Source organism: Humulus lupulus, chromosome 4 (assembly GCF_963169125.1).
Source record: "Humulus lupulus chromosome 4, drHumLupu1.1, whole genome shotgun sequence".
Classification (NCBI taxonomy): Eukaryota; Viridiplantae; Streptophyta; class Magnoliopsida; order Rosales; family Cannabaceae; genus Humulus; species Humulus lupulus.
This window is the reverse complement of record NC_084796.1, coordinates 2076882-2147653: the sequence shown is the minus strand read 5'-3', so window position 1 is coordinate 2147653 and position 70772 is coordinate 2076882. Positions and strand designations below refer to the sequence as shown.

General features: G+C 30.1%; 9 protein-coding genes and 1 non-coding gene across 13 annotated transcripts; 2 read left to right on the top strand and 8 right to left on the bottom strand.

The window, feature by feature from the left end:
- Window positions 1-985: 985 nt before the first annotated feature.
- LOC133828769 (protein DETOXIFICATION 43) lies at window positions 986-8630 on the bottom strand. Its single transcript, XM_062258872.1, has 14 exons — window positions 8399-8630; window positions 4733-4862; window positions 4483-4604; window positions 4036-4377; window positions 3785-3939; window positions 3568-3703; window positions 3378-3474; window positions 3183-3283; window positions 2931-3094; window positions 2041-2112; window positions 1836-1952; window positions 1642-1737; window positions 1425-1546; window positions 986-1291 (listed from the first exon to the last, which is right to left on the bottom strand). The coding sequence occupies exons 2-14, from the start codon at window positions 4831-4833 to the stop codon at window positions 1231-1233; spliced, it is 1686 nt and encodes a 561-aa protein (XP_062114856.1). The 5' UTR covers window positions 4834-4862; window positions 8399-8630; the 3' UTR covers window positions 986-1230.
- Window positions 8631-9911: 1281 nt separating this feature from the next.
- On the bottom strand, window positions 9912-10664 carry LOC133830322 (uncharacterized). The gene is made up of 2 exons (XM_062260288.1): window positions 10164-10664; window positions 9912-9932 (listed from the first exon to the last, which is right to left on the bottom strand). Exons 1-2 carry the CDS (start codon window positions 10662-10664, stop codon window positions 9912-9914), a joined length of 522 nt encoding a protein of 173 aa, XP_062116272.1.
- A 17512-nt stretch (window positions 10665-28176) lies between these two features.
- On the bottom strand, window positions 28177-29545 carry LOC133828768 (uncharacterized). Its single transcript, XM_062258871.1, has 5 exons — window positions 29367-29545; window positions 29072-29287; window positions 28914-29006; window positions 28727-28831; window positions 28177-28648 (listed from the first exon to the last, which is right to left on the bottom strand). The coding sequence occupies exons 2-5, from the start codon at window positions 29240-29242 to the stop codon at window positions 28304-28306; spliced, it is 714 nt and encodes a 237-aa protein (XP_062114855.1). The 5' UTR covers window positions 29243-29287; window positions 29367-29545; the 3' UTR covers window positions 28177-28303.
- Window positions 29546-37327: 7782 nt separating this feature from the next.
- On the bottom strand, window positions 37328-40997 carry LOC133829628 (uncharacterized). The gene is made up of 3 exons (XM_062259359.1): window positions 40361-40997; window positions 39165-39350; window positions 37328-38496 (listed from the first exon to the last, which is right to left on the bottom strand). Exons 1-3 carry the CDS (start codon window positions 40934-40936, stop codon window positions 38197-38199), a joined length of 1062 nt encoding a protein of 353 aa, XP_062115343.1. The 5' UTR covers window positions 40937-40997; the 3' UTR covers window positions 37328-38196.
- Window positions 40998-45185: 4188 nt separating this feature from the next.
- Window positions 45186-45267, top strand: TRNAS-GCU (transfer RNA serine (anticodon GCU)). Its single transcript has one exon. It is a non-coding gene; the product is annotated as a tRNA-Ser (tRNA).
- Window positions 45268-45539: 272 nt separating this feature from the next.
- LOC133828767 (transcription factor MYB83-like) lies at window positions 45540-48264 on the bottom strand. Its single transcript, XM_062258870.1, has 2 exons — window positions 47744-48264; window positions 45540-46735 (listed from the first exon to the last, which is right to left on the bottom strand). Exons 1-2 carry the CDS (start codon window positions 48061-48063, stop codon window positions 45946-45948), a joined length of 1110 nt encoding a protein of 369 aa, XP_062114854.1. The 5' UTR covers window positions 48064-48264; the 3' UTR covers window positions 45540-45945.
- Window positions 48265-52083: 3819 nt separating this feature from the next.
- Window positions 52084-56091, bottom strand: LOC133829627 (ATP synthase subunit O, mitochondrial-like). The gene is made up of 6 exons (XM_062259358.1): window positions 55896-56091; window positions 54674-54724; window positions 54027-54270; window positions 53282-53394; window positions 52599-52685; window positions 52084-52500 (listed from the first exon to the last, which is right to left on the bottom strand). The coding sequence occupies exons 1-6, from the start codon at window positions 56025-56027 to the stop codon at window positions 52372-52374; spliced, it is 756 nt and encodes a 251-aa protein (XP_062115342.1). The 5' UTR covers window positions 56028-56091; the 3' UTR covers window positions 52084-52371.
- Window positions 56092-58920: 2829 nt separating this feature from the next.
- Window positions 58921-59801, top strand: LOC133829626 (uncharacterized). Its single transcript, XM_062259357.1, has 2 exons — window positions 58921-59333; window positions 59508-59801. The coding sequence occupies exons 1-2, from the start codon at window positions 59125-59127 to the stop codon at window positions 59509-59511; spliced, it is 213 nt and encodes a 70-aa protein (XP_062115341.1). The 5' UTR covers window positions 58921-59124; the 3' UTR covers window positions 59512-59801.
- A 750-nt stretch (window positions 59802-60551) lies between these two features.
- LOC133829624 (uncharacterized) lies at window positions 60552-63265 on the bottom strand. 2 transcript variants are annotated; one of them, XM_062259352.1, is made up of 6 exons: window positions 62962-63265; window positions 62807-62859; window positions 62412-62467; window positions 61751-62308; window positions 61038-61257; window positions 60552-60926 (listed from the first exon to the last, which is right to left on the bottom strand). In XM_062259352.1, exons 1-6 carry the CDS (start codon window positions 63107-63109, stop codon window positions 60759-60761), a joined length of 1203 nt encoding a protein of 400 aa, XP_062115336.1. In that variant the 5' UTR covers window positions 63110-63265; the 3' UTR covers window positions 60552-60758. The 2 variants fall into 2 exon arrangements, with proteins under 2 accessions (XP_062115336.1, XP_062115335.1); XM_062259351.1 differs by having other exon boundaries at window positions 61038-61260; window positions 62962-63264.
- A 740-nt stretch (window positions 63266-64005) lies between these two features.
- Window positions 64006-67886, bottom strand: LOC133829625 (E3 ubiquitin-protein ligase BIG BROTHER). 3 transcript variants are annotated; one of them, XM_062259355.1, is made up of 11 exons: window positions 67745-67886; window positions 67570-67639; window positions 67314-67422; window positions 67176-67228; window positions 66887-67089; window positions 65805-66066; window positions 65341-65381; window positions 65108-65152; window positions 64650-64777; window positions 64337-64445; window positions 64006-64250 (listed from the first exon to the last, which is right to left on the bottom strand). In XM_062259355.1, exons 5-11 carry the CDS (start codon window positions 67028-67030, stop codon window positions 64203-64205), a joined length of 777 nt encoding a protein of 258 aa, XP_062115339.1. In that variant the 5' UTR covers window positions 67031-67089; window positions 67176-67228; window positions 67314-67422; window positions 67570-67639; window positions 67745-67886; the 3' UTR covers window positions 64006-64202. The 3 variants fall into 3 exon arrangements, with proteins under 3 accessions (XP_062115339.1, XP_062115337.1, XP_062115340.1); XM_062259353.1 differs by having other exon boundaries at window positions 66887-67086; XM_062259356.1 differs by having other exon boundaries at window positions 66887-67086; window positions 67314-67388.
- Window positions 67887-70772: the final 2886 nt, after the last annotated feature.

Here is a 70772-nt window from a genome sequence, read left to right as displayed (position 1 = left end):
TTGAAAGAAACCGAGACAAAAACATAGTTAAAAATGACCAAGCTTTTGGATATTTATGCGGAAATTTCCCCACTGCTACCTCCTGTAGGAGTTTGGGCCGTATCTCAGTCTCAGTTCCAGTGTGGCTGATTATTCTCCCGGACAAGCTACTGATCATCGCTTTGGTAAGCTATTGTCTCACCAATTAGCTAATCAAATGCGAGTCCCTCCTCGGGTGGATTCTCTTTTTGCTCCTCAGCTTGCGGGATATTGGCAGTCGTTTCCAATTATTGTTCCCCTCCCACGGGCAGATTCTTACGCGTTGTCTCTTTTATTACGAAGACCACCGAGCCACGAAGCTTATCCCAGATATGTTTTTTATTTGCATTCATGGCTTTTGGAAAGAGCTGCTAAATAAATTTCTAGTTTAGACGAATAAAGTATGGCTGCTTTACCAATAGTTGAGACCCAAGAGATGTTTCAGCTTATATTCCTACTATATATGTATATATATATCATAGAATTTAACACAATGTGATTCCTCTAGGAGTCTAGGCCGTGTCTCAGTCCCAGTGTGGCTGATCATCCTCTTGGACTAGCTACTGATCATCGCCATGGAAAGCTATTGTCTCACCAATTAGCTAATCAGATGCGAGCCCCTCCTCGGGCAGATTTCTCCTTTTGCTCCTCAGCTTACGGGATATTTACAGTTGTTTCTAATTGTTGTTCCCCTCCCAAGGGTAGGTTCTTGCGCATTGTCTCTTTTATTACGAAGTCCACTAAGCCGCGAAGCTTAGCCCATATATATTTTTTATTTGCATTTATGCCTTTTGGAAAGAGAAAGTTCTAGTTTAGACGAATAAAGTATGACTGCTTTACTAATAGATGAGACCAATCGGGAGATGTTTAAGCTTATATTCCTACTATATATGTATATGTATCATAGAATTTAACACAATGTGATTACTTTCCTTTATAATGATTTTTATTGCCAAGAATTAAAGATACACAAAAACAAGGAAATATATAATATATATTTATAGTGTATATATATGGCAACTCTCAAAACATTTCCCTCCAAACGAAAGATATATGGAGGAAATTACAGTACAAACATATGAACTACTAAACAAAAATGATGTAAAAATAAACTACACAAAATACAGATAACAAAGTCTCCAACACTCAGGGTAACAGCAATGGATATATATATATATATATATATATATATATAAAGCTCTACATGTGGAGCTAGCTTGATGCTGCAAATGGAACCCTGAGAAAGCGCCATGGTCCAGTTCCAGTCCCCATCCTGTAAAAGTAACAAAACACCATAGTTTGAGTTGAAGAAAAATGTTAACATTCATTGGTTCCAACTCAAAATCGATCGACTATGAATTGAGTAACTCGTGCTCTCTATTCGATAAAAACATACACACTCGTACCTCCATATACCAGCAAACATGCGCAGCCCCATATAGATGGTTAGAGCAATCCAGATTCCAACAAAACCATTGCTTTTGGACAAAGTAATTAAGGCTGTTATGCTTGCTACCGCTACCAGAGCCTGATCAAACCAAGTAATGTTATATTTTAGTTTCTTTGATATGCTTCTCTATTATTATTATTATTATGTAGTATTATATAGTATTGTAAAGTTACCAAGGAGTATGCTGAGTATGCAAAGTCAGAGGCACCAAAGTTGACACCATCGAACACAAATGACAAGGAGTTGAGGGGCTGAGTTGCTGCAACAAACTGTATATTTGGCAGAGATTTCATTAAGAAAAGATTGAACAAAGCAGTACAAATATTTGTACTGGATCAAACATATATATATATGTATGTATATGTACCGGAAGGCCAATTCTTATGAGGTGCAAAACATGAACATCTCTAGAGAAGATTCCTGCTCCAAAGAACAGACCAAGTCCAACAACGAAGGTAAGCCCCACTCCTAGAACAAAACTCATCTGCAATAACAAACAAGTGTCTTAACAAGTGTCTGATATCATCATATGGTTCTGAGTGTCTTAACTCAGTTGGATACAAGTGCAGTACCTGTAGTACACGGTTAGCTGCAGCTGTGGCTTTCTTGTAGTCTTTCTCTGCGAATGCACAAGCTAGAATAGCCTAGAGAAAACAACAGTGCATAGAGGAGCATAGTGAGAAGATGTTGGTGCAAAAAGTAGATTGATTTAGAACTAAGAAAAAGTATATTCTCAATTAGCCTCCTATATCAATATTAATTGATTTTGAGATAGAACTCTTAACATAATATCAGTCTAACAACTCAAACAAGCATCGAATCCAAAACATAAGATTATGAGTTACTCCACTCAATATTAATCGATTTTGAAATAGAACTCTTAACATGATATCAGTCTAATAACTCAAACAAGCATTTAATCCAAAACATAAGATTATGAGTTACTCCACTCAATATTAATCGATTTTGAGATGGAACTCTTAACATAATATCAGTCTAACAACTCAAACAAGCATCTAATCCAAAACATAAGATTATGAGTTGCTCCACTCAATATTAGTCGATTTTGAGATAGAACTCTTAACATGATATCAGTCTAATAACTCAAACAAGCATCTAATCCAAAACATAAGATTATGAGTTACTCCACTCAATATTAATCGATTTTGAGATAAAACTCTTAACATGATATCAGTCTAATAACTCAAACAAGCATCTAATCCAAAACAAAAGTCACCTTCTTGAAGAAGCATATAAGAGAGTTTGTTTAATTAAGTAGTCAATGAAATGATGAGATACTCAAATAAGCCTCTTATATATATCTCAAACGAGCATTTGATCCAAAAGTAATAGTGCATCAAAAGAGTTATAAGACCCTTCATCAAATAGAAGTGGGAAAACTATTTACAAGACGATAAATTACTTTACTTATTTCCAATTGGTTTTGAGTTGAAACCGTTACCTGAATGGAGATGGCCAAACCATCGGCGAGCAGAGAAGATGTCAACCAGACCTGTAAGCAAGTTTGGAATGCAGCCATAGGTGTAGCACCAAGCCGCGCAGCCAAAGATGCTGCTAAGGTGACACAGAATGTCACAGCTATCACCCTTGCCAGCAAGAAACCACCTGTTTATTCCAACCGAAGTTGAGTTATCAAGAGGAATTGAAGGTGGTTGTTTATGAGAGATGGAAGGGGAAGGGTGTTTTCTGTTACCATTTTTAAGAAACCGACCGAACTGCAAATCCTTAAGACTTGGAGGTAAGAGGTTAACTTTTCTCATCAAAATCAAGAAGAGGGTGAAAGCCATCAAGTACCTGAAATATGATAATTATAACATCATGTCAGTTGAGATGAGATGATATGTTTAGGAATAAGTCAACACCATGTGATTGAATAGTTTTTACTTACTGAGAAAGAACATGTGCAATGGCTGCACCTCTGATTCCCAAGTGGCAGACAAAGATAAGGAGAGGGTCAAGGGCAACATTCAATGAATATCCCAACACTGCCATCATAATGAAAAGTCTTAGCTTTTTTGTAATCATAGTACTGCTGACTAAAACCAGAAGCAGAAGAGAGATTAAAGAGATGTTCATACTTATGACATATAAAGGTGTAGTTGTATCCTTAAACCCTCTGAAGATACCCTGCATAGCCAAGGTTAGAAGAACTGCTGGAGCACCAAATGCTCTTGTGACTAAGTACTTCTCTGCTGGGGCTAGCATAGGAGAGTCCTATTGAACAAGAAACACAGTTAAATTGTGTCCAAAGTTTGGTTCTTTACTGGTATGAATCATAAGGAAATCAACACTTACATGTTTCACTCCCATTACTCCCAAGAGAGTTCTGGCTCCAAACATAAGAAAAATTGCCTGAACAAGGCCTAGTATTATGCCAAAAATGAGAGCTGTTGATGCTGAAGCAATATGTCTTTTTCCCTTTTTTACTTTGGTTTTCTCCAACTTGCCCACTGCAGTTTCATTCGAAATTGATCAAGAAATCATCAACTAACTAAACTACCATATCAGTTACAAGAAGAAAAGGAAGAGAGCACTATATAACATACCATTATTCTCTGGTTCTGATAAACCTTTTGCATCACTGTCTTTGCAATCATATTTAGTCTCTTTAGAATTGGATTTTTCATTCTCAAGCTTGCCATCATCATCATCATCATCATCATCATCATCATCATCATCATCTCCTTTAGGTTCTAGCTTGGCTGCACCTTTCTCCATGTCATCAAGGGCACTACTCTCAACATGGGCAGCTTTCAATTTCATGTTTGCAACAGTATCTTCCTCAGCAACAAACGAGGTTGTAATGCTGACCAGTGGAAAAATGGTGATCCTCGAGGCTTGGTTGAACAAGGCAATGGACACACCAGCTGCAGCCAGCTCCACAGGCCCTGATAAACACAGAAAAAAAAAAAACTAAGTAAACAGATTCCTATCAACATATCAAATGATGAAGATAATCAAACACAAAAAAAGAAAAAAGAAAAAAACCATACCAATATGGCCAATGAAAGCTGTGTCAATTAGAGAAGCAATGGGATCAGCTGCTACAGCCAAGGCTGCAGGTAGAGCCATCCCTAGAATCTCTTTTCCAAGAGCATCCCACTTGAAAACATGCCTAATAATAATATATATATATAATCACAAATATGGTACTTGTATTAATTTTTTTTTGTATTTGGGCTAAAATATAAAGATTATAAAGATGAGAACTGGAAAGGGTTCAAAAAGTTGATTATTACGTACCTTGCATCTCTGAAGAAAACACCAACAGGCAAATTCCACTTACTACTGCTAATACTCTTCTTTGCTATGTTATGGGAATTATTATCTCCATTCTCAGCCATAATGTGAAGCTTAGTACGTACTTTTCAGACTGCAGAGAGATTAATAAGATTAATAACTAGCCCAGAAAACCAGAATAATCAAGGTTACAACAAAACTATAGTAATATATGTTCATGTTGAGATAATAATGAAGGTTTTTATGAACGTTTGTGAGAGTAAAACCTTCCTCAGTTATGTTGTTTAATTAGCTTTGAATATATAGTGGCTAGTTCGTAGCAGTAGTCTCTATACTAACGCTGTCTTACTCATCAAAATATGGCCTCGCCGACCCATTAGAGATGATGATGAAGTTACTTGGAAACTATTACCAATATCAAGCCTTGAAAATGCTGATACATACATTAATTATAGGGTATAATAAATAGGAAAATTTCCCCCCAACTATGAACTTTATAGAGTTTTGGCCCCTTAACTTTTTTTTGTGGCAAATGTGTACTAATGTGGCATGAATCGACAAATAAATACTGATATAATAATAAATTTTGAGAATATGTATACGAGCATTTTTAGAACTAATTTTTATATGTTTAGCGTCAATAAACTCGATTTCGATTAATTCCAGCTAGTTAAATGACCCATCGTACTATAACTATGCATGATAGTAAACTGCTTAAAAAAAATGACCGGAATGTAACAAAAATGACATGTTTGCAATGATTTACATAGTTCAGGGAGCATTTTCGATAAAAAAAAGTTTAGTTGGGCAAAACTCTATAATGGCTATAATTCAGCGGGAAAAATTGTTAATTATTCTACATTATATATTTATATATATATTGTTTCTTTGCCTAAGTTGGTCAAAGTAAGGAATGAAATTAATGTGTTTAATGTATATTTATATATATATAAATATATGTGTGTGTATGTGTGTGTGTGGTAGTCATCACAGGAGATTTGGCAACAAATGGCTAGTTATCTCGATTCAATACATGCATGGACAAAAACTTATTAGTCTGCTGGCATGGCCAAACACAAATATACAGATAAGTACTATATAATATAAATATATATATTTATGTATATATGTGTGGCAGTAGTCATAGAAGTTAGATATTACATAAACCTCCCTTGGTTCCTCAATCCCCTGATATAACTTCATAATCATATATATATTTATTATATGAGATATATAGGAATTTATCTCTTGTCCATGTCTATATGCAGCTTCCTCGGAAAGAAGATTCTTTTCTATGTGTCTTGATGAAGATTTGGTTGTTATAAACTAATTAATATATATATATATATAGTACACTTGTACTATACATATACATATATATGACCCTTTACGCAATAATTCCAAGGCTAGCTAATTAATTATTCTTAATTATAAAGCACATTATATATTAACTAATAATATCATCACTACAAAGTAATTATGGTAATGATTTTTCCATGTAAAAGTTCTTTTTATTCAATATATATATATATACACCAGATCGAGAGATTGTCTTCTCAGAAAAAGAAGAGACGTACAATAAACACAAAATAGTGGAAGTTTCATGAAAATGACAAAATAGGAGGCAATAATGTGTGGAGATCGATAATATTATTGAAACCAAACAAAATTTCATTATCCAAAGTTTCGAAATATTTTCTACTATACAAAAAGTTATATAACAGAATGATCGATCCAGCGAATACATATGAACGTTAAAAGATAATATTCTTCTTTGTCAAAATCACCTAATTTTTTGGAGTCATTTTGTATTTTGATTTATATTTTAATAATTTTTTGCAAAATGATATCCGACACTCGAGATAGATAATAAAAAAATTCAGACAGTTAGTCGAAATTTTTATATATTTCAGTCGAAATTTTAGACAGATGTCATTTTGAAAAAAACAAAAAATCAAAATTAAGAAATAATAAAAAATAACTCCAAAAACTTGGCAATTTTCACCAACTAGTCGTATTTAATTATAGTGATGTACTTGTACGTACGTGTAAGAAGAGAAGACTAATAACTGATATTAATTTATTAAGTATATGTAATACATGAAGATGTTATAATTACTGTACAATGTACATAATAGTATATATATATATACACATGCATATATACACATGAAGATGTTATATATACACATTTATATATATATAAATATATAATACATATATAAGTAGGTAGGGATATATGAAATAGTAGTCCTTGGAGAGATCCTTAATTTTTTTGAAATTATTCATATGTGGTCGGGAAGTAACGTTTCTCGAGATTGAATATATATATATATAATAATAAACTAATATATAATAGATTAACCTGTCCCAGGTACTTGTTACACCACCTGGCTCCCTAATTTTATATAAATAATTGTGAAGAAAATTTTATATTAATTACTTAAATATAATATATATAATTTGTTGATCGAAATTAAACTTTAGGTTAATTATTTTTTTAACATGCCATCTTCAAATTTGAATTTCAGGACCATTAATATTACGGAATAAAAAAAAAACGTTGTGTGGGATATAAATACAATTTGGTGGAATAAATTAGGTTAGTGAATGAAAGAATAATAAATAGATGAATTTTATTGAAAAAAATGAGATGGATTACACTAGATAGCACTGAAATGTAAATTAAAGTATATGTATATATATATATACACTAAAGTTAGTACTATAGACAAAAACTTGGAGCTATCATGCGTGGAATGGATTTATTGGATTAATTTGTTTACGTAGCTAAGTGATATATTATGGATTTATTGGATTAATTTGTTTACTTTGGTATATTGAAAAATTACTTTTGTATAATATATATATGTATATGCATGCGAAGGAGTGGTTGTACATCGATACGTACGGAGATAGAGAAAATTGATGTTTATTATTATTAATTATGTTTGTTAAGGTTGTAATAATATTATTATTAATTATAATGACCAATTAATTAAGACCGTACTCCATGCACTTATTTGGTTAGTGGAAATGCGTGTCAGCACTCACCCCACTAAAAAAAAAAAAAAAAAACATAATATAGTGTAACATAGTTAGACTTTCGACTAACAAAAAATTAAAGCTTATCTCAACCACATATATATATATATAATTCACGTTACGTAAGGAGATAAGAAGTGATGATCATTTCAATCACGACTGAAATATATTGATTTGTTTGGAATGGGAGGTATTTAATTATTACAACTTAATATGGAATATATGCCACACAAACACTGGTCATAATATTATTAGATATATATATATATATAATAGTTTCTCTATATTATATATGTATATTAATAATATTGCTATATACATGTTATTTTTACACGTTCATACACATATATTGCTATACGTATACATGTGCATGCATGCATTTGATCTTTTATACACGTATATTTCTACGTGTACGTGAAATCTAGGTGAGACTAGAGTAAGTAGTTTTCGATCATCTATATATATGTGCATAATATATAGTTACCTCATTATAAAACAATTCTGAGTAACTATATATATATACAATATATATATAGGAGGTTATGATGAGATGATCTTAAGTAAATAAGTAACGAAAGTTTATAATATATATGTGTATATATATATATATATATATAAACGTACCAGCTGCTTGTGGTTTTGTCCTCCGGGGAAAAGATATATATATATATATATGATATGATGATATGAGCTTCTGAGCTTCTCTTCTTTCTATTTCTACCAACTTATTACTCTGTTCAGAGAGTTTTAGAGATATCAATGAGAAGAAAAGAGAACGATATACTACACATGAAATCCTACCAACAAACACAAGCCTTTATATAATAATGTGCCTAGCTTTGCTTGCTCTCCCAATCACTTTTGAACCCTTATAATAATATTATTCATAATAATAATAATAATATATAGCTAGAGCACTATACAAAGTTTATAAAAAGAGAGCTATATATATATATTGGAGAAGGAAGGAATGTGATGAGCCAATGAGAGAGTGACACGTAGATGTACAAAATAGAAGTACATACGCATGGATTAAATAGGGTTTGAAAAATTGAGAGGTTTAACCATATATATATATGTAAATGATGATGATGATGATGATGGTATTATTTATTGGTTTGGGTGGATATTCCACAAACCCTAACAAATGTAATATCTTCAAATATTGTACTATATATATACTTTGTGTTGTGACACAATTAGACAAACAAACAAACACATGGTGTACTGTCTAAGTAGGTAGCTATCAAACTTTTCTCTTATATGGTTGCTTCGTAGGATTCCCAATTAATCATACCCTTCTTGACTACACTATACTAGCTATAGTACCACAAGTACCACAAGTGATGACCCAATGTAAATTAATAGTCTAACTATATATAAATATATATATGTATATATACACACTATATCATACTTCCCATCATCATCATCATCGACCTTTTATTAATTACCTAATTTTACCGGTTATTGATTGTTATTACACATTATTAATTATAATTTGTTTCTTTTTAATCATTGTATATTGTCTTCATGCTAGCTAGTCAGCCTATAAATTATATTAATAGTTATAATGAATATGAAATGATCTTCCATTTTTTTTTTATCTTAAGTAGAAGAGTTTTGCTATACATATATATATATATCAATTTTTATTAATTAGTTCTCTATATTAAAAATATCTATCATATATATATATATATAGTTAGATCAATTTTTTTCCCTTCTTTTTTGGTGATCCATTGTTGATCATGAAGGAAAGATAGAAAATAAAAGAGAGATGAGAGAAATATACAAATATATATATTTATATTTAGATATATATATGTATTTGTTTGTATATACACTACAAGAAATTGAGATTTTTGCGGCGATCAATTTTGCCGCAAATACTCCAAAAATTCGCCACAAAAAGGTCGTTGCACATACCATTATTAGTCGCGAATAAAATTCCCACTGCAAATAACCTCATTATTTGCGGCGAACATACCGCTGCAAATATTAGTAAATCTGCCGCAAATAATTATGGATTTGGTCGTAATTGACCTTTATTATTTGCGGCAAAATTTTAAAATAATTCCCCCCAATTAGTCATATTATTCGCCGCAAATAATGGATGCTTTGTCTTGTCTAACTCTTATTTGCGGCGAGCAACTCGCTGCAACACAATATATTTTCGTCGCAAATAGTGTAACAGAAATAAAAAAATCATATATATATTTTTTTGGTAAATCAGCTCAAAATTGTATTATGCGCAAAACCAAATACAAACACCAATCAATTAATTACAATGTAATTGCCCCACCCAATCTATATCCTCTTTGCTAAAGCCTTTTGTATCTATGAAAGTAAATCTATTACAGATTTCTCTTTTTATATTTCTAATTACATTTGTGACTATTGGAGATTTAGAGTTCCATAAAGCATCATTCCTAGAGCACCAAATATGATACACACTTGCAGTAATCGCACATAAGTACATCCGCCTTCGACAATTGGAATGACCACAATGCCTAACCCAATTCATTATTCCACGAAGCTGGCACAAATTAGTCCCAATACCCATCCAGTTCAACACCTCATGAATGCACCTAGTACTAAAGGCACAACCATAAAAAATGTGCTCATGAGTTTCATTAACCTGCCCACACAACACACAGCAAGTATCAATATTGAATCCAAAACGAAGCAATCTGTCTTTGGTTTGTAATCTCTTCTTGAGAGCAAGCCATGCTATGAACTTATGCTTGGGAATACTCATCCTATCCCATATAAGAGTGTAGTTCCATCTGGTCTCATTCAAGCTCTTCAAACGTCTATACAAGGCAGCTATACTAAAGGTATTCTTTCGGAACTCTGCTGCAACCAAACCTATTCGAAATTCCTCCATGATCTGAACTATTTTAGACCAATACTAGCTGCTTAGAGGGAGGCTTGTAGCTCCACCACTCCTTCTCTTTCAAATACACATTGTGAATCCATTTGACCCACAAATTATCTTCTTTTTTTTTTTCAATTGCCCAAACAAATTTACCAACTGCACATTTATTCCATAAACCAACATCTCTAAAGCCAATACCTCCATTCTTTTTAGTCTTACAAGTCTCCTCCCAAGCCACTTGACCAGGCCCATCATAATCAGCTCTTCCTTTCCAAAGGAAAGCTCGACAAAGCTGATTTATTCTTTTCACAACAGCCTTCAGAAGAATAACTATTTGAGACCAGTAGGTATTAATAGAAAATATGACTGAGTTAATTAAAACACACCTGCCAGCAAACGAAAGGTTTCGAGTGCTCCAAGTGCGAATTCTTATCATCATTTTGTCCACCAAGCATTCACAATCCGCCTTTGTGATACGCTTGTTGCTGATCTTCATCCCTAAATAATTGAAAGGTAAGAGACCTTTTTTGAACCCAGTCATTCCAGTCAATCTAACCCAAGTCTCATCTTGCATCAATGCTCCATATATAGCTGATTTACCTTTGTTTGCAATAAGACTAGAGTTATCTGAAAATAGTTGAAAACCTTTTAACAGTAAAAAAGCTGAATCAAAGTCTCCTTTGCTGAACAATAACAGATCGTCAGCAAAACAAAGGTGAGTAAGTCTCAACCCCTCACATCTTGGGTGGAACCTAAATCTCTGGTGCTCCGTCACTTTGACAAGGATTCTTGAAAGATACTCCATCCCAATAACAAAAAGCAGAGGAGACATTGGATCCCCTTGACGTAACCCCCTCTTGGAAGCCAGATATCCATTAATGGATCCATTTATCATGAAGGAAAACCGAGGAGTTGTCACACAAGCCATGATTAGCTCTATAAACTTGCTAGGAAATTTAAGCGCCACTAACATTTCTTGTAAGAAGTCCCAGTCAAGGGTATCATAAGCCTTTTGAAGATCAATTTTCATCAAACAAGCGCACTCTTCCTTCCATAATGTCTCACTAAATCTTGACAAATCATGATGTTGTGAGCTATAAACCTCCCTTTAACAAAGCCACTTTGATTTTTTGAGATGATGGAGGGCAGAACCTCTCTCAGCCTAGCACAAATCATCTTAGTGGCCACTTTATACACTACATTACAGCAGGCAATCGGCCTATAATCACTCACATTCTGAGGACATTTCGTCTTAGGGATGAGTGTGATAGTAGTAGTGTTGATTTCTTTTAAAATTTTCCCCGAGTGAAGAAATGAAAGAACTGCTTTAACCAAATCCACACCTGTAATATCCCATGTATGCTTGAAAAAAGCACTGCTATACCCATCAGGTCCTGGAGCCTTATCATTTGGAATCGAGTACACAGCTGCCTTGACCTCAGCTTCGGTAAATCTCTTTAACAAGAACTCAGCTTGGCTCTCCGAAATAACCTGCCCTTCTTGAACAATACTAGCAATCACTAATTTCCTTCTCGCCACTTTCATTCCCAACAAGTCCGAATAATACTCTCGAAAAGCATGGCTCACTCCATCTTGAGTATCATGTCGATTCCCTTGAAGATCCTAAGTAGAATAGATTGCATTTTGAATTCTTCTGCTTCTAATACTGTTATGAAACAATTTCGTGTTTTGATCCCCTTCTTTCAACCACTGAATTTTCACTTTCTATTTAAGAAATTGTAACATATCATCATGAGCCTCTACATACTTTTTCCTGGCTGTAATCTCTTAATGGAAAAAGGAAATGTCACCTGGGTGCTCTCTTATCTTCTCTTGAACTTTGATCAACTCAGAAAAGGTCTCTGTATCTTTAACAAACACATCACCTTTCCCTTCTTTATTAATCAATCTCAAAACAGCTCTTAACCTCTTAAATTTCGCAACCAGCCTATACATTGGGTTCCCATGAACCTCTTCCTCCCAACTTTGAGCTACTTTCTGATGGAAATCCGTATAAGTACTCCAGAAATTAAAGTACCTAAACGGTTTCCTAACTTCTTGCTGAGGGTAGACTGCTACCACAAGTGGCAGTGATCAAAATCCCCCTCTGGAAAGAAACTCACTTCAGCAGCCTCAAAAACTTCAAGCTAGTGATCATTAGCTAAAACCCGATCAATCTTTGTATAAACTCTAGCTTTTCCTTCTTGTTTATTGTTCCAAATATAAAAGGAACCAGAAAATTTAACATCTTCAAGGCCACAATACTGAACACAGTTCTGAAAAGGAAATAAATCCGAGCCATCTCCAGTGTAACGAAGTCTATCCTCAGTTGACAAGATAGCATTAAAGTCCCCCAACACAAGCCAAGGGAATTTAACTTCAAGCTTAATTTTTTCCAAATCGCTCCATAAGCTCTCTCTCCCTTTAACGTCATTGAATGCATACACTGAAGTGAGTTCAAACTTCTCACTAGATTTGGCTTCCACAATACAATGCATCCATTGACTTGAGCTTCCTTGAATACTCACATCAAAACTTCTAGGATTCTAAGCCACAATAATTCTGCCATTTGGATGATGCATCAAATTAGTAGAGAAACACCACCCTTGAAACATATGGAGGTATAAGGCTCCCATTTTGGCAGCCTTAACCCTTGTTTCTAGGAGACTAACAAAGCCCACATGATGATTAGAAATCATTTTCATAACTTCTCTTTGTTTATTGACTTTGTTAAGTCCCCTAACATTCCACCCCAACAACTTATCCATCTACTACTGGAGGAGCTCCCCCTCCAATAGTAGTGTCCCTTTCCTCCTGATCTTCACCTTGTCCCTGCCCCTGCCTACCAGCCTCATCATTCAAAAGATTGAAAGAATTACCAATGATCACTGGTGGTATGCTACCAATCTGAACTCTTTTACCTTTGGCTTTCTCAAAACCCTCTGCATCAATCACTTTATCCCCCCCCTTTGCGATCCTTCTTTCTTTGTAAACTGCAATGGAATTATACTAGCATCTTGTATGGATTTTGGCTTCCAGAATTTACCAGGAACATTCTGTTTCTTCTTCTTGCAGACCTCCTGTTTATGCCCAAATCCTTGGCAGCTAGCACAACGGTCTAGCTTCCATTCATAATAGAGGTCAACATACACTGCTTCTCCATTTTCATCTCTAAATTTAATCACATTCGGTAGCTCCTGAGAGATATTTACTTCAATCAACACCCGAGCATATTGTAATTTTTCTCTAGCCAAAGTTGCTCTATCTTGCCGAATATACTTACCCACAGAATTCACAATTTTTGTCATAGCCTTCTCTCCCCAAAACTTTAAGTCCGGATTACATAATTGAACTCAAATTGGCACATTCAGAACAACCTCTCTAGTAAATCGAGTATTCGGATCCCAGTTCTTCATTATAATTGGTTTTTTATCAAAAAAATGATAGCCTCCATTCATGATCTCATCTTTTTCCTCCAAAGTATTGAACCTCACCATGAACACACCTGGTGCTAATAAACCAACTTTCTCCACTCCTTTCCCCCTCCAACTTCTTCTAAAGAATCCCTCCATTACTGAAATAGGAGGATTAGATCCCAACACATAGCAAACTATTGCTGTACTCCAGTATATGATCTCATCCTCTATGTCCTCTGGCTCAATTTGCACACAATCAACATCTTCCCCTAATTTTCCAATCTTATCCTCTAATTCAAAATTCAGAATCGGGATTAGCTTAGGTTTACCTGAATCATTAGATGGAACAGGATCCCCTTTCAGAGCACTAACCCAATCCTTCAGCGTCGATTTCACCTCTGAATGCCGGTCCAGGATCTTCTCCGATTTAGATGTTTCTTTGCGGGCTGGAGCTTCAGATTCAGTGATATCGGCAACCTCATCTTCTGCCTCCTCTGCTGAGTCCAGGTTGAAATCTATGGCCTCCACTCCAAGAATTTCATTCATAGATTTCTTTTTCTTTACTGGATCTGAGGATGATGGACCTTTCTTCTTCTTCACTGTAACTTTCTTCTTCGAAACCCTCGGTCTCCCCGCCATGGCGCCAGCTCAAGCTGAGAGAAGAGCGAGTTCTTCTTCTTATATGTTTTTTTTTTAAAAAAACAAATCATATTTAATATATAATAAAATTTATAATCAGAATTGTAGTCTCCAATAATTCATAAGAAAATAAATCATACAATCTAACATTAATAATTGTCTTAATATTATTAAAACAAATAAACACTACTATTTATATAACTATATAATCTATCCTAAGTTGATCGCATTATCATCGTCTAAGTCATCTAGAAACTGAATGACTGGGGGCGGTAGAGATCGTGGCGGAGGTGTTGACGAAGACGCACCATTTCTAAATGTAGATTGAGGCGGGATTGGCGGGGGAACATGTGTAGGCGTGTCATCTCTGAACATATGTGGAGGAGGTGGTGGAGCTTGTGAAGGTGCAGCCGCATATATACATCTCCCATCATTAAGTTACTTCATTTGATCTCATTGTTTGAGGTGGTGGGCGGGATTCAGGAGGAAGGCACTGATATAGGAACTCAATGTCTGCTTTGTATTGTCTCAGAAAGTTAGCCATGGTCTGTCCTATAATGATATTATTATCATTGGATTGAGGAGGCTGGGTGTATGACAACAATTGTGCCCGAGCTTGAGAATGACTGTTGGAGGCCTTTTACCCCTTTAATGAGCGACCAACTCCTCGTTCATGCTTAGGACGTTCACCCAACACTTTTCTCATGATCATCCTTTCGTCAACCGAAGTTCCTTCATCAAAAATTGAAGACGGGACATGCTGGCTCTGCACTGCAAAAGCTTTGTACATCATTTCCTATTTTTACAGAAAAATATCAGTATTACATCCAAACCATAGTGATTTTAAGGTCAAACAATAAGATAAGTCTTACATAGTCCGTTTTCGCTTGCTCATTAACGAATTCTTCTTTATCCTTGCGGGGTGTGCAATTGCTTCCAGCTTTCAATGTAACCCGGTACGTTCCCAGATTCCGAGTTCGCCTGAACACAAAGAAATAACTTATTAGATAAATAATTTATTAATAAAGCATTTTTTTACTTACTTTATCACGATGGGTCGCCACGAACGACTTCGATCCTTGAGTAGAAGGATACTTCATCAGTCCCTATTGGCTTGATTCTTTTTTGCTCGTTTAATTGATTTCTCATCCAACCATAAGTCAATGCATTGTTTTCCATCTTCAGCATTAACACCACTGTGGGGGTTGTTGAGGGCCCGCTCTAAGTTCTCATCACACCATAATCGTCTATAACATAAGATGTTTTATCAATCACTCAGATGGACGAAGTATCTTCATTACATGTTGGAAAAGCTTTATATCCTTGCCCACTCCATCCAGACAAACTGCTGCGAGCAGAAAAATCATTAATCGTCCACAAAAGTGCTGCTTTCATCTAAAACAATTCATTGTTTTTGCCATCTCTTGTGTCAACTCCGTTAGTCCATAACTCATTCAACTTGTCCACCAACGGTCTTAGAAATACATTCATGTCCTCACTAGGTGATTTTGGCCCCAAAATTAGAAGAGTCAACATGAAATACTCCTCCTTCATGCACAACCATGGCTGTAGATTATAATTGGTGAAAACCACTGGCCACATACTGTACGATAGACTCATGTTGCTAAATGGATTAAACCCATCGACAGCCAAACCTAAACGAACATTTCTAGCATCTATTGCAAACTCTGGATGTCTGGCGTCAAAGTCATTCCAAGCAGCCCCATCAACAGGATGATGCATCACCCCGTCTTCTTTCGATCTCCCTGTATAATGCCATACCATCTCCTTTGCTGTATGCCTTGAGCTATACATTCGTTTTAATCTGGGGGTTAATGGAAAGTAACACATCACTTTATGCAGAACTTTTTTCCCTTCGACCTTTCATTTTTCCATCTACTATTCTCGCAGATCAGACATGAATCTTTAGTTGCATGCTCATTGTAAAATAAGCAGCAATCATATTTACACATATGAATTGATCAGTATCCCAACCCTAACTTACTTAGTTTCTTTTTGGCATCATAGAATGTTGGAGGAATTTTATTATCTTTTGGAAATGAAAACTTTAGTAACTTCAACAATTCATCAAAGGAATTGTTTGGCCACTTCCCCTTAACTTTCAAGTACATCAACTTTGCCAAAAAGTCAAGGGATGATATCCAATCACAACCCAGATACAGCTCAGCTTCAATCTCGTCGAACAACTCATCGTAATACTGACCCATTCGGCTGCCATTCGCCTCATCTGCTTCCTCTGTATTTGCTGGTAAGATGAAATAGTCAATGATGTCGATCATCTCATATGCATCTTCATTATCCTCGACAACCTCATCAACAACAACTTCGTCCAACTCTCCATGGAAAATCCACTGTTGATAACTTTCTTGAAAATCCCATCGAAAGATATGTCCGTCTACCGTATCCGGGCGATGGAACCTTGAGTTTAGGCATTTCAGACTTGGACATCAAATATTTCCGTCATAGTCTTTGTGTTGCTTCACCAAATTCATAAAGACTTGGAGACCGTTCCAATACTCATCACTATTACGATTTCTCAAAAACGTCCAATTCTTATCGATTGGCATCTACGATACACGAATAAATCATAATTAATATTGTTTCATATTAAGAGTAATTACCCAAACTATCCATGCAGACAATAAAGTAATGGATAAGTCGAAAATATATATTTAAGAGTCCTTACTGACTCAACCTCCCCGAACGAGTCAAAGGTATTTAGTGATTACAAATAATTAAAAAAATGATCACTATGTGATAATGGCCGTTCTATTCTATCTTTGGTAATAAAATCTTACTACCAAAGAAAAGCAAGGCAAATAAAAAATAGTTTTATGATGTCTTATGATTTATTAAGTTTTATGACATTTATGAATTAGTTATAACAAAAAAAAAAAAATCTTATCATCAAAGAAAAGCAAAACAAATATAAAAAATGTAGAATAAATTGCATTTTTACTCCCCGAACTATGACCACTATATGATTGTGCCGCCAAAATGATTCGCGATGTTAAAAATCCCCCCCGAACTATGCACGCTACTGAAATATGAGACTTCTGTTAGATTTCGTCCTAGGTGGCTAACAGATTGATGATGTGGCATTTTGTCTGTTGAAGTGGCACTACCATGTGTAGAATAATTAGCAATTTTGCCTACCGAACTTTGACCGCTACCAAATAATACCCATTTTAATAAAAAAAATTAATTTTTTTTTCTAAAAATAATAAATAAATCCTTAAAAAAATAAAAAATTTAATTAATAACAAATAACTCTTTTTTGGTTTTATTTTTCTTTTATTTTACAATATAAAATAAATCTATTTAGAATGAATTTAAAATAAATACTAAAACAAAGAAAAAATATGTAATTAAAGAGAAAGATGAATGATGAATGACTTAAGTAAAAAAAATATTTAATTTAAGAGGAGGAGGACGAAGGGAAACAAACTTTGTTTTAAGATTTATTTTTAATTTTTATTTTAAGATATATGTACTTTATATTGTTAAAGAAAAGAAAAAGTAAAAAAAAGATATTTGTTATTAATTAGATTTTTAATTTTTGAGTATTTAAAAAGTTATTTAATTAGTTTGAAACTTTTAGTATTGTTTATTTTCTTAATCTTTTAAAATGATTTTTTTTTTAATTTTGAAGGATATAATTATTATTTTTCTGAAAAAATGAGGTTTTCTTAAAAAAATTAATTTTAATAAAAATGGTACAATTTGGTAGTGTGCAAAGTTTGAGGGACAAAATTGCTAATTATTCTACACATGATAGTGCCACATCAATAGTCAAAATGTCACATCATCAATCTGTTAGCCACTAAGGACAAAATGTAACAAAAGTCTCATATCTTAGTAACGTGCATAGTTCGGAGGGAATTTTTAACATCGCGAATCATTCAGGGTGCATAATCATATAGTGGTCATAGTTTGGAGAGCAAAAATACTATTTATTCAAAAATGTATTATGATTTCGTTTAATTTTATGATATATAATTATTATTATATTGATAGTCCAAATTTACTACCTACCTATAGTTTAATTTTGTTACTTATATTCCTTGTTAAAGTTTAATTATATATTGATGATAAAATAAATTAGTTCTTTTATTAATTGATGTGACATTGTATTAATCTTTAATAATAGTTTTCTTAATAAAAATGTTTAGTGATAATTTTATTTGTTAATGTTAAATTTTATTAATTATGAATTAAAAAAATAATTATATTTTTCAATTTATAATTTAACTAATAATATAAATAAGATTTTTTTTTTTGTAGTCAAATTTTTATTACCTACAATTTAATTTTATTATTATTTTTTTGTTACAATTTTATTAATTATAAATTAAAGTAATTAATTTATATTTAATTTTTTTTTAAATCTACCAAAATTTCAGCAGCATAACGACAATATTATAACCTGTTCAAAAATTTAAAACTTGTTAATAACAGTCATAGAACAGTCCGAGGATATAATCACAATATACATTTATCAATAATATTACATACCATATATAAAAATAAAAAAATAATCTAACATACACTAAAAAAAATCTAATTAACATATAAAACATTCAAATTAACAATAAACAAATAAAACTTATACATGTGTTCTAATTATATTTATAATCTAATTCATTATTTTATTTTGCAACTCTAATTATATTTATTATATAACAACATTAAAATACTATTGCCACAAAAATTTCACACAACCTAATTATAATATTACTAATATTATTTATTTTAATTAAAATTAGCAATTAACAAAAAAAAATATAAGATTTTTTTTTTAAAATATACTTCTGTCCAATGCTACAGTGGACAACCAATGGTAGTGGTGGTCGTAGGCGGAGCCACTGGTGAAGGGGGGTGGTGCCGATTATGCCAATACAAAGAAAAAGAGAGGGAAACATACAAAAAAAATTTAAAAACTAAAAAACTAAAAAAATATACCTTCAGTCATTGGTGGTGGTTGTTGCTGTCCTCGTGGTCACCAGAATGGGGTCGGGGTGGAGAACCCAAATTTTTTACAGAGAGAGACGAGACAGAGTGTAGAGAGAGTGGGACTCCGGTGCCGGCGATGGTAAAGGGTTTGGGTGGGCACTCGGGGGTGGAGGAGGTGATGGGGGGGGGGGGGTGGTGGGGGCACTCGACAGGGAGAGAGAGAGAGAGAGCAGTTTCAAAAATGACGAAGAAGAAGGGGTGGGACTCTGTTTATGGGAGCCCATTATTTGCGGCGAATCAATTCGCCGCAAATAACCAAGGAAAAATGCTGCAAATAAGACACATGATGCCATTTCAATAACTCATTTAGAAACCCTAAACGTATTTGCAGTGAAATAATTCGCTGCAAGTAATAATAATACTGTCGCAAATAATTGCTGAAAAATGACCGTGAGATTTTCCCTCCAATATTATTTACCATTTTTTACATTATTTGCGGCGAAAATATTCGCCGCAAATAATGCCATATGCCCACAAATAATCCAAAGAAACCCCGCTTGTGAACAACAATTGAAAGTATATACGTGCCAATTTGTTATACTTATTTGCGGCGAAAATACCGCCGCAAATAACTACCCTTAACTCATATTTTTTTTATTTTCGGCAGAAAGCATTATTCGCCGCAAATAATTGGATTAATCTCGCCGCAAATAACAATATATTATTAATTATCATAACTTCACTTAATGACAAAACTAGTGGAAATAAAAAAGTGATGATAGCATATAGAAAATGGTTAGGGCCAAAAAGTCTCTAGTGTTTTTGCATGAAACAACAATTCAATAGGCCCTTATAATTGCGGTTTTGCTTTGCTCTCTAATCTAATATTTTACACTTATAAAGTCACTAAAAGCATATTTAACGTTGAGTAATTAATGCATATCATATTCTCATTAGTCTTTATTTATTTTTTATGACAAAATATTCTCATTATTCATTTAAGAATCTTCTTATTATATATATACCTAATTTTATTTTAATTTCGATTACCATTCATAGTCTATAGTGTACGTACATAACTTACCTTTCTCATATTCTCATATAATTACTTATATATTTATATATAGAATAAAATCCAATACCAATTAATTTTTCTAATCATTTTTTTAGGGTTCTTTGGCAGAATGACCTATTTTTTAAAATTATTTTGCACTCTAGCCTAGTTTTAATAATTCTTTACAAAATTGTCTCTCATAATTTAGATAGCTAATCGAAAATTTAGAGAGGTGGTCGAAAAATTCAAACAGTCAGTCGAAAATTTTAGATAGCTGGTCAAAAAATTTAGGTAATTGGTCGAATTTTAGACAGAAGCTATTTTGCAAAAAATTATCAAAATAGGTGAGAGTGCAAAGTCACTTAAAAAAATATGTCAATTTCATCAAATTTTTTTTATGATATATATATTCAAAAAGTTTGTAAAATAGCTAAATCTATATAATATTTTGTATCTATTATAAAATTCACTAAGAAAAATAACCCTTTAGTGATGTGAGTCCATTTATAAATTTTTTTGTGTCTAAAATATTCTTTTATATAGTCATAACAATAAATTATTTGTAGAGAAATTAGTGAAAATGACATTTTTTTTAAGTGATTTTGCACTCTAGTCTACTTTTGATAATTTTTTGCAAAATTGACTCTGTCTAAAATTCGACCAATTGTCTAAATTTTTTGATCAGCTGTCTAAAATTTTCGACTGACTGTTTGAATTTTTCAACCACTTGTCTAAATTTTCGACTAGCTGTCTAAATTATGAGATACCATTTTGCAAAGAATTATTAAAATTAGGCTAGAATGCGAAATGACTTTAAAAAAATGTCATTTTGCCAAGGGACTAAACTAAAAATTATTATATATAGAGAAATTGGTGAAAATGATCTTTTTTTTTTAAGTGATTTTGCACTCTGGCCTACTTTTGATAATTTTTTTACAAAATGACATCTGTCTAAAATTTGACAAATTGTCTAAATTTTTCGACCAACTGTCTAAAATTTTTCGACCACCTGTCTGAATTTTCAACTAGCTGTTTAAATTATGAGAGACAATTTTGCAAAAAATTATTAAAACTAAACTAGAGTACAAAATAACTTTAAAAAATAGGTCATTTTTCCAAGGAATCCATAATAATAAAATAAATTATAACTAAATTATAATTATAATTTTTGTGATTAGTACTTTTAGCCATATATTTTTTTGTGAAAACATAATTTGTGATTAGTACTTTTGTATTTATATTTCCGGAAAATATCCTTTATCGATCTTAATATGTATTATCGACATATTATTTTATCAAACTAATATTCTTGAAAATTTTATTTTTAACCCATTATGTATATTTATATATATATATATATATAAATATATACGCTTCTAGAAGTGGTTCATTATTTTTGGGACCGAAAAGAATGAGAAGACGTTGATGCATGATGAGAAAGATAGAGGACGAATGAAATGTGTAATAATGATATAATAAAAACATATAGGATATCTTTTCAAAATATATATTTACATATTTATAACCATGTGTAATAATGTATATTGTAGTTATTTAAAACATCTTGCAAATTTTTAGAAAATTTTGAATGGTTTACGGTGCCGAAAATAAGGTTCCAAATAAGTCATTACACTCGTGATTAATTTTTTTATACCCGTGGAAAACAACATATTTGAACCTAGTTTTCGGCACAGTAAATTTTCGAAATTTTCTGAAAAATTTGTAGGAAGATCTAAATAACTACAATATACACGTTCATAAAAAAAAATCGCACCGAAAATTATTCACGGTAGGAAAACACAAAGAGTGATGCACCGATACACCTCTATTTCTAGCTCCAACCATAGAAATACTCATATTTATATATATATATATATATAGCTAGATTATAATAAGAATTTCGTGTGGAAGCCACGATATAGTCACGCATGGGTGAATTAAACTAAGAAGATAAATTCCACTTTCGCGTGGAAACCACAAATGCTACATCTCTTCACTACAATCAAAACCCTAATTATTATCATTGTTAATCAACAACAACATTTCCACTCCCTCATATATACATATACATATCACTTTTCACACTTTTCCCACTTTTATTATATGTTTATATATATATATATATGTCTATATCTAATTCGTCGACTCATATTCTTGTACGGCCAAAAAGTCATCGACTTAAATAAGTTCACAAGAAAAGAGTTCCAATGATAAAGAAATATGTTGAATTATAATGGAGCTTTTTAGGTCATTAATTTTACTGTATATATATACATGTATATACACATGTCGTTGCTTTGTGACTTTGTACACTGTATATATATATATATATACAGTCTTCTTTAAAAAATGTGGTTATTATATTATATATATGCATATAATATATGATATGATAAGTGCATACTAGCTAGCTTGATTAGTAATCATATCATATGCAGTCTTTTTTTTTTTTTAATTAAATTAAAAATTATAATTGATCTCAATTGCCCTAACCACCATTGTTGTTGTGTGCTTAATCTTTCTATTACGATAATATATTTTTTTAATAGGATTTCTTCGATTGTAATATAATTAATTGTTCCACTATGACAAGTTGGCAAAATGCATATATATATGTAAATATTTATATATATCATGCATGCACTTAATCCTTTTGTTAATTCAGTGATCATATAATAATATGTAGTTATATATATAATATAATATATATGTATAACGTTATCACTTCCTAAATCTCACAATTTTTATTTATTAATTTAATGTTTTGCAAAAGTTGATCGCACTACTCTTGTCGTTTGAAAATCTTAGAATTGTAAGTTATTATTGGACATTTGAGATTAAAATAAACAACAAGATTTGCTTAGAAGAAAAGTATAGTCTATAAAATGATATATTTATATATATATATAGTGCGCCATCTTATACATCATATTAATCCCTACTAATTCTACTAATTAATTCTCGAGCTGCTAAACACCATTCAATCTGTGAGAACAACCTCGCGATTCTCAAAAGAGCAAGCTCGTATGCTACCTGCTTTCTGGGAGAGATGCAATCTGTTTAACTTAGCAAACATGTAGGCGCGTATGAAATTACTATCGGGCCATAAGAGCACTCTTCGGTTGCGGCCAACAACTCAATTAGACTTAATTAAGAATTTAATTAGACTTAATAACACAAATGTTACCATGTAACAATTCATTTATTGGTTGATTTAACATTTGCAACAACTATATCTTAATAATTAGAAGTCTTGTAACATTCACCTATTGATAAGAATCACGAGGCTCCATCTAAAAACTAATTGGTGATTAGTGGAGTTATTCATGTCCTTATTAATGGCTCAATATTCTATGTGAGACCATGACAAGAATAATGAGGCTCCATCTAAAAACCATGACAAGAATCGGTGTGGATCGAATGACTGCAAATGAAGTAGCTCATGATACCATGACAAGAATAATGAGGCTCCATCTAAAAACCAATTAATGATTAGTGGAGTTATCCATATTCTTATTAATGACTCAATATTCTTACACGTATTCTATGTTGGACACCACACTCCAATACCTACGAGTCTATAAATAAGTGAACATGCAATTTTCAGTGTTATTTATATTCTCTTGCAATTTAGATTGAGTCTTTGTTATTTCATTTGAGTGCTCAGAATCTTATACTCGAGTGCTCTGCTATTTAGTATTACCAAAATCCCCCAACAACCACTATTATTATTATTATTATTATTATTATTATAAATTATTATAATTTTATCACTTATTTTTATGTGCTCAAATATTTAATCAACAATTATATTATGAATCATTGACAAATTATAAGGCAAAGTAAGTGATCCAATTATAAATTATTAAGTTGTAGAAATAATAATATCTTAAGATTATATCATAATAGCAGTACTCTTCATAGTATAGCTATACTAAAATTGATGAGATATTAATTGAACACTATATAAGAAATTATATATATATATATATGGTAGAAAATTTGGATTTCTTCTTGCTCAAGAATAAATTCTGTCTATTTAATCAATGATTAGCTAGATTGTTCAAACAAATTTTAATCAATAAATCTATGTTAATTTTAAGTGCATAAAATTAGGTGAAAAATACACTAGTTTTAACTAAGACATGATTAGGAGATTTGTTTCAGAATTGTCAAAATAAAAAATCTGTAATTTATTACCAACCTAATTAAATATGTATGCATGGCATTATAAATATATAGAGATTGTGTGTGTATATATATATAAATAACTATCATACATATAAATTAATTTCTAACATGAATGTATAATTTAATGTATATATAAATTAAATAAGAAATCCAAACAAAACCAAAGAAGAGAAGATTAGATTAGGCAGATAGAACATATATATATACATAATTAATCAACACCATAACCATTAAAGACACTAAACAACAAGAGTGGCACACATAATCATTATAATTAAATCTATCTCAAATTCCTCCCAATTATATATTTTGTCAATAAAATAAATAATTTTTTTTTAAATTAACTTAATTTGGGGGTGCTGATGGAGATGTTAGTGAAAATGACCACACTACATGTAGATTAAAATGCCATTATTGATCATCAAGAAAAACTGTCCACTACTATAAATTAACACACTCATAATCAAAGGACAACCGCACAATTCAAATAATATATATAAATACAATATTATGCATATATATATATATATGTATATAAATATGTTGCAATTAAAATAGAAGGAATAATGCCTTTCCAAAAAAGAAAGAACCGCACGTAGTATTTATTGTTGTTTACCAATGCATATATATATATATATATGAGCTTCACTTTAAACTCTATCAGTGGGGCTCTCAGTATTCTAAACTCGTGAATAGTTTTCGACACGATTTTTTTTATGACCGTGTATATTGTAATTGTTTAGAGCATTTTGCAAATTTTTAGAAAATTCATATATAGTTTACAGTATCTATATATATATTAGGTAAAAACAAAATTCAATACACGTTTGTTTAATTTTAAAGTTGTAAATATTGTCTATAATTTTAATAAAAACCGGTTCACTGTTATTTTTTTTAAATATATATATACAATAGAATGAATTATAGTTCTATAGTATATATAAATATTTATATCAATAATCTCTACATATATGATATTTAAACACAATGTTGACATAAATATATATTTACATGACTACATGACATATATGTAAAATGCAATAATATATTTAAAAAAATTAATAATAGAAATAAAATAGGAATAGAAAAAGTCATAGTATAGACAATAGTATTTATGCATCAACTATTTTTAGTTTCTAATATATCTCGCAATGTCCTTTGGTGAATTTGATGAAAAAAAGCTACAATCACTTAATAAAAAACAAACTATCACACAAATTTATAATATAAAAAAAATGATATGCATGCATTTATTATTTTAAATAAATATGATTTAATTATTTAAATTATCATAAAATATCTTTAAAATATCATATTTTAATTAATTTATTTATTTATTGTTGTTTAAGTTCATGTTTGTTCTAGTTTTTGAATTTGACAGTGACAAAAAAAGATTATATATTATATATTTAATAGAATATTAAGTTTAATTAAATTTTATTTAAGTTATAAAGTGTATGATTTTATTATTTTTAAATAATTATCATGGTAAAATATCTAAGAAATATCCTATTTTAATTTGTTTGTTTATTTAATTTTATTTAAGTATAAGTAATGTTTACAATCTACTGTTAAATATAAGAATATTCTGTTTAAGTTAACTGAAAAAAATAAAATAAAAAACCGTTAAAATCAAGAATTTTCGTTATCTATACACTTTTTATATAGAAGATATATATATATTTATAGAGGTATTGGATTTTGTCATTGTTTTTGTAAAAATGAAATGCATTTGTTGCATACTTATATTATGTAGTGTTTACATTAATTAAAGCTTTTGAGCTTGGTTTGAAGTATTTAGAGTTTTTATAATTAATAATTATCCAATCAATCTAACCATTAATTCGATGGTTGTGATGTGAACAAAATACATTTTCTAATAGAGCAAAATCGATAGTGACGGAGCTAGAACTAAAACATAGATGGACCAATTTTTTTTTAAATAAAGATTATATTAATATACATACAAAATATATAAATGTATAATTTTTTTCATGAATTTTATTGTGGACCCCAGTTCCCCTAGCTCCGTCATTGAATATATATGTGCATGCATAAGTATATTTATTATGCTAATATTAATGTAAAGAAACAATAATGAATTATGGAAGAAAATGCATGTATTTGGTCATTTTTGTGTTATTTTGCTAAAATATGGAGTTTCATTTGAATTTAATGTATGTCCTTTGTTAAATATAAAGTTTCTTAATTATTTATATATAAGATGAAATATTGTATGGAATCTAGAGTTAATTATTCAAGAAAATCTTAATTAGAAGAAGTTCTCCATCAAAATATATTGTTATAGGCTTCATTTGATCAATGTTTTTCCTTTGTTTTTTTCTTTCAATAATTGAATAAAAATGATTTGTCTCCAACATGTTAATTTTACAAATACCTACATTAATATTATACTTTTAACTTTTATTAATTAATTATTAAATAATTTGTTAATTAATACCATAAAACTAATTAAAAGTAGCCATGTATATATATTGACATATAAATTCCCTTTTGAAAAATGGTTTTTGAGAGCTTATTATACTATATATTATGTTGATTCAATCACTCATGATCATATATAATGTTAATTAATTAAATAATTTGTTTTCCCCCTTAATTAAATTCTCTATTTATATATATATATATATAGATCTGTTGGCACCGCTATTTATATAATTAATAAGCTTCACACACAATCAAATTAAAAAGAGTATAGATTAATAAAAGCAGAATCGCCTTTCAAAATTATTGTGTGCCATACATATATATATAAATTATAGTGTAACAAATTATAGTATATATATACTATAAATATATGTATATATATGGGTAGTGTCATAGGGTGGTTCAATCAAAGCTACTGTCACTACAAAAATCAGGGCCTATACCGAGAACAAATGTCCTCGGTATAAGCCGAAATGTCCTCGGTATATCTTATACCGAGACAATGTCGTCGGTATAAAATTGTCGGTACAGCCGCGTCGGTAAAACAAAACGTCTACCGACGACATTCAAAATGTTCTCGGTATACGTTTTACCGAGGATAATGTCCTCGGTAGAAAGTGACAAATGTCCTCGGTACAACAAACCTCAATTTCTCATCGTACTGGTATATACCGACATCTTGGTGGTATATACCGAGGACAATGTCCTCGGTATAGACTTGTCCCCAATTTTTTTTTTATATTTGTTATTCCCTTATTTATTTATTTATTTATTTTGAATTAAATATAAGAAAATAGAATAAAATTAAAACACTTATATTAAAGATATAAATAAAAACATAAGAGTGTATTCGTTGAATTAAAATAAAGACTTGTCTTAAACATGATAATGTAATAGTCAATTGTAATAAAATTCATACATAAGTCCTACTGAGTCGGTGCTCCAACATCAGGATCATCGGGTGGTGGTGGTGGGGCAGATTGAGATCCCGGGGTGATACAATGAGTCCGGACATGCTCCTCTAACTGTCGAAGACGCTCTCTCATCTCAGACAACTCTTCATCTCTAGTTTGTGAAGGACGAAAATCAAATGGAGTTCGGTCCCTTATGTTAAGGATACGTCCATATCCTTTCTGGTGGCCCCGTCGTTTTCCGAAGACATTTTGTACCAAAGATATGTCTTCATCTTCAGGCGCACTCGAAACTGGTGTGGAACTCTCAGTATCAGTTGCCTGTGTCTGCTGTGTGTCGCGGTATGCACGCAATTCCTCCTGTGATACAATGTATAATGTAATTAAAATTTTGAAACAATTAAAAATTTGAAAAATGTTTAAAAAAACTTAACGTACCCAAGTATTTTTTGCTGTCTCTGTCACCCACCCTGTGCCTGATTTATGGTGAGTATCCATCCAGCTATCCGGGATGGACTCAAGTTGCCCAGTCTCTAAATTGCGCTGTCACGTACATATATTTTTATAAAATTAATAATTAAACGTAAATAAGAAAAATAAACTAAAAAATAATTAATTAACTAACCTTTTTATAGCGTAAGGCTGGGATTGACTGAGAACCTCCATAGCTAAGCTCTTTCAATTTCTTTCTATTTTCCTTGTTGACCACAGAACGTTTCTGCAAAAAGTTATCGTTAGTAATATATTTAATTAAGATAGTTAAGTTTAGCAAGAAATTAATACCGTAATTTCTGGGCGACGGAAAAAATCAATTGCTTTTTGCCACTGCGTATCCGTGCAACCACCATAACGATTTTGTGGCCCATTAATCGTTAAGTGCTCTTTAATATCGTACTTCCAGTCAGAATACTTTTTAGCACACGAAGTATCAATGCCTCTCAAGATCCCAGGCATATGCCCTTCTCCATATCTAGTACGCCCAATATCAAACAAATCATCCTAATTTACAAACATTTATTAGTAAATATCATATATAACATAAAATGAGAATTAACATAAAAATACATAAACTACTTACTTCCAAATGTGCAAGTATTCTTTCTTTCGAGGCATTTGGTACTTTTGACCATTGAGGACAGTCCGGATCTGTGTACTGTCGAACAAGTAATCCGAGCTCTCTTGAGAAATTTGAGCTGTACTCTCCGATCTCTTTATATGTTCTCCCCCGCACATCCCACTCGAGAGGGAGAGGACGCCCCAACTGTTCCCTCTTTTCCCGCGTGTTCAATCCCGTAGAAAACCATTTACAAAAAGATGATTTTCTAATACATCAATCGTCTGAAATTCAACGTTGACACACTTCCTACACGGACATTTCACCAATCCCCTTGAGTCAACGCACTGCCGGGCTCTCTGGAGAAAATCCATCACACCAGCCTCATACTCATCGGATAATCGATCTGTCAAATTAATCCAACTCTTGTCGATCGACATTGTATGAATGTAGCACTGCACGGAACACTAATCATCAAACTTACAATCAATTTGTGTGTGTCCTAATTCAGAGAGAGGCAAATGTAAGAGTCTTCAATGACTCACCCTCTCTAAACGGGTCTAAGGCTTCTTGTGATGAACACTAAAAAAATATAATATTATCACTATGTGATAATAATACTATTATATCTTTGGTAATAATTTCTTATTACCAAAGAAAAAAGCAAATATAATTAAATATGTTTTTTTTAATGTCTTATGCTTTTTGAAGTTAATTATGTTGTTTTATGATATCTAACTATAATATATTTCAGTGTAAATATTATTAAACTTATTTAAATTTGACATATTAATTTAGTATTTATTAAATTACATATTTTACTTATGCTTTATTGAATAGTTTGATTAATTTAAACAAAATTTCTAAAATTTGTTTAAAATTTATTTAACTACTTTAGGATTAATTTTTATTTTTATTAAAATTTAGTTGCATAATGTTAATGTTAATTTTTTTTATTCTTAATTTTAAAATATATTATTTATATAAAAAACATAAATTATTCAAAAATTGAAAAAAAATATTAAAAAAAATACAGAAAAATTAAAAACAACTAACAAATAATATTAAAAACATATTTTTTTAATTTTAATTTTAATAATGATTAAAACTAACAAATATTAAATTTAATTTTTTTAATTTTAATTTTAATTTTAATTTTAATTTTAATTTTAATAATGGTTTTCTAATAATATATTTGTTAATTTTATTTAATCAGAACTAACACATATTATTTTTTTACATATTAATTTAGTATTTATTAAATTACATATTTTACTTATGCTTTATTGAATAGTTTGATTAATTTAAAAAAAAATTCTAAGATTTGTTTAAAATTTATTTAACTACTTTAGGATTTAATTATTACTTAAATTATTTAATTAATGTTTATTTTTATTAAAATTTAGTTGCATAATGTTAATGTTAATTTTTTTAATCTTAATTTTAAAATATATTATTTTACTTATCAATTCACTATTTATTAAATTAGAAATTTTATTGAGTACTTCTACTAATATTCACAATATCTCTAAATTTTACAATTCTAAAAAAATATTAAATATGTTTACTAATATGTTTAATACACATAAAATTCACCAAAACAACATAGAATTTAATTTAAAAAAAATACTAATCAATCATATAACAATTTTCCAATTCCTAATATCATTTTTACTAATACATATTTTGAAAAACCTAAAAATAAATACATTCTATCTAATATAATAATTTCATATTTTTATTAAAATTAATATTATATTATTTATATAAAAAAACATAAATTATTCAAAAATTGAAAAAAAAAATTAAAAAAATACAGAAAAATTAAAAAAAAACTTACCAATGCCTTCAATATCTTGCTAGCAATCTCTTTAGTCCAACAAAAACCGAATACCCAACCTTCAAACAAAAATTACAAAATATCATTATACAATTTCATAAATATATATATATAAAATGAATAAATCGTTAGAATTACTTTAAGATTTATTACTTATTTAAATAAAATTTCAGGATTAATGTTTATTTTTATTAAAATTTGGTTACATAATGTTATTGCTAATTTGATTTAATCATGATTAAAAATATATTATACAACTTATCAATTCACTATTTCTTAAATTATAAATTTTATTGAGTATTTTTAATTCTAAAAAAAATTGGGCAGCATAACGGCTGTATTTTCATATATCCCAAAATTTAAAAACCTGCAAATAATACATAAAAAAATATCCAGTCGCAGAACATACACAAAGTAATACAAATACATTGTAAATGACTATATAATTTATAATTATTACTCTAAATTTTATTAATTATTCAATTTTCTATTTAAAATATCATAATTCTACTAAAAATTAACAACAAAAACAAAGCATCAATATTCATCAACACTAAGAATAAAAAAATTAACAACAACAACAAAATTCAAATTAAATAAACAAAACTCACTCTAATAATCAAAATTTATTAACCAAATCTAATAATCTAAAACTAAAATTATTTAACTCAATCTTAAAAACAAACAATCAAATATTAAATTTTCATATAAACATATATTTATAACTAAAAGTCAAATTATATACCTAAAAAATAAATTATTAAATTAATAAATTTTCATACTAATAAATTAATTATTTATTATAGGATTAAACTAACTAAATCTTAAAACTATATATGTATTTTACAAAAATACTACACAATATATTATTTCCTCTAAATTTGATATCACTAAATTTTTAACTAATTTTCATCACAAATTATTATTTTTACCTATTTTAATTACATAATCAGAAATTATATATATAATATAACAAATAACAATATATTAACAATATTAAACAAATTATAAATAAAACCCTAAATATATTTATGCAAAAAATATAAATAAAACCAAAAAATTACAAAGAAAATGTGAAATACCTCTAAAACCGCTGGTATACAATGCAAAACCTGAAAAAATACCACGAAAAACTCATTATAAAAAATCAAAACTGAAAAAAAATTTAACAATTTATACAAAAAAAAAAAAACTGAAATATTTGTAAATCATTACCTCAATAAGCCTTATAGCCACATAAATCACCTTTGGAAGGGAAAATTTGACCAAAAACAAAGTTTGTGGGGGCCGAAATCCAGCAAAACAGAAATGGGGGGCGGAGAAAACGGGGTTTGAAGGTTTTCCGTTTCAGAGAAATGAGCTCTCTGTTTGGGGAAGATGAAGATTATAAAGACCCTATACCGAGAACATGTTCTCGGTATAGGGTCCTCGGTACACAAACTAAAATGAAATAACCGCGTAAAAAAGGCGGGAGTCTGAATTATCTATACCGAGTACACGTCCTCGGTAAAGACCTCGGTAAAGACCCTATACCGAGAATATGTTCTCGGTATAGGGTCATCGGTACACATACTAGAATGAAAAGAACCGCGTGAAGGAGGCAGGTGTGTAAAAGATCTATACCGAGAACTTGTACTCGGTACTATGTTCTCGGTATAGGACGTTTTTTTTGTAGTGTGTACATATTTTATATTAATGAAAACTTTAGTTATTAAGTGGAAATTAATTAGAAATCCAAATTAGGTAAGTTATTAGGTCAATTGATTGATTATGATTAGGAACTTGTACAAAGCTAATTATAATGCAAAGTGGGAACTCCACACGCCTATATTGTTTTTTTAATTAACTGTCTATATTAATATTGTTTTATAAAAGCACCCAACCTATTATTACAAATTGGGTTTTTAGCACTATTGCCCCCTAACTTATACATATTTTGTCAATTGAGTCCCTAAATTTTCTTTTTAGGCAATCAACCACTCGTGTTCATTAAATGGTGTCAGTTACATCCTTTTCTTTAACACCATCTATTTTTTAACAGAAAAGTTAATTAAGAAAAAAAATTATATTTGTATTTAATATTTAATTAGAATAAAATAATTAATTCAAAAATAAAAAACTAAATACAAATATTTTTAATAAAAAAAACAATGAATTGCAGTAGCAAGACAAGAGAAAATGATAAAAATCAACTTTCTGAAAACATCTCATAAATGGATGCTTTTAATCAATTATTTGCCAAACTATTTATTCCTCAGTCAAAAAAAACTTGGCCATATATTATTTGCAATTTAGTCCTTTTTATATATCTTGACATTTATATCCCTTAAATTTTGCAATTTAATCCTTTTTATATATATTTTTTACATTTATATTCTTCTAATTTTTGCAATAATTATTTTATGTATATTTTTATATTTATGTTCTTTCTATTTTTTTTTTTAAATTCTCGCCCTCGGAGAAGAAAATTTCTAGGTCCGCCATTGTCATATCATCTCAAATCTTATTTCAAAAAGTATATAGTTTCAAGCTTTCAGCTTGACACTAGCTTGATGATGAAACCTTGAATTTTAAACTACTTGTCTTTTCAAATGCAGCGGTAAATATATACATATTTCCTTGATCGAACCTTTAGTGTCATTCTCCATTCCCATTTCCCAAACAATCAAAAGCTAAACCCATATATTAATGCAGAGAAAGACAACCCCACAACATCGATCGTCATTCCCATATCAATGATATATGAACAATTAGTGGATTTGCCCCCGACTTTTGAAGTAGTATTATTTTGCCCCCTAAATGACAAAGTAAGTATTGTTTTGCCCCCTAAATTTAACATTGTTAAAATTAACCCAAAAATATTAGTTGTTAATGGATATAATAGTCTTTTTACCATAGTTATTTGCATACTATTATTAAACATAGTACCAAAATTGACAATCTCTCTCCAATCCTTTGCTAATACGAATTTTATTAAGTACAATACTGAGAATATTAGGATCACAATCACTTAATTTTCTTCAACTCACCCCCATGATGTATCTTCATTTTTATAAACTTCTTTTCTGTTTAAATAAAAACAATTTAGTCGATTCTAAATTAAATTAAATTTTATTAAATATAATTATTTCACAATCACATAAATACCATATCAATCAAATAATAAAATAATACATCAAAACTTGCTCATATGAATTCAAGGAAAAAAAATCATTCTAAATATCATAAATATTAACAATATTTAATACAACGTGAGTACTAATAATCTAAAACATAAGAACTAACTTTTGACTTTTTTGACCACTAACATATTTCTACTATTTGTATTCATTACTCACCATCTGGATTATTATAATTTTAATCGTACATACTATAATTTTATACAGTCACCGCCATAATCCTTTAGGAACACAAAGACAAAGTAATACAAGAGAGAGAAAAATATACAATCTTACCTCGAGATTTTTTCGTTGATGTATTCTCCCCAATTGCATCCATAGTCAAAGTTGCAAAAAATTTCCAAATTGCAAACTAAACATTAATCAATAATACATTCTTTTGATCACGAACACAATCTTGATAGACCTAATCACCTAAGTCTAATAATCTTAAATTCCTTTTATATTGTTATGAATTTAGAGCTTTAAAGAAAAAATATCAATAATAATGGATTGTTCATCTACTTGAGAAGAAAGTAAGAAAATAATTACGGTAAAAAGACTATTATATCCATCAACAATTAATATTTTAAGATTTAATTTTTACGGTGTTAAACTTAGGGGGTAAAATAATATTACGTCAAAAGTTAGGAGGCAAAATCGTACCAATATAACAAAAGTCAGGGGCAAATCCACTAATTGTTCATGATATATTGGAACTTGAATTCAAGTTTCAAATCAATAAAAAGGACAAGCATTTGAATTTAATTTTTTATTTTTTAAAATATTTTTCAATTAATTATTTTATTCTAATTAAATTTTAAATATAAGTATAATTTTTTTCTTTAACTTTTATGTTAAAAATTAGATGGTGTTAAAGAAAATGACGTAATTGACACCATTTAATGAACATAAGGGGTTGATTGCTTAAAAAAAACTCAGGGACTTAATCGATAATCCATGTATAATTCAGGGCCCAATAGTACTGAAAATCCATATAAATTTAAATGATTTTTCTATTTTCTAAAAAGAATTATGCACACTTTTCTTCCTGTCATTTATATTCTAAAAAAATAAATATAAATAATATAATTTATATATATATTTGGAATATACTATTACCATTTTATTATTCCCACTCTTAAAGAATATGCTTCATGTAGAAATTATTAAAGGACAAGTTCGAATTCTCCTCCCTAATATAAATATATCTATTCTATATAAAAAGTGTGTAGATAACGGAAATTTTTTGTTTTAACGGTTTTTTAATTTTTTCCAGTTAATTTTAACGGAATATTCTTATATTTAACAGAATATTTTTATATTTAACAGTAGATTGTAAACATGACTTAAACTTAAATAAATAAATAATTAAACAAATTAAAATAAGATATTTTTGAGATATTTTATAATGATAATTATTTAAAAATAATAAAACCATATATTTTATAACTTAAATAAAATTTAATCAAACTTAATATTATATTAAACATATAATATATAATCATTTGTTGTCACTGCTACATTCAAAAACTGGAACAAACATAAATTTAAACAATAATTAATTAAAATAAGATATTTTATGATAATTTAACTAATTATATCATATTTATTTAAAAATAATAAAGACATGCATATTATTTTTTTATCTTATAAATTTGTGTGATAGTTTGTTTTTATCAAGTGATTGAAGCTTTTTTTCTTCATCAAATTCATCAAAGTACATTGCGAGATATATTAGAATATAAAAATAGTTAATGCATATATACTACTGTCTACACTATGACTCTTTCTATTCTTATTTTATTTCTATTATCAATTTCTTTTTAAATATTATTCTATTTTATATATATGTCATGTAATCATGTAAATATATATCTATGTCAACGTTATATTTAGATGTCATATATGTAAAAATTATTGATATAAATATATATATAATATAGAATTATAATTCATTCGATTATAAAAATATATATATTTTTAAAAAGATAGTGAACCAGTTTTTATTAAAATTATATACAATGTTTACAACTTTAAAACTAAACAAACATGCATTGCATGTTGTTTTTACCAAGTATATATATATAAATATATATTAAGAATAGATCAAGGATAAGTTACAACCCCAAATTTATATAATTTATTAATTATATTTATTGAATTTGTATTATTGTCATATAAATATTTCAAATAAATAAACAATATTATATATAAAAAATATCATAAACATATTAAATGAAAAATTAAACCAAAACACTGTTTACGATTTTTAAAAAATATATATAATATATTAATTTTTTTAAACATAAATGATAATTTTTTTAAAAAAAATTAAGATTATGTATTATATATTATTATAATATTTTATAATGTTTAAATTTATATTAATATAAGTACTAAATATCTAATTTTATATTAAATATTATTATAATAATAATAATAATATTTTATAATATAACATAATATAATATTTGAATTCCTATTAATATAATTAGTAAAAAAATAGGATTATATATTATTATCATAATAATATTTATAAAATTTAAATTTATATTAATATATTATTAAATATTTTGTCTTGTATTATATATTATTATAATAATAATATTTTATAACATTTGAATTTGAATTTAAATTTATATTTATATTATCATAATTATTATATGTATAGTCTTATATTAAAAATTATTATAATAATAATATTTTATACTATTTAAATTTATATTAATATAATTGATAAATATGTTAGTTTTAAAGGTATATTCAGTTAAATATTTAAAATATTTTATTAAAGTTAAAAAATAAAATACTATTAAAACAAAATATTTACATTATCTATACTTTTTATATTGAAGATATATATAACGATATAATAGAAAAACGACAAACATATGAAAACAAAGTGTCGTTATGCACACAAACGACGTTTTGAGAAAAATAAATGAACAACTTTTACTTTTATTACTTTGAGAATAAACGACAATATATATATAGCACCAAATTATACATGTCGTTTACATATTCTATGACCAAGTTGTATTTGTACAGATAAAGAATTTGTAACAAAGATTAAGCTCATTATTTCACGTCCTTACACCTTAATTTCTTCTTATAATATAATTATCAAGACAAACACATACAATAAACATACATATATATATATATATAATATAAGTTTAAACACCACACACCTTTCCTTTGGCATGATTCTCTTGCTTTCATATACAGTGAATATATATAGGGTAATTTTTCTATAGGGGCTTTACTTTAAGCTCTACCGGTAGGGCTCTCAGTGTTTACAATCTGTGAACAGTTTTTGGCGTGATTTTTTTTATGACCGTGTATATTGTAGCTATTTAGAGCATCCTGTAAATTTTCAGAAAATTCCGAATAGTTTACAGTACCAAAAACTAGGTTCAAATATGTTGTTGCACGCGTGACTAATTTTTTTTATGTGCGTGGAAAACAACATGTTTGAACCTAGTTTTCGATACTGTAAACTATTCGAAATTTTCTAAAAATTCGCAGGATGCTCTAAATAGCTACAATATACACGGTCATAAAAAAAAGTTGCGCCGAAAACTATTCACGGGTCGAGAAACACTGAGAGCCCTATCGGTAGGGCTTAAAAACTCCTATAAAAAGTTGTCATATATATATATATATATATACACGAGTAATAATGGGTATAAAAATAGGCATTTTCCTAATGTCACTATTTTGTAAAATAGTCTTTTATTTTTATAATTCTTGGTAACGTAGCATTCAAGATTCAGTGTGTCATCATCAAGAGTGCTATTTATAAAGAATTATAAAAAAAATGTCATTTTACAAAACAATAATAGAAAAGTGTCTATTTGACCAAATGTTGTGTAACGGTGCAAGTAGCATTGTACAAGTGGGTTCGGTGGGTCTTATCATAGGGCCTTCGAAGGATCAGCAAACAATGGGCCTGGTGATGGTATTTGGGGTGGATAAGGCTTGGAATGACTATGAAGGAAGAACTGAGCTTCATTCGAATCAACAATGGCATCCCATGGCCTGACTCCAACAAGTCCTCCATGTCTCTTCCTGCTCCATACAATGGCTTGTTCTTTGTTCCTATGTACATCGGGAACCTTGTCCGCCCGCTCTCTGCATACATCTCTGGACCCTGCAGTTTAATTACGATACGTAGGGTTAGATTTCGTTGCCTGATCAATGACAGGGTCAGCGCTGAATGGTATTAGGTTCTAGGAAAGAAATAAATGTAAGGTATTCTAAAAACTTATAGTATTAACAAGGGTTTATACATTTTTAGACCTGTGTTTTGTCTCATTACTTGTTTGAACCCTGTATTTTGTCAAATTACTTTTTGGACCTTATGTTTTGTAAAATGGTTCAAATAGAACCTTAAACACGATTTTGGTTATAGTTTTCTCAACTGAAATCATAAATCATTCACTAAACTAATAATTCAGATCAAAAATAAAATCATTCTGCTTAAAAACTGTATTGTTATATTCAATTTTTTCTTCATAAAAATTGAGTTTATGGGCATATTTGAACTATTTTACAAAATATATGGTCTAAAAATGAATTTTTTAAAACACAGGGTCCAAACAGGTAATCAGAAAAAATACAGGGTCCAAAAAAATATAAACCCTATTAAAAATGGGCTCTCGGGCTAAGGAATCCTAGGTGTGGGCCTAGCCCGTCTTAGCCCAGAACCATCCCATATCAATGATTAAATTGGTCAGACAATTATCGAGCTCTTAAAATATGTATTGAAAAAGTAACTGGATCTGTTCTCAATCGAGAAACAAGATTTTAAATAATTACTCGGGCTAATGCGAAGGTGAGGCGCTCGAACGACATGTCGATGGTTGGAGGATGAATATGGAGGCCAAAGAGCTTAGATTTGTTGTCTATGATGAGATTTAGGGAACAGTTGCAAGTGAGGATTTTAGTTGTCACTCCTGAGCTATCCACTCCTTCTCCAAGCCCAAAAACTCCAACTCTTCCAATCTAAAAAAAAAAAAGAAAGAAAGAATATATAGTTGAAATAAATTTATATATATATACCACATAAATTTGTAGGAATTTAAAAAAAAAATAGCATGGTATAGAATAATTATTTGTGAAGTATAATTATTAGAACATATTACTAATAAAATTTACTACAAAACTTAACATTATAACAATTAAAAAAGAGTCATTTAGTTTTGTATAATGCTAGTCATTTTCAGCATATATGGCACATTATATAACTAATTTAAAATGATGTCAAAACTTTTTTAAATAGTTAAATCGGGATTAATTGGTAAAACTATATTAATTTATAGAAAGATATATAAATTAAACAAATATATTTCCGAATCAAGATTCCACTTTTTAAAAAAAGTGGATGCGATGAGTTAATTTATTTATTTTTTTCACTTTTTTTTTGTCTAAATACTATTTGATTAGACACAAAATAAAACATGATAATTGGATATCATCCTTCATAATTTCCTGTCTCAGCTTTTGATATATTTGGCCCCTCAATCCCCGGAAGCCTATACAAAATTTTATAGCTGAGCTATAATAATAATAATAATAATAATAATAATAATAATAATAATAATAATAATAATAATAATACTAGAAAACATCACAGCAAAATTTGTGACTAAAAAACATCATTATATACATATATAGTTACTAAAAAATTTGAAGTTAATAACTAAAAGTATTAGTAAAAAAATTATAGTTTGTCATGATTAAGTATAATTTTAGTCACAATAAATTTTATCACTGTTTATAATAAATTTGGACTAAAAATTATAATAATGATGATTAATGACCATGTTTGTGATTAATTAAACAATTTTTTGTTGTGATTACTTAATTTTTTTCTTAGTCTAAGATTATAATATGTGCATTTATAGCATGTGATCTTTTATAAATGAATGTAATTATTATTGATGTAACAATTTATAATCAAACACATATATATATATATATATAACCGTATAAATATTTATATATATATATACCTGAATGGAAAGCTTAGGCGGTGGTGGTCTTGAAGCAATATAGAAAACAAGCAAGGCAACACACAAACTCAACACAAATCTCCAACTTATCTGTATACAAATCCAACCACTCGGATCGGAGTTTCTATACGAACAATACCTCTTCCACCACCCTCTTTTCTCGCCATAATAATAAACATAATCATCGTCGTCGTCATCTTCACCACAATCGCGATCATCAGCAGTAGCAGTGATGATGAGACGACGCTTCTCACCAACACTGTTACTGTACTTCTGATGATCGGCGCTCGCAGCCGTCTCGTGGCTGCGAGCGTCGTAGGAGATCTTCTTGTGGTGGTGGTGGGAGTTGGAGGAGGAGAAGTAGTCTTGGTCGGCGGTGCTGCTGAGGGCGGTGTTGTTGCGGAGGAGGTCGGCCGCGCTGTTGGAGTGGGAGACGGTGGAGGGGCTTTGAACGTAGTATGCGCATGGATAGGATGTGGAGTGAAACCCTACTACTACTACTTCTTGTTCTTCATCATGATCATGGTGGTGATGATCATGATGATGGTGATGATCATGACCGTCCATTCTCTCCATGCACACACTCACTACTATAAGAGAGAGAGAGAGAATTTTCGATGTTATGAAGAGAAAGAGAAGGGTTTGGAGGGTTTATATATATATGAAGAATAAAGCTATATATATATATAAAGGGATTATGAGTAGTATTACTTGGGAATATATATTATATATATATATATATGAGCCATTATTAATTTAGTAAGTTATCATATGAGTAATATGTGAAAATGGATTTATTTTTTATTATTATTTTGAAAAATAATTTTCTCTTAATGATTTTTTGCAAAATTGTACTTCGAATTTTTTGATAGGGTTTGGAGAATTTTTTACAAGATTGTAGACAATTATCAAAATAAAGTTATTGTCCAAAATATTTATAAATTTGTTTTTTTTTCCTACTATTCCTAGCTATAATATATAGATATATACTACAACTTTATATAATAATATATAAATATATATTTTATATAAACTGCTTTGCTTTGTAGTAAAGATTGAAAGATATATAATCATTACTATTATATGCGTGTGTATTGGTACATATTCACGAAGTTTTTGTATATATATTTATGTGACCATATGATTTCACCATTAATGTATGGACGTACGTATATGCATGATCAATATAAATATGGATATATATACATATATATATATATGTATTCATTTGTGATCATCAATTTTTCACAAGGGTTCAATGTATAATAATAAGAATCTTTTTTATATTCTAAAGATTAAAATCATCAGTAAATATATTTTTAATGAAATTAATATGGGATTATATACGTATATATATACTTGTAATTAGTAGTACTCTACTCTTATGTATTGGAGGAGATGAGTAGAGCAATATAGTACAGTATAAATATATATATATATATATATATATGTAAAGCTAGTTCGAAATCTAATCCGAGAATTATGGGAAAAGCTTCCTTTTTGTTTAGTCTTTATATATATATATATATATATAGAGAGAGAGAGAGAGAGAGAGAGAGAGAGAGAGAGAGGATTTGCTTTACACCGAATGTCTCTTTGTTTAGCATGATGATGATATCAAAGTAAGCACGCTTTCACTAATAATAATTCCACACATTTTTACTATTTTATTTCTCTATCGATCATACCCCATAACATATAAGATCTCATCAATTATATTACACATATCAACATCCCAACATCACATGTACTACTCTCTCTCTCTCTCTCTCTTTACTATTTTTCTAATATTATAATATAATTAATTAACAAAACCAATTTGTAGAAGAAATTTGACTCATCCTAGATTGATATCTCTAATTGACACAATTAATATAAATCTTTTTTACTTGCATTAATCTAAGGTATATATATATATATAAAGAGGATCATTTTATCGTGCATACTTTTCGGGTCATGAACAGTTATTCAGTTCAATTTTTTTTATGACCGTGTGTATTGTAGTTATTTAGAGTATCTGTCAATTTTCAGGAAATTCTGAATAATTTACAGTGCCGAAAAATATGTTCAAACAAGTTGTTTTCTACGCGCATACAAAAAATTAGTCATGCGTACAACAACCTGTTTGAACCTAGTTTTCAGCACTGTAAATTATTCGGAATTTCCTGAAAATTTGCAGGATGCTCTAAATAACTATAATAATCACAGTCATGAAAAAAAAAATCGAACCGAATAACTGTTCATGAGCCGGAAACACATAAAGTATGCACCATAGAAGTATCATATATATATTATATACTAATTCAACGGTATAGATTGATTATCTCACTTAATAAGATTATTATGAAAGTAATAATATAAGCTTCTTGAAGTTGTGAGGTTCAAGGGTTTCTCTTGTTTTTTTTTTCTTTTTTTCTTTTCATCATATAGATATTTTCTAATTAAACTAATTAATCCATTAATCTAAGTCGACCCTAGCTTAAGGCTGGCCTTCACTAAATGATAAACAAAAATTGTTCAAAATTAAAGACATTTCAATTTGAAGGAGGAAAGACCACTAGGACTAGAATTGAAGTTTCATCGATCTTAAAACTAATTAGTATTAAGCGGAGTAACTCTTTCCTTTATAAATATATTGTTGTTCTTATATATTTTTCATGTGGAATTTTTTTCACATTTAATAAAAGATAAAATAATTAAAATTAGGCACTCGATAAATACAATTTCACTCGGACTCAAAGATATGATGACACATAATGGAATAATGTCTTTATACATTTAATACTTATAATGGGAGAAGAGAAGTGAGATAAAAGAAAGAGAAAAACTAATTACAAGTATAATTAGCATACACTTAGCACTAAATAGAATGAAATTATTATTAGTTATAATATTTTTGCTTTCTTTTGAAGGGAAACAATGGATTGAATTAGAAGGGTAGTGGGCAATATATCTTTATATATATATATATATACATAATTTCTATATGTATGGTACTCATGATGATGAATTGTAAAGGGTAACAGTAGTAATGAGAACATTGGTATATATATATATATATATATAAATAGAAGAGTGATATAGAGTTATAATAATGAGATGAATAGAGTATAATAATAATAATGACTTTTGCTTTTATACAAAGACATTATGAATTGCACTTATATATATATACCCCAACATATAATCATCACAAAAATATTCTCTTTGTTGTTCACTACTCATCTTGTGCTAGATCTCATCACTTCCATCCCAAATTAGACTTCTTTATTTATCCTATGATCTGAGTTTTTTTTTCACATTAATTTACTAGGTCATGTGATCATCTGAGATCAACTCTTACAAATAAGGCATTTTGCTAGAGATGGGAGATTAAAATACACTATGTATTTCATTGATATCTCCACTAATTAATTTATATTAACTCAAAACAGAACAAAGTTTCATATATAATATATAGGGTTTATATATTTTTTTGGATCATGTTTTTTGTCTCATTACCTGTTTGGACTCTATGTTTTGACAAATTACTTTTTAGACTCTATGTTTTGTAAAATAGTTCGAATAGAACCCTAAACCCGATTTTGGTCAAAGTTTTCTCAACTGAAATCACAAATGATTCACCAAATTAACAATTCAGAACAAAAATAAAATCATTTTGCTTAAAAACTGTGTTGTTATATTCAATATTTTTCTTCATCAAAATTGAGTTTATGGATCTATTTGAACCATTTTACAAAATATAGGGTCTAAAAATGAATTTTTTAAAATACAAGGTCAAAAAATATATAAACATAATATATATAAGTTAGTTTAATATATATACACCTATATTAATATTTACTTATAAATTGTTATGTAAGTTTTTAACCGTTATACAATGATGTTCAAGTTATCATGTTTATAAAAAATATTTAATAATTATAATTTTTTTTTCTAAATGTAATCATTTTAAGTAATTGATGAATATTCACTTTTTTTAATATTATTTTGCAAAATAATTTCTTATGATCATTTTTGTGAAATAACTTCCTCTAAGAATATAAGAATAAACATATCAAAATTCTTATTTATAAATAATCTTTTCTAAGTATAGAAGGAATTAATGAACTACTCTTTGGTAAGATTAGGCACACATGACTAATTTTTGGTGTGTTTAATGAAGCTCCCTTGAGTTCAGCAATGATCCAACACAAGAAATTCTGATTAGATATCCACAGATCATAACTGGGCTGGGCCTGAACTTGGGCTTGGGCCTGATCTTTAGCTTCCTCTTCAAACAAAAGAGATAAATACATAAAGATTTGAGTGTAGAACACCAATCTGACAGATCATAACTGGGCTGGGCCTGAACTTGGGCTTGGGCCTGATCTTGAGCTTCCTCTTTATACGAAAGAGGTAAGGAAAAATTACACCAAATTTTAAAATAAATAAAAAATAGGAAATTTTATAAAAATTACAAATATATGGATAACAGTTTGTTACAGTTCTCTAATCGTTTGTCATAATTTTCTATTTAGTCTGTAAATGTTGTTTACAAAATTATAACATATAGTTACAAACTTGTAATTTTTAATTATAAATTTATAAACTTTGTTTAAAAAAAAAACTATGATTATGTCACTCCGTATTTTTGTAATTTTTTTTACAGATTCTGTATTTGTAATATTTTTGTGAATTTCCCCCGAGGCAAATACATAAAGATTTGAGTATAGAACACCAATCAGACAGATCATAACTGGGCTGGGCCTGAAATTGGGCCTGCTTGAGCTTCCTCTTTATACAAAAGAAATAAATACTTAAAGGTTTGATTCCCTAACATCAAGTCGCTTTGGCCGAGTGGTTAAGGCGTGTGCCTGCTAAGTACATGGGGTTTCCCCGCGAGAGTTCGAATCTCTCAGGCGACGTTAATTTTTTTTTTTCTTCTTTTTTTTTCCTTGTCACTATTTTATTTACATGTAGTTTGAGTAGAGATATTGCTTGGAATGTACACAAGTTGTATAGCCAATCAAAACTACAATATATATATAGCTAGAGAGAGAAAGGGAGAGAGAATGAACTTATTTTTGCTTGTTATTTAAGCAATAATCTTTACAATATCATTAATTAATATATATGAGCTTCCTATAGTGATTATTATTATATTCTTTTTTTGTACATTAAACAATGATCATCGATCAGCACCAACAAATTATTAATAATATTTTATTCTCTCTCTATATATATTGAATATCTCTACGTACAAGTACAACTTCTATACTTGTATATATGTATATATATATATATATAGTACACTATAATCACATTTTCTCTCTTTCAGTATGGAACGATGATTATTGCACCAACCAATTCTGCCTGAAAACGTATAACAAAAGCTCTCTTTTCTCTGTGGTCGATCTAATAAGCTATGTATATGGACATCAAAAGAAGACAACAAATAAAGAAAAGAAAAAAGAAAAAAGGCTTTTTTGTTTGAAAAAGGAATATCAAAACTCAAAAGGGTATTGAAAAAATGGAATCTTTGACCAAAAAAAAAAAGAGGATTTTAAGAAGAGTTGAAATGGGGGTCCAATTGGGGTGTTATATTAGCCTTGGAAATCAAGGAAAGAGAAGGAAGATATATCTTGCATCATCAAACCCTCCAAATCCCATTCTCCAAATTTCAAGTTTTCTCCTTGTAGTTGGTGATGATCATGTCCAATACTAATACTACTATTATTATTAGTAGTAGTAGTACTTGCTCTGATATCAGTTAATGAGGCCATATTGTGATGATGATGATGATGATTCTCTTCAATTTTGGTTCTACAACTCTCCAGTTGAGGAAGACCAAATAAGCACTGATCATGATCATGATCACGAGCAGTCTCCAAAACCCCATAATCTCCAAGATTAATGATATGATTATGATGATCTGATGATGAATTATGATAGCCAAAGCTGTCTGCATTATGAGTAGTAGTAGTAGTAGTAGTAGTAGGAGTAGTGTAATCTGGAATAATGTGCGTGCAGAAAGGGTCAAACTGACCAGGAACTGTCGTGGTGGATGAAGAGCAGGATGAGTAGTCGTAGTAGTAGTAGTCCGAGTGCATGGGAACCTGTTGCGTGAGCATCGGTTGTTGTGCTTGATCTCCAACGTTGTTGTTGTTGTTGAGGACGGGGTGGTCTGCTGTGAATAATGGTGGTGGTGGTGGTTGATCTTGTTCTGATGAATTGCTGTCGTTTGGTGATGATGATGATGTTGTCGTAGTAGTAGTAGTAGTGGTGGATGTGTTGTTGTTGACTAATTTCAACCTTTTCTTTAGTGTTGAGTTCCAAAAATTCTTTATTTCGTTGTCCGTTCTTCCAGGTAGACGAGCTGCTATTTGTGACCACCTGAACCCAATATATTATTTTTAGCACATATTAAGTTAAGAAAATATATATCATGTGTATAATTAATATAAGTAACTTTTTTCTTTAACTTTGGCTTTGTTGTGTACGTACGTACTTGTGTAGCTAAGCTTAATTGAAAGTTGGTATGTATATATATATATGGTATTTTTAGTATTGTATATTGATAACTTATAACTCTTTTTAGCTGACGGTATATCCAGAGAGATCTTTCACAAATTTTTAAATTTTCAAAAAATATCAGATTAGTTAGGATGTCGAAATAAAAATTTAAATAATTTTTACACATGCGTATAGATATTAAAACAAATTATTCGAATCTTTATTTCAACTTTCTAAATTATTCGATATAAAAAATACTAAAAATAACTATAATCACTCCTCTATATATATACAACATTATTCAAGGATAAATTAGTAAATTATTTTATGCATAACGTGTGCCCATAATCAATAACTACAACGGTGACCATTAGTATGCATAAAAGATGGTATCAGAAGTCAAATATTACTGCAATGATCATAATGGTCATTATGTTTCATTAATTTGTGCTATGTATATATATTTATATATATATATATTCTCCATAAAGAACAAATTAAATATATGCGTTATTGGGTTTTGTTTAACCGAATATTGTATACACTAGCAAATCATACATACACTATATTTCATCTTATATCTACATACATATATATATAATCCAAATGTTATACATATCGGCAAGAAATTAATAAGACCTAAGTGATGTGATTCAAAGACAGTGATGCGATATATATGTATAGATACAAACGAAGCCTATATATATCAGTGTGTGTGAGAATGAGAAGTATTTTGCGTTATTGGATTTTGTTTAATCGAATTGTATACACTAGCAAATCATACATACACACTATATTTCATCTGATATCTACATACATACATACATAGATATATATAATCCAAATGTTATACATATATATATACATGTATAGATATATATATTGTACCTGTTGCCAAGAATGGAATGAAGATGAAGAATAAGATGTTCCTCTTGAGGAGAGAAAGCACCACGCTTAAGATCAGGCCTCAAGTAATTAATCCAACGCAAACGACAACTCTTCCCACACCTCTGAAGACCGGCATTCCTAGCAATGTCACTCCAACACCCTTGACCGTTGGTCAACATGTACCTCATCAGCCTCTCGTCTTCCTCCGGCGACCACAGCCCTTTTCTCATCGCCGCCACCACTTTCTTATTACTATTATTTTTACTGCTTGACCTTCCACTACCACTGTCATCGTCATAATCTGAATTACCCTTCCTCATAATAATAATAACAACAAGCGAGTAGCTAGTGTTTTGAATATATGGAGATCAAAATATATATGAATATGATCAAGAAAGAGAGAGAGAGAGAAAGAGAGAGAGAGAGCTAGAGATTGTGTTGTTGTTGGTTGATGATATATGGGGTGGAGTGGGAAACGGATTGGAGGGGGACCTCCATTGATCGATCCAAGAAAGACAGAGACAGATTATTATTATGTGCAGTGGAAGCAAAAGTGTGTGTATAATTACCTTGTGAGTGAAGAAAAATGCATATCGAAACAAAAAAAGACAAAGCGTTTTTCTAGGGAAAGAGTCAAACACAAGAAGAGAGAGAACTGCTTAACCATCACATTCCTTACATTCTTGCCATTCTTAATTTATTCATTTATTAATTCTTATATCTACTATTCAACGTACACGTGAATTGGAAGTATATATATATATATATATTTTTTTTTTGACAATAAGTATGCATACTTTTTCTATTTTCTCAACCTGCATAGATATAATTTTAATTTTTTTACATTATAATTATCCACGACAATGAGTAATGAATATGTGCACCAAAATATACAATCAAATATTACACATAGTGATGTGTCAGTTTGGTCTAGCGAATCACATTTATTAAAACTGGGACTCACTGTTTTAAAAGCAGTAACACATCACTACGTGTAATGTTTTGATACATATTTTGGGTGCACATATCATTACTCATAGAACAATATAACTATAAATTTGACGGTTTTCATGTGTGTCTATTTTTTTGTGTACGAGTGTCAAATTTGATGGTGTGAACCATGTTTTCGATTTCGTAAACTATTTAGAATTTATTACAAATTTGCAGAATATTTTAAATAAATACTGTATATATTATCATATAAAAAATTTGAAAATATATTTATATAAATGTCGAAAATAGAAAATTGTATACACTTGTCAAAAAAAGTAGATGTGTTGTATTTGCGACTTATATATATATATTAATATTACTAAAGTACTTTTATATATATATATATGTTTTTAAAGATTTTCTTGTTTTGCATGCTTTGGTTGTTTAATTCTTGCATTGCATGGAACAATTATTTAAAGACAACAACAACCGAACATGCTTCTTTACTACAACACCTTCTTTCATTTCATAACAAAGCCTCCTTTTTTGTACTTTAATCAAAGCATGCATGTTAATTTTTTATATTTTTTATGGTACTTTATATATATATATATTAACTAATATTGATATATTTTTAGCTCCCTTCCCATGATCTATTTTTTAAAATTATTTTACACGCTAACTTAGTTTTGATAATTCTTTGCAAAATGACATCTGATAATTTAGCCAGACTGATCAAAAAATTTAAATAACCGGTCGAAAAATTTAGACAACTGGTCGAATTTTTAGACCGAAGTCATTTTGCAAAAATTTAAAAAAAAAAAAAAAAAAAAGCCAAAATGTAAATTCATTTCATAAAAGAGGTCATTCTTACCAATTTCTCTATATTTTACTATAAAACATTTTTCTAAAATAAAAAATATATAGGTTATATGTAAGAAATTCTTATAATGTTAAGAATTTTTTCTAAAAAGAATATCAATGTCCTATTGGCTTAGCTTATTTTAAGCTGCTTTTAGCTTCTAGTATAAAAAAAAAAAAACACTTTCGAGATTGTTTTGGTAAGAAATAAAAAGTATTTTTTTTAGTTATGACTAGTATAATATATGATTTATTAATATAAATAAATAAATAAAATGGTAACAATCTGTGTTGATTATATTATTACATAGATATATATATATATATATATGATAATTTATGGAAAGATATATAAGCAAGAGTGAAAGATAGACAACTATAATATGAAGTGAATAATGAAAGAATGCAGGCTGAAATTGACAGCTTAATTAATTAATTAATTTCATAATAAATGATTTCCCATTTAATTAGTTATTTTTCTTCTCATATTATGGCTCCTCTTCTCTGTCAAAACTCTCATCAAAGACTACTTGTAATGAAAGACTATATACGTGTACTGGTCTTATCCACAATCATTTTGGACCATCACAATCATTCTTGTTAATTGCTTAAAATGTTTACAAACATGTATATATATATATATATTAACCCATATTAATACTATTTAAATTAAATCAAAATACAATTATAGTGTAAACAACGATTTTGTACTTGTGTTTTATCAAAATACAAATTTAGTACTTTATGTTTTCTAACAATATTTATTTGGTACACTGTAATTTGAAGTTGTTTATATTTGATACCATGTACTCAAATTTAATAAATAAAATTTTATCAATATGACCAAATTATCTTAAGTTATATGTAATTATATAATTAAATTTAAATTTGAAACTCGTATAATTGATGATAGTTTGGTCATATTAATAAAATTTTATTTAGCACATTTGAGTCAAAAATACCAAACATATACAATTTCAAATTACATAGTACCAAATAAGCATTATTGAAAATATAAAGTATCAAATTTGTATTATGGTAAAACACAGTATACCAAATAAATATTCACCCTAAATTATATACATTTATTCTCTCATGCACTATAATCAACTATTCATGACCCTTCAGCTCAAAGGAACTGTAATACAATCATTTATGACAAAAGATCTGAAATTATAAGAACATAACTTTTTAAAGACTCCTTGTGCATATATACATATACAGCTATAAGTGGTTATTAAGGTACAAAAACCTTATCCTATATTTCTTGTTGTTCTTAGAATATCATTTTCCTTACCTAATCCTCCATAGTCATGCCTCCATGCTAGGACAGAAAATAAAAGAAAAAAAATAATCTTGTTATGAGTAGTAACATGGGATATTGGGAATTGTTTCAACAAGCAATATATTATATATGTTTACATATATATATATATTTATGCATAATAAGCAGTCATTTTCTTAGTACCCCAAATCAAACTTACAAAGAAATAAGTCAATTTCATGAAGGAAGAAAATAAAAAACAAAACTTTGAGGCAATTTTCAGTTATACATTACAAAATATGATTTTTTTTTTTTTATATATATTTTTTTATTTGTGTTTGTGCCAACAAGGAGTAGTAGTTTGTTGCATGTTTTATGGGAAAAGTGACTAGAAAACTCTTAAGCTACTCAAATGTTTTTATTTTTTTTTGACAATATTATTTTTTTGTGTTTTCATGTATATCTACATAAAAGTACAGCTGTCTGTCCCTGGTGAAAGAAAGAAAGAAAGTACATGGTTATGCTTGTGAGCATGTACGAAGCAATATGGTTATGCTTGGTCAGAAAGACAAGAAAGACCAACTCACCTTGATTTTGATTCTGTGTTATACACACCTTGTACATTAGAATCTATTTATGTTCTTTTGTTTGTAATCAAGTTCCAGTTAAATTTAAAGGAAGAAGAAGAAAAAAAAAAGAAAGATAAATAAAAAATCATGGGCTATAAAGCTTTGTAAGTACCAAAGAAACTCATGGGAAGAAAAAGTGAAAATATTTGTCTGGTTTGAAACCCTATAAAAAGTTCTGTCTTCCCTATTCAACTTTTAATTTGTGAGTAAATCATTAGTGGGCATTATCATACTGGAAAGATCAAAGATGGTGAGAATTTTAACCCAAAAAAAAAGGAAAAAGAATGACTTTTGTTCATCATTATCTGTGCTTTTTTTCACATTGGAGTTTCAAATTTTTCTGTTAGTATAAAAACACATGTTTGAAACTTCTGGAGTGATTTATTTAAAGAAATCCAATTATCCAATGCTGATTAGTAAGTTAATTATTTAACTGAATATGTGTTTAGACCTCTGATATAACAAGATTAATTCATATAATGAAAAGAACATGATCAAAGATGAACACTTTTTATAAGCTTTTCATATACTTTTAAGTTTTGTACTTTAGATCCCTTTGATGATATTCTTACAAGTATTTATTTGCTTCTCAAAGAAGGGTATTTGTGGTTTAGTGTGACATAATTATATAGTCATCTAAGAAACCATTCAAAAAGACTGAAAAACAGTATATATATTCTCTGATCTCAAAAGCAGTTGGGCAATTTATGCCTTTCACAAGTAAAAAAACATCATCCAAAACAATGACAAGAAAAAATGTGAAATTGAAGCTTTTATTTGCAAATTGATAGCATCCATCCTGAGGGATACCGCCATTTGAGAGGCGCGGTTCAAGAACCAAAAATAAACAATATTCTCTTCCTTGAAGCTTCAAGAGAAACTGATACAGATGCAAAAAGAGAGGAGGGAAAGGCCTTCATGGTGTAGGTAGACCAGACCATTTAAAGGTTGCCAATGTTTATCGGCTCACGCAAGAACCTCTCCATTTGACGCGCCCTAGTCTTAATTGACATGTCAAACACCTTCCTATCGAATTCTACCACGAGCCCACCCAGAATACTGGTATCAATCTGCCATGTTAACAGAAGAGAGAAAGTCAGAAACCGTTTGTACAAAATCTGTGAATTGAATGAACAGGTGAAGTGGGGTGGCTCGGCTCAGTACTTACCTTCTGTTCAAGAATAACCTTCTTCCCATGACCGATGATATCCTGCAGTGCATCCTTCAACTCTTTCTCCTCCTCAGGTGGAATGGGCTAGCAAGAGAGTAACGATTAGATCAGTACTTGGTCAACAAAATGTAGAAACGTTTATACATAGAAGTTGTTTATAACTTGCATCCAGTTTACAGAAATGCTATCCCAGTATATAAAATTTCAGGAATTATGACAGAGATCTGTATCAGCAAAGCAATCACAAAGTCCAAAATCAGATGACCCTCAAGGTTATTAATGTCAACCAGTAATTATAAAAACTCAAAACATGATAAGAACATGTGCAAATTTAATAAATCAGCCACTATAAGGTCAAACAGCAAAATCCCTCCATAATAGTTCTTCCCAAAATGACCAATATCTCACATCAACTTTTCCAACAAAGAAAAAGACAAATAACTAAATGCAGTTGTGGACCTCATCTTCAGCATCAAACTTTAAGATATTGGTCACAGTAAAATCAACACAAGTCTTGTGACGAATCCCACAAGAAATACGGTAGGCTGCCAAGATACATTCTTACCCAATTATGCCAACACTGACACAATCTTTTCCTTGAGACAAAATGATGAAAACAAACTTTCCAAAATGGTAAGAAATAAGGAAGTGAAATAAACTACAAAAGAATTCAAACTTACAATGACAGTTGTCACAATAGCTCTCACTTCTCCTCTGTGAGCCATAGTCAACTCTTCAAACTTCTTTGCTATGCTGTCAATGTATCTTAGCCTACCATTTGCAGCCACGGTAACTACAATAATTATTAGAAATAAAGTTAACATCTGAGACTAAAAGCTGCTGACAACAAAGCTAATATCTAACATTTCAAGTACAATAAAATTGCAGATAAACTAAAAGTAGAAAAAAAAAACCAACAATGGTAAAGCAATAAAAGAACCATGATAAGGTGCTTGGTACTTCTACAACCATATATACAAAAACCTTCCAAAGAGAAAGAATAAAGATGGACTGAACAGCCCCTAGTGTAGTGTCTTGACTAGGGTAGTTGTCAATGTCATTGGTCCACATTCAATGTAAATTTATACTGTTCAGTACACAGTGGTTTAATGTTCCATATACGACCAAAAACTAAAAACTAAGCAAATAGAGATAACAAAATTTCAAAAATACAGTAAAGCAACATTGATTACATTTATAATGAACCAATCGGATTTCTTAAGTATAAAAACCCATGAATTGAAGAAAAAGGGCTGCAAGATAAATAGACAAATATATAATGTGATTATATTAGGCAGAAAGTGATACTAAATTAAAAAATTAAGCAAACTCTAAAGTCTAACAGTGAACATAATACAAACAAAACCTAATAAGATTCAAAGACAGATGATCTTAAAATAAATTACTATGAGCAACTGACCATACCCAAGAAGTTCTTTGTAACATCTGAAAGTTTAGCTTGGATACATATGTCATCAATTGCACCCACTCGAGTCTTTGCAGGAACTGACGGATCCTTGGTGAATTGAGAAAACACAGGACTTTTCTTTGTAGCCTCGACAAGATCATTAAGCTCAGACTCAACCTTATCCAAGGCATTAGTTTTTACTGCCGCCACGTACAAAGCAGAGGCATAGTTCCCACAGCCCCCAAACAAAGCCAATGGAACCTGGAACATCGCAACAATGCCCAATAAGTGACTTTTTTTCTTTCTGGAAACTTAAATACTCATTTACTCGTATGATAAATTAGTTGCATACAGTCAAAATATAAAACCTAAATATGTATTTAAATGGATAGGTATCTCTGAAAACAGAGATTAATGTCGAGGTTTTAACTACTATGGCAGATGAAATGTGCACAATATGCAATAATACGAGTAAATGATGCTAAAGCTCCAGAATTATTGTGTACAGAAAGAAGATGGGAGAGGAAACAGAATATTTCATATGGCGGTATATGATGTTTCCTTCATATGGACATAATCACATGATAAATTCTTGGTTTTTGATTGACTAGAAAAAGCCTGAAACATATCCTAGACTGCATTGAAAAAAAAACAGCTCAGTTACCTTAACCTTCACTTCCTTTTTCTCAGTCGCAGTTGAGAAATTCCTGGAGATCTGCAAATACAGGTTTGTCAATAGTTACACTTTGGTTTTATAAATATAAGAAACATGCCAATGGTTACAATTGTATACTGAGACTATGTAAGCATAAAATCCATACTAAAGTTCAGCAACATTACTTCTCAAACACCCAAAGCAGACAACGCTGTTCAGAGATTCTCTTATAACATAAAACTAGATTTTCAATACATCTAAGTTCTTTGCAATATCAACCTATAAAAATAAGAAGATTTCTAAGCCATTGTAAATCTAGCATACATCTTTAAATAAACAAACTTGCAGTAATGGGTTATTTATTACCCATAACAAGTTGGAACTTTGTGGTGGAAAAATCAAGCCTGTGAGGAGATGAGAACGTTTTTGCTATGCTTCTTTTCAATAATTTAACAAATCTCAAATTGGGTTACTTTGGAATGGTAGTTTTAGCTCACTGACTAATTATAAGAGTAAAGTTGCGCCATTTGGGTTCTGTAGCTGACTAGCTGCTATAAATTGCATCATGGGTTTCCTTGTGAAGGTGAGATTAAGCCACTGAGGAGTGGAAACAATGGAGATAAACAATCCTATTCAGGAAAAAATGAAAACGGTAGAATGTGAAGGAAATTTTCATTGAGATTAAGCCCAAGATTGCGGTTACAGGAAATTAAAATGGAGCGAGTTTCAATTGAGACAAAGTTGAATAATGTCAAGGCTTATGTGTGAAAGAATATAATAAGAAGAGTATTGCTTTCTGGTTCTGTTTCCGTTGCATTGGGGATATGCTATCTATTTTTAAAACTAACAGCATTGCCATCTCCAAAAATAGTTCCACATTCGGACTCAATACCGAACCTTCAAAACGGGTCTGTTACGAAGGTTCTGATTGAAAACGGGCCTCGTCGTACATATTACAATAACAAACTTGCACAGTGAAGAAGCATATACTCAAAAATCCAATGAAGAATCAATGGCAACAAGTTCGCCCCGAATATCAAGTTCCACTCTTTTCATTTCCCCCAAAACTAGTTCAAAAAATTATAAAAAAAAAATCCCTTTTCACAAATCATTCCAACAATTGGTTTCACAAAACATTGAAATGAATCATAAACCGAATCACAGTACAAATTATATCAACAAAATTGATTCTTTTCTTAATTTGTGCATTATTCCCACAAATTAAACCAACCTCAGAATCGGTGAAAATAGGGGAAAGTAGAGCTTTCTGGGGGGTTGATCTACTGCCAGTGGCGAGAGATTCTGAACTGATCAGCTTAGAAGCGACTGGGAGAGTCGATCTCATACGACCTGCGAACGCCATTCCGTCTGAAAAAGAACCCTAATTTTTTTTTTTCTTTGAGTTTTTGCGTAGCTAAAAATGACGTACGAGAGAGAAGACTATATATTAATCAATTCAGAGCTGGAATGAGGAAGGGGTAGTAAACGACATGTCGTTTTATTTTTAGGTGACATATTAATAAACGACTTGTCGTTTTACGAAGGCTGTAAATAAACCGACATGTCGTTTTGTTATTGAACACGACGTGTCGTTTTTGGTTTTTTACATTTGAGATCACGTGCGATATATTAAACGACTTATCGTTTTTTTGGTGGCGCGTGTTAGACAATCGCATTGAGTGACAGCTGCAATATGAGCATACGCGTCTAGACAAATCTACCAACCGACCCGACTTGTTGATTCGGGTCATATAATAATAAATAATTATAATATTATATCTCTATATATTTACTTTTAAAATATAAAAAAAAAACAATATGCTAAAGATATTTAATTTTAGACAACGACACGTGTCTTTGTTTAAATTAAATGTTAGCCACTAGTTTTTATATAGGGGTGTACATCAGTCACCTTCATATTATTTTAACACATTTTAATTAATCTAAAGTAAATTTTGGGTTGCAAAAAATCTCTCCAATTAAGAAAAAAAAGAAATATTAACTCGACAAAAATTTTATAAAACAAAACTTTTAATCGGTTTATTCGGATTATATTAAGCGGATTATTATAATTTCTAAACCAATCAATATAATAATTTAGCGATTTAAATTTTTATTAGGTAATTCAGATTGTGAATTTTATCGATTTATTCGATTTGATTTGAGCAGTTTATTCCGATTGAACGATTTGCAAAAAATTTTGCACACTCCTAGTTTTATATATTATTATTTTTAATACATTATATTATTTTTCTCTTTAAAATGATCTATTGTAGATGATTGTGTATTATTAAATGTTAAATTTTAGATTAAATACTATCCACTTTTGTTGGACTAATAATATATATGAGATTAAAAAAGTTGACTATTCTCTTTTCCCAATTATCCCCATCCACACTAATTACTTATATTAAAAAAAATTATACTTTAAGGCAGTATTATAACATAAATAGTTGAATTTAAAATCTAGTTCACATATTATAATTTTAAAATATTAAAAAATAATTAAATTTAACTACTCATAATATATCATCTCGAGTGATCTTAGACATTATTATTTTTAAAATGCTTCTTATATGTGGGATATGTTTTTTTTGTTAAAATAAAAAAAATAAGGTTATTATAATTCAAACTTTTTTCAAAATAATATTACTCTATAGTTATATATCACAAATACATCTCTTACCACCTCATTTTTTTTTAATAATTATTTGACGAAAATTAAAGAAAATTCATGATAGACATTAATTAAATAAATTGGTTATCTTGATTTGAATTATTGAACTGAAAAAAAATTAGATAGTCAATTTTGGTTTTTTTTTTTTATTAAATATCTTCGATATTTTATAAGCACAACTACTAGTCTTGTTTGCCCATCTAACTAAGAAATCTCCCAAATGCTACGATATTTTATAAGGATAAACTTAATAAAAATACTAGAAATTTTGGAAAATAAACAAATTACATTACCTAAATTTAGATATATATATATCTATATAATTTACCGAGTAAATCCAAATCCAAAAGTTTTTTCCCCTATAGATTTATAGTAAAAACTCACTTTTATTTATTTATTTAGAACTAAAGATTCAAACTTTCAACCTCAGCAATATATTGTGTTAGGTAAAATTTTGGTTTTTAAAATTTTTAAACACAAAAATTAAAATATTATTTTTATTTTTGTCTCTTTATTTTTAAAAATAAAAATATATTTGGTAACTATTTTTATTTTTTGTTTTTAAAAAAATTAATAAATGTTTTTGATAACTTTTATTTTATTTTTTTTAACAATATAAAACAAGGTGTTGATTTGAATAAGAGAAGAAAAAAATAAACGAAAAGTTGTAAACTGTTTGAAAAAAATTTAAAAGTAAAAAAATTATATTTTCAAAATTTAATAAAAATTTTAAAAATAATAAATAAAAATAAAATTACCAAACATTACTTTATGTTTAATTGTCAAATTTTTAATCAATTAAATAAAAACTATTTTTTAAGTGTTACTAAACAACATCATAAAATTTTATTTTTTATTAAATCAAAATGGGAGATTTGGAAACTCATTAAAAAAATGTAAATATTAGATGGTAAGTTTTGAGTGTAAATAAATGAAGAAAAAATATCAAATTTTGAGGACCATATCATGAAATTGAGAAAATATAATAACCGTAATTTTGAAAAATAAAATTATACTTCTTAAAATAAAAATTATACTTACTTAAAATAAAAAGTAACACAATAAAATTTACAAAATAAAAATATGTATTTTGAAAAAAGAAAATCTTTTTTTTATTTAATCAAAATGGGAGATTTATAAAATAAACCTTTTAAAAAATTAAATATATAAATATTATAGAGAGATTTTAATGACAGCAATGTTAGAAATTATTGTTTATATGATGGTGTATATCATAATTATAGGAGATATCCCACTCAACTTTAAAAAAATTTAAAAATTTTGTTTTACAATAGTATAAAAAAAATATAACGAACGCAATACAATTAACTATTTAAACTCTAATTTTGATAAAATTAGTAAGATAATTACTATAATTATACTATACACCGTGGTATGATTTTTTTTTATTATAAAATCTGTACTTATCAAAAACACAAAATTGATACCCTGTGTAATAATTTCCCAAAAGTTATATGATTTTATTTATAAAAAAAATATTAGATAGTAAAGTTTTGAGTGTAAATTAATGAAAAAAAAAAAACAAATCTTTCAACGTCATAAGACCATGCTAATCCACCAACCGGTAATACCGCATATACATCTTCGAGTCCGAGCCCCGATTCTCTGTGTCTTGTATTTTCCAGAACCTTTTCTCTTCATTTTCTCTTTCTCTTTCTCTATATTACAACAACAACAAGCCCTTTTCTCTCAGCTATATTAACAAACACCTTGTGATCTCATCTGGGTTCATCATCTCCAACTCGACTCAAGACTCAAAACCATGCTGCAGTTCTTTTTCACGGCGGCTTTCTCTGCAATCCCTTTGACTCTCTATATTCCTCCGCCCAGAAACGTCAACCTCTTCGTGGAGACCGTGGAAGATGCTTTGAGAGAGTCCAGGCCTTACACCGATAGGCTCTTCCCTCGAGCTCGCCGTATATGGTCCTGGATCTTATCTTGGGTCCTCTGTGGCCCAAGAACAAGAAGAAGGTAGGCAACACAACACAACACAACAAATTTTCAATCGTACCCTTTTGTAAATACACCTCAATTTTCAATTTGTTTTGGTTTAATTTTGTTGTTAATAATAATGGTGTGGAGGAGTGTGGTCTTCTTCTTCTTGTGTCGGCTGCAATTGTCGTTTTTTGTTATGTGAAATTTTAGGTAATCTGGTTTGTATAAAGTTAGAAACTTTGTTTTTGGTTTTCTGTGTTTATCATCAAACCATGAGATGTCACACAGTTGAAGATTGAACAAAGAAGAAGGAGTGAGAGTGAAACGAAGTAAAGAATGAGGCTTTTTTTTACATATGTATGTACAAAAGAGCTAATGTACTTTACTTTTGAATATTAGATTTTAGAATTTTTACTTTCATGAATGTAAAGCTCAAACGTTGAACTTAGTAGCTTAGCTGTTTCAATGTATTTATCTGGTTTAGTTTTCCCAGATTTGGATTTTTTTTCCCTCTTTGTTGCTTCTTCTAAGCTATCCTTTTCTCATTCCAAATAAAATAATGATATTTATGATAAACAGCTGTTGGCTGCTTTATCTTTATCTGAAATGAGCTGAAGGAGGACAGTGGAGAGAAATTGATATATATAATATATAAAGGAAGAGACAAAAGGATGATGAAATCATAACATAACTCTCTCTCTCTCTCTCTCTCTCTCTCTCTCTCTCTTTCTCTCTCTATATATATATATATATGTACTTTTCTTGGCATGGATAGTATAGTAGTTAAGAACAGATGTTTTCACAAATGAGGATCTTTAGAAATAGAATAACCCAAAATTCATCTGTGATGTGTTTGCAATCCATTGAAGATTGAATCTATGTACCTATAAGCACTTGTGAATTTACAGTTTTGTTCTGTGAAACCAAAATTTTCTGTGTAAAGTTGTGATCTTTGATAATAGCATATTATATTAGCTAATTTACATTAGTGCCAACTACTTTTGTGTTTCTCATTCCTAAGGATAAAAAAGGACTGAAAAAGTAGCTAAAGAAAACAGACTTTATTATGTAAAACCAAATTTTGCGCTGTAAAGTATTGAACTTTTTTTGCCAATATAGATTATGATGAATTTTCTTTCTTTCAGCGCTTTTATGGTTGAAATTGACATTAATGTTCAGCTTGTGATAAAAAATACTGAAAAAGTAGCAAAGGAAAATAACTAGTTCACAGTTGGAATGGAGAGACAAGAACAAAAAAAGAATACTTTTTTATTCATAGATAATGAATTTTTACTTACAGTTTTATCAACAACAACAAGAATAATGAATGAATGAAAGAAAGAAAGAATACTAAAGGGTATGATGTATGAGAAAGAATGAATCTGATGGGGCAGATAACTTTATTAAGAAATAAATGAAAGAATGGATTTGTAAATTGTAATGATGTAAGGTAAAATAATTTTAAGCACCGTAGGTGGATAGTGTGCAAGGCTTCAGAAACCAAAATACATCCAAAGTCTTTGCTTCTTTTGCATCAACAATAGAAGAAGCGGTTTTGTTTTTCTCCATGGACTCCTCCTTTGCTACTAATAATACTTGCTTATTCTGTTCTTGAAGGATTCCCCTCTCCTAAAAGTTCATGAAAAACAGATAATAAAACATAATCAGGCCAAAACCAAAGACGGTATATCTCCTCACTTGATGAAAATTTGATATTAGCTTGAAGGGTTGGTTACATACCATGAGTTTGGATTTGGAAAGCTTTGAAGGGGTGGGGGTGGTGGTGGTGGTGGTAGTAGCAGTCTTCCCGGCAGCTCCTCCACCCCTTGTGGCAGAAAAGCATTGAGGAGAGGGAGGATTTGTTCGGATTTGAAACAAGTTATCCTCGCCTTTGCGTTTTACATTCTCTAAGACCAAGTTCTTAGTCTTGGAGATAGGCGTGTTCTCTGTCTCATCGTTTCTTCTGCACAAAATAGTTATGAAACTTTACCTAAAGCCTTTCATTCTCATTAGGATACATTCGAACTAATCTATAGGTAATTTGAATAGTCTAGACTCTAGAGTTCACACAATCACAATCTTATCAATATATACATGCATACATACCATAATTTTCTTTTGAAACTAGGCTCTCATAAATGACTCGAACCTTAGACTTCGTGAGAGCAAATCCCAAGCCAGACCATTTGAGCTACTCTAATTTGTTTAATCTAGTCTACAGTCTTACCGAAATTCCATTATGCACAAAGGAGCTAATGAACACTAATGGTGTGTAGCTTATGAATCCAGTGTGCATAGGCTTAGCTTTACAGCATGAAGTGAAACTAACTAGATGATGATTTCATTAGATTACAGATCCGAAGAATCTTTAAGGTATTGAATTATCCACAATGTGAAGTAAACAGAGTAGACAAAATGGTGAAGCATTTTTTTAGCTCGAAAAATGGACTTACTTTTTCCTTCTTGGCTTCTCCTTGAGAATGCTCCTCTCCATCTCTAGTGGCTTCTCTTTAAGAATGCCTCTCTCCATCTCATGAGGTTTATCTTTAACTCCATCAAGCAATGGCTTCCTCTCCTTCCCTTTCCAATCCAACTCAACCAAGACCTCACCTTTAATCTTTCCCTCCATCACCACATTTTCCTTCACACTCTCAACACTCTTCCTCACACTATCTCTCTCCTTTGTTCTTATTGCCATTCTCTTCAATTCACTGCAGAACTCAGTAATCTGATTCAGAATATCCCGTCCTGCGAACAAGTTCCTCGCCGAGAGCGTGCTTTTCAGCCTCGGTGGCAGCACCTCATTGTTGTTCCGTTGCAATGGAACTTCAACAGCTTCTTTCTTTTCAGTGCTTGATTTGAAAGCCGACTTGATGACCTTAGCATGGCTGTTGTTGTTTAAAGGAGTTGACAAATTTGGATTGTGGTTTTCGCTGTCCTCATTGAAATTGGAGTTACCAATTGGTGTTACCCAAGCTTGAGCTACCCCTCTTCTCTTCAACTTGGTCTCTCTGTTGAAATGGAAAGTGTTGTTTATAAGACTATACTTGAACCTAAATTAGAAAGTAGCAGTTACTAAAAAAAAGGGTCGATTCAATTATGTTTCTACAGTACCTTTGGCTTCTATCACCAAGTGGAGAGATTTGGGAAACACCAGCTGGGATTGCAAGCTTCACCAATGAAACAATTTAAACCAAAAATTCAGAAAACCAAAATAGTAAGTTGGCACAAGCTAATAAGGAGTACAGATTTTGTTGAATTTCACTCTGCCCACATCCATTCGATGATTGGATTGATCAATCTAAACCAACTTAAGCACACAAAATAATATCAAAATACATAATGGAATTTTTCCCAAATGAGACAAAATCCATAGCTGCTAATAAGACACATAAAATCTTGATCTTCTTGCTACTATTCTCAGACTTTCTTGGCATACAGAACAGAACAAATTCAACCCCATGACTAAAATCAAAGACAACCCAGAAAAGCCAAAACAATAAACAAACCTTAGAAGGAGTAGATTTGAGAAAATCTTCAGCTGTCTTTGGGTGGTTGCAATCTGAAAACAAACAAAAAATTAAAAATCTAAACTTGGGCATGGTTTCCACTTCTGCAAAAAAAGATTGAACTGGGTTTTAGAGATTAAGAGAAGAAATGTTACCGGGTCTGCAAAACCAAGACTCATCGTCCACAGGGTGGTCGTTTGGGGACAAGAAATCGAACCATTTGGGTGCGTTTATGTGCTCGTAAAGCTCATCTTCTACAAACTTTGACTCAATGTTTTTCCAGTCTATTTTTGCTGGTTCCATTACAGAGAGAGAAAGAGAGTGAGAGCGAGCTGAAGAAAGAGAGAGAGAGAGAGATTGTGGGGTTTGGTTTGGAGGAAGAAGAAGAAGGAGAAGAAGTAACGGTTACAAGACAGAGAGATAGGTGAACGTTGTTTACTTTACTAATTACTACCAATTCTTTCTGACCGTTGGGAAATGGTACATTCTTTATTATTATTTGTTTTTTTTTTATTATTATTATTAAATGAAAGTGGGGACTTCTTTAATTGGATCCAAGGAGAGAGAAAGATCCTCTACAACCAAGACCACCTTAACTATTGTATGCCACTATATAGATTTGTGTACTTCAAAAAGTCAATGAAGAACATGATTAGTTTTAATCAAAGGTGAAACCTTTTTTCACTATTTGCTTTACTTTATAAGCCATCTTATCCTCATACAGATTTTGACAATCGTTGCTTTAGATTTTGTATGGTAGACTCTAATTGAGTGATTACTGATTATGGTAATCTGATTTGGTTTCTCTATGAAAAATAATTTCTTTTTCACTTTTACCATAAGTAAATAGATTAAGAGTTAAAAAAAAGCTTTGATTTTTCAGTTTCATCATTGAACCAACTATTGAATCCGTACAAATGACCTGACTTGACATAACTTATCATGGAACTTCAGATTTTAGCTAAGCCAAATAATTTATGATTTGTTTCCACAAAATTTGAGGTTGGATTAATTCATTATGAATACTTGACTAATTTTCTGATCACTAGAACTGTAGGGAAACTTGGTTCGAATGAAAAAGTTAGTCAACAAGTTACAAGAACAGTGTTAGAATACAATATGAATACTCATAAGTATGCTATTTTCTTTGGCCATATCTCATCATCATCATCATCATCATCATCACATCAACACAGAAGTTAGAGTGAAAAGTAATTTGTAATTAAACATTAATTGTATTAAGAAAAAAAGACAAGAGACTATCTACCCTTCATTACCTAACCCTGTATCATGTATACAAAGATTAAAAAAAAAGACTAACTTTTTAGAAAGAAAAATGAAAAAACATTGAGTTTTCTTCTTCCTCTTTGGCTGGAAATTGAAGCTTTATAATTCTTCAGCTCAGCTCCTCACCAAATACCTCCATGTTACAAACCGGGCATACCTAAACAGATTCAAGAAAAAGTAAAAATCTTTGGGAATATTAAGGAAAAGAGTAGTGAACAAGAAGGGTTGAGAGAAAGGTTGAACCTTGTTGATGCTGAGCCATTTGCTGATACATTCACTGTGATATAAATGTTTGCATGGTAATTTCATTTGCCTATCCCCTCTTTTGTACCTCATCTGGCAAATCACACATCTGTTGTCCAAAGATTATCAATGATTAGATTGAAAAGTATCAAATTGCTTCATAAGAAAGAAATATGAAAAGGTCAATGAAATTGTCAATATTTTTCGATACTAAAAACCTACAACAATTGTTATATAGGTACCGAAAAGAAACTCGAACCTAAGAACTTATCAAAGCAAACTACAGTACATGAAGTATTTATCAGTGTGTTACCTCTCTCCTGATTTTTTTCTTGAGAAAAAACTTCCAAACTTGTACTTGGAGGTCGGAAGCAAGTTAATGAGATCGTCCGAAAGACCTCGGCTTTGAGTACCAACTGTCTCACCCAAGTCAAGTAATTCCTACACAAAGGCATAGAAAAAATGCACAGTCAAATAAGAAAGTAACAATATAAAGAACTAGAACAAGACAATTTCCTTTTAAATATGCTTGGTTTGGGCTAAACAATGACAGAAAGAAGAGTTTAACAAATTCACCAAAAAAAATTTAAAAACTTTCTTCATAGACTGATACTCAGTAAGTATCTATGTGAACAGATTGTGATTGTGGTGAGTATGTTAGCTCAATTGTTGGTGAATAGTAACAAAGAAAGAAAGGACGATAGAACTGTCAGTCAGGCTTTAAATAATTTTACTATTTTGTGAATAGAATTACACACAAATGTAGCAAACCTCGTAGGTCATGTTGTCAGGATCTATGCCGTCCTGCCACACAGTCTGCAACCAGACATAAAGAAGGGCTTATAAATATGCCTTATCTTCTACAGAATTAATATTTATATATACATATATATGTGTCAACTAAACACACATGTAGAATTAATATATATATAGGTATATATGTATGTGTCAACTAAACACACACAAGAAATCCCACGTGGGCTTACAGAAGCCTAGATTCATACCTGGGAAGAGCTGGCATTATTATTCTGTTGATTTGGGATGTCTACAAAAGCACAACAACAATTTTACCATTAGAACCTTAATTTGAATTAGTACTAAAAAAAACATAACAGGGAATTGAGTCAATTGGAATAAAGGCTTTCTGGTTCTACAACCCATCACACACCAATTAAGACACTTTCAGCATGATACACAACAAAGGCCTTTGCCACTCAACTAGATGAAAACTTAAGTTTTTGAAACTAGGCTCCCAGTTATAGCAATTGTCAAAACCTCAGACATTGTTGGAACAAACCACACGCGTGATCGTTTGAGCTTATCCCACTTGAGTGCTAGAAGCATGATAATTGAGTTCACAGAAAGAAAATACTATCACCGGGAATTGGGAACATAGAGCTCATGAAGTGCATAGTGAGTGAGAACCAATTAGGAATAGATATAGAAGAGGGGAAGAGTTGAGACTAACTTTCTTCAGGTGTAGCATGAGCCACTGCTGCTGCATCTGCATCTCCTGATGATACTTCCTCAAACTGTTCTGAGTCTGTGGTTGGAAGTTCCTCTGTGGTCATCATAGAAGGGTATTCCCAAGCTCTCCTGTTCATATCCATTCTTGGCAAATGATCATTTACCTCATAATGACCATAGTAAGAAGTAGAAGTAGTAGTGCTTCCTGGCCCAGAGAATCCAAATTTGTATGAATTCATGTTCATTGACCAGTATAAACTTTCCTGGATAGACACACAGCAGATTCAAAGTATAACAGTTTCATCATAACATACCATTGGAGAGACCATGAACATTATTCACTACTACACCAAAACAAAATCCCATTATCAAAATGCTATTCCATTATCTATTACACCACACTCACTCCCGAAATACTCAAAACTCCATCGAACACACTCGAAGAAAAAAAGGCTATTTTACAAAACATTGTAAAAAAAAATACTATTTTGCAAGATAATATAAAATAAAAAGGGCCTATATTCTGTGTTGTACTCTTTGTATATATATATATTCATACACACACTTCGATCTTTATAGTCAAGTGCATAACATTATATTTCTTTCAGCTCACAAAAGAGAGTGATGGAGGAAAAACACTAACTTGTTTCACATAATAAATTAATGACGTGGACAAAAACATATTTATTTAACAACTTTTAACATAGGTAAGTCTTTTCTTGGTACAATTAGTACAGGGTATTTAATCATTAAATATTAGTTAAAAAAAAAGAGAGAGATAATAAATCTAATCGTACAGACACAGAACTATTCCAAACAGTACTGGTCTCAAAGGAGAAAGAAACAATTTAATATTTATTATACTAACCATAAATTACAAAGGACAAAATAAATGCGTCAGTACAACAACCCATGTCCCAGCATTGATTGCCCTCATCAATCTTTAAACATAAACACCTCGTTTAATCGTTAATCACTGCCCCCAAAACCATGACAAACAAACGTAACCCAAAAAAAACATCACATCTCAATACCCTTTTCACTATTATATCTATATCTATGTATATGCATATACATACATACCTGATCGTGGACAAGCCCAGGATGAGGATAGGTGAGTGGAGGGACTTGTGTGAGGCCTTCAAAGAAGTCCATGAAGCTTTCAGTAGCTGTGTAAGGAAAGCCAGTGTCTATGTAATGCACTTCCATTTGTCTATCTTCGTTCATATCAGTAATAATAAGGTCACTTTACACTACTACTCAAGCTCAATTCCCATAACACACTGCTACAATGAGAATAATCATAATCCACAAATTAGGTTAAGCTAAAAGAAAAGATTATAGGAATATACCAAATTCATAAATTTCAAACCTTTATAGGTTTTTTCAGGTCTCATTCCAAAAGCTGAGTTAAAAGGCCAATTTCTGCACCATAATCACACCAAATAAGGCTCAATTTCTAAACCAGAATCAGTATTGTGTATGTGTATGTACAAGAAATTATACTCACAAAGAATATTGAAGCTAGCTAAAGCTTGATTTTTTTTTTTTGCTTTTCTATCTTAGGAGTTGAAGCAGTGTTTGGCTGCATTGAGAAGAGAGATCGCCGTTTGATTAAGCTAAAGTAAAATCAGATAAGTTTAAACTTCAGTTACATTTCAAGAAGATAATGGCAGAAAAAGAACAGAAGGGAAAAAAAAAATGAAAACTTTCTTTCTTTTTTCTGAGGAACCAAACGAAAGATGATGAATTTGAGGAGTCGGTACCTGCAAAAATGGAGAAAACGGCCACACTCTACTCACACCTTTTCCACGGAAGTTTGCCGAGAGAGAAAATCTGTGAGAAAGTGACAGAAAAAAAAAAAAAAGTAAAATAAGGAAAGAAAAAAAAATGTTTTCCATGAAACATTTCAATTCAAAGAGTTAGAGAGAGAGAACATACATTAATTGATGAAGCTTGATGAGAGAGAGAGCGAGTCTGAATCAATGGAAGAAAAAAAAAAGCTTCTCTTTCTCTCTCTATAAGTGTAATTTGATGAGAGAAAAAAGAGTGTGTGTGAGAGAGAGTGATATATATAAAAAAAATAAAAAATCTTATTTTTATTGACTGTTTTCCTTCCCTCTCTCTCATCCATTTTTCTCACTATATATAATGTTATATAGAGAGAGAGAGAGAGGAAGAACGACGTCGTTTTAGAGGTGAAAAAGAAAGAAAGAAGCTATGGTAAATCAATAAAGACTGTGGTAGCCGCAATTAGCAGGAAGAGCCTTATCTTTTGTCCAAAGTAAAAAAAAAAACAGGGCCGTACAACTACAACTGTTATCCATCATCATCATCATCATCATCATCTTCTTCTTAATCTAAACCTAACAAACAAACCAACACTTCTATAAAACCAGAACCCAAAGAAATTACATTGGTTTTTTTATATATATATATATATATATATTATTATAATGTAAAAATTGTTTCTTTTTATGAAAAAAATAGAGTAATAGTAAAAAGTTTGAAACTTTGGTCCAATTAAGTACTGTTTTACCCATTGTACACACAAACTCACAAAACCATGAATTTAAGCTTAAGCAATCTTTATAATATAATATATATATATATTATCTGATTTTAATATAATGAAACCAACTAAGTCATAGTAGTAGTAGTAGTAGTTATATTGGTTGAAAATTTGAAAGAATTGGTTTGTAATTAATGGAAGCTTTTTGTGTAAGCAAAGCAAATTGGTTAGTGAATAATAATTATAATAAGAATAAGAATGATGTTATTTTGTATTTTAAGGGGCCCATGAAGTAACATTTAATAGTTGGTTAGTTATACTTTATAATACTTAAAAAGTTTAAATGTATGAGATCCGATATTGAATTACACCAATAGTGATATGACACTTCTTTATAGTGCTCTCCTAATAGCGATAGCGATATGACACTTCCTTATATGTAAGCAAAGCAAATTGGTTAGTGAATAATAATAATAATAAAATTGTTGCTATTTTGTATTTTAAGGTGCTCAATACTATATGAAGTAGTACTTAATAGTTGGCTAGTTATATATCATAATACTTATAAAATTCAAATATGTAAGTACTAATATTAAATTGCATCAATAATGATATTACATTTCTCGTTGTAATAATAGATAGGAAGAAGATTATTCATTAAAAATGTGTGTAATTGGGACCACTAATTATTGATAAAGAGATTGTAGAATTAGAGGTAGAGGGCAAGTAATGACCTATGAGATGGGATGGGACCCTAGGTGTCCTTGTTTACAAGTAAAGAATTTATCTTTATTTATTTATTTATTTAAATTTAGTAATAAATAAAGCAACATATCATACCATGCATAGATAAATAGAGAGAAGGGACATGTTTGTTTTGTTTTGTTTGCATATTTATCAAACAAATAGAAAAGCCAGTCAAAATTTTATCAAAAGGGTCAAGAATATTGCATCTCAAGCAAGACAATTCTTTTTTTTTTTCTCAAATTAAAAAGTGGGAAAAGCAATTAATATTCTAAAAGAGATCTGTTGGAGTCAACTTCTTAAAGTGAGATTCCTCTTTGGACTTAGCCATAATTGTATATTCTTATTGTCATTTTATGATATTAATCACAACAATTTGTGTTGCTAGGTATTCCTAAGTTTTTTATACTTTTGAAGAACCAAAACATAATTAAACACGTTTTCTTGTCTTTAGATGATGAAACTAGCTTTGACTCAAAAAAATTTATTTATTTATATAACTTATTACCAAGCACCCCTAAAGTTTTTTTAGTATGAACCAATGATAAATTTATTCATTTTTAAGCTCTTTTGAATTGTGATAGTAATATGAGATTCATTCAGAATTTCTATGTAATTTTGGTGTCCATCATATTCCAGATCCGATCCTTATATTACAGTAAACTTATACCTGATACTGCATAATCTTTAGCAAATCCAGCAAGAACTTTGCCTTAAATTCTCTCATTTGTGGTTCACTTAACTGTTTTTCTTTTATCCTTTATTATTATATTATTTCATATAATATAATATTAGATTAAATAATGTGACAAAATGTGATTTGTCACACCTTATAACATATTATTGAGTCACAAAATTGGACACATGTGTGTGCCTGATAACTCTACAAAATAGAGTTATTTTACTACTTTTTATATGCTAATTGTTGCTTAGTTCTTGAGTTTTTAATTTATTTATTAAGTTTTTAAGTAATTTTGCATTTATTAGTTTTATTGTAATTTTCTAGATTTTTATAGATATTTTATTGTTTTAGGTTGTAATTTAATTAGTTGAAATTAGTGTTGTTAGATGAATGCTAAAAATATGATTTTATTGAAATTAAATGTTATGTAAATTAAATTTTAATTAATATTTTCATGGAAGTTATATGATATATTTTATTAGTGAAAATATTTAATTTTAATTTAGTTTATGATTTATTTTGTAGGGAGTATGTTATTTGATTGGTATTAGAAAAGATTTAAAGCTGAAAAAAAAAAAAGGTAAAATGTGGCATTTTCAAGAAAGAAACAAAGAAAAGTGGCATTTTCTCAAAGGCCCAACAACAAGATAGCCATTCGGCCCAACTGGCCCATGCCTCCTTCAGCCACACCAATGTCGCCAGCTGTCCCACGCCTCCTCATCTTTAACCAATCACCTCAGTCCACACATGCCTCCGCCTGGCTTGACTCCACGCCAGCTCTTCTCTCGGCCAGCAGCCAACTTCAGCATATAGCATCATCACCACACGCCTGCCTCTTCCTTCAAGCCAATTGCTCCAGGCCCAATAACAATCCAAAGCAACCCAAATGCCAACTTCCCAACCTGCCTCAGCACTCCACCGAAGTCCTCCAGCTGCCCCATTTCGGCCCAATCAGGCCCACCACACCTTGGCAGCTGAACCAGCTGCCAACACAGCCACCAAAAGCCAAAAAGTCACATTTTTCTTCCCAA

What these genes read in the sequence shown, in the direction of transcription:
- LOC133828769 (XM_062258872.1), bottom strand. Translation starts at nt 4,833, where the DNA reads ATGGCTGAGAATGGAGATAATAATTCCCATAACATAGCAAAGAAGAGT. An exon ending in ATTGCACATGTTCTTTCTCA is followed by an intron (nt 3,284 to 3,377) that starts GTAAGTAAAAAC and finishes ATCATATTTCAG; the next exon opens with GTACTTGATGGCTTTCACCC. An exon ending in CGGTCGGTTTCTTAAAAATG is followed by an intron (nt 3,095 to 3,182) that starts GTAACAGAAAAC and finishes TGGAATAAACAG; the next exon opens with GTGGTTTCTTGCTGGCAAGG.
- LOC133830322 (XM_062260288.1), bottom strand. Translation starts at nt 10,664, where the DNA reads ATGGAGGAATTTCGAATAGGTTTGGTTGCAGCAGAGTTCCGAAAGAAT. An exon ending in AATCTCCAATAGTCACAAAT is followed by an intron (nt 9,933 to 10,163) that starts GTAATTAGAAAT and finishes ATTGTGTTGCAG; the next exon opens with CGAGTTGCTCGCCGCAAATA.
- LOC133828768 (XM_062258871.1), bottom strand. Translation starts at nt 29,242, where the DNA reads ATGCCTGGGATCTTGAGAGGCATTGATACTTCGTGTGCTAAAAAGTAT. An exon ending in TCCGTCGCCCAGAAATTACG is followed by an intron (nt 29,007 to 29,071) that starts GTATTAATTTCT and finishes AACTTTTTGCAG; the next exon opens with AAACGTTCTGTGGTCAACAA. An exon ending in AGACAGCAAAAAATACTTGG is followed by an intron (nt 28,649 to 28,726) that starts GTACGTTAAGTT and finishes ATTGTATCACAG; the next exon opens with GAGGAATTGCGTGCATACCG.
- LOC133829628 (XM_062259359.1), bottom strand. Translation starts at nt 40,936, where the DNA reads ATGGAGAGAATGGACGGTCATGATCATCACCATCATCATGATCATCAC. An exon ending in CGCCTAAGCTTTCCATTCAG is followed by an intron (nt 39,351 to 40,360) that starts GTATATATATAT and finishes TTTTTTTTTTAG; the next exon opens with ATTGGAAGAGTTGGAGTTTT. An exon ending in TCACCTTCGCATTAGCCCGA is followed by an intron (nt 38,497 to 39,164) that starts GTAATTATTTAA and finishes ATTAAACTGCAG; the next exon opens with GGTCCAGAGATGTATGCAGA.
- LOC133828767 (XM_062258870.1), bottom strand. Translation starts at nt 48,063, where the DNA reads ATGAGGAAGGGTAATTCAGATTATGACGATGACAGTGGTAGTGGAAGG. An exon ending in CATTCCATTCTTGGCAACAG is followed by an intron (nt 46,736 to 47,743) that starts GTACAATATATA and finishes TATTGGGTTCAG; the next exon opens with GTGGTCACAAATAGCAGCTC.
- LOC133829627 (XM_062259358.1), bottom strand. Translation starts at nt 56,027, where the DNA reads ATGGCGTTCGCAGGTCGTATGAGATCGACTCTCCCAGTCGCTTCTAAG. An exon ending in CTATTTTCACCGATTCTGAG is followed by an intron (nt 54,725 to 55,895) that starts GTTGGTTTAATT and finishes CTGTATTTGCAG; the next exon opens with ATCTCCAGGAATTTCTCAAC. An exon ending in AAAAGGAAGTGAAGGTTAAG is followed by an intron (nt 54,271 to 54,673) that starts GTAACTGAGCTG and finishes GCGATGTTCCAG; the next exon opens with GTTCCATTGGCTTTGTTTGG.
- LOC133829626 (XM_062259357.1), top strand. Translation starts at nt 59,125, where the DNA reads ATGCTGCAGTTCTTTTTCACGGCGGCTTTCTCTGCAATCCCTTTGACT.
- LOC133829624 (XM_062259351.1), bottom strand. Translation starts at nt 63,109, where the DNA reads ATGGAACCAGCAAAAATAGACTGGAAAAACATTGAGTCAAAGTTTGTA. An exon ending in CTTGGTGATAGAAGCCAAAG is followed by an intron (nt 62,309 to 62,411) that starts GTACTGTAGAAA and finishes CCATTTCAACAG; the next exon opens with AGAGACCAAGTTGAAGAGAA. An exon ending in GAGAAGCCAAGAAGGAAAAA is followed by an intron (nt 61,261 to 61,750) that starts GTAAGTCCATTT and finishes TATTTTGTGCAG; the next exon opens with AAGAAACGATGAGACAGAGA.
- LOC133829625 (XM_062259355.1), bottom strand. Translation starts at nt 67,030, where the DNA reads ATGAACGAAGATAGACAAATGGAAGTGCATTACATAGACACTGGCTTT. An exon ending in ATAATGCCAGCTCTTCCCAG is followed by an intron (nt 65,153 to 65,340) that starts GTATGAATCTAG and finishes GTCTGGTTGCAG; the next exon opens with ACTGTGTGGCAGGACGGCAT. An exon ending in AATGGCTCAGCATCAACAAG is followed by an intron (nt 64,251 to 64,336) that starts GTTCAACCTTTC and finishes GAATCTGTTTAG; the next exon opens with GTATGCCCGGTTTGTAACAT.